We start from the raw sequence: 72,089 nt of genomic DNA on the forward strand, positions 1-72,089 counted from the left end.
GGAGACCCCCCCCCACCCAAACTACGTGTGCACAGAAAGGATCCTCAGGGGAGAGGGTTCTATACCATAATATGTTCTGCTAAGCTCCCAGAGACCTTCACGCTGGAATACATCTTGGCTAAAATATGCGTGCACACAGGGGAGGGCCCTGAGCCAGACCAAATATGGATTGGGAGCCTAACAAAGCAAGATGATTGGCCAGAGGAAAACCAGAAAACTGCCCCCGTATAAGTGATTTAAACCACCCTAAATGTGTGCATCACTCTCTGTCTCTCTCTCTCTCTCTGAGATTGCCCATGCTTTCTCTGTGTGTATCTTTTCTCCTAATAAACTCTTTACTTACCTCACAGTACTTTTTGTCTCTTTGGTGAATTCTTTCTTCAAAGCAGACAAGAGCCAGGGCCCTGCTCCTAACCACTAGCCTCTGGTGGTCTGGTGGCTAGGATTCAGCACTTTCACCGCCGTGGACTGGGTTCAATTCCCGGTTGGGGAACTGAGATCTCACTTCAAGCTGCTGTACACCGGGGCCACCCCACAGTCACCCAAGATCACCATAACCTGCTGTCTACCAGCTGGAGATCCAAGAGATCCAAAGTGTAGTTCTAGCCTGAGTCTGAAGGCCTGAAAGCCAGGGGAGCAAAAGGTATAAATCCCAGTCCAAGGACAGGAGAAGTTAAGATGAGCTGTCCCAGCTCAACCAGTGAGGCAGGAGAGTAAGGGACAGATTCTTCCTTCTCCCACCTTTTGTTCTACCCAGGCCCTCAAAGGATTGGATGATGTTGACCACACTGGAGAAGGTCATCTGCCTTATTGAGTTCACCAACTCAAATGCTAATCTCATTCAGAAACACCCTCCCAAACACACCCAGAAGGAATGGTTAATCTGGGCAGCTATGGCCAGTCAGGTTGACATAAAATTAACCATCACAGTGGCTGTCCTGTGCACTGAAAGATGTTCAACAACAACCCTGGCCTCTACCCACTAGATGCCAGTGCCACCTGCCCAGTAGTGACAATATCTCCAAACTTTGCCAAATGTCTCCTAGGAAGAAAATTCACCCTCTATTGAGAACCATTGCCCTAGAGAATTCTTTCTATTGAATATGGCTTTGAATGCTGTGATCACAGGGACAGGACTAGAGGGAGAAGGGTGGTTTCCTAGGACACAGAATTTCAGAAGACACTTGCACAATCCCGAGAGTGAGTGTCTCCTTCAATTTGTACCCTAGGAGCCTCACACGCCTCTCCCTTGTTCTGACCATGTGGCTTGTGGTATTAGCATATGTTTTAACAAGAATAAACCCAATTCTACTTATAACTAGCTCTTGTTCAAGGATGTTGTTGAGGATATTGCTCTGTATCCAGTGCAGAGTGGTCTATTTATGAGAAACGCCAGGAGAATTCTTGCTTAATTTTTGTCCAAAGAATAGACATGTTTTTTTTTTTTTTTGGGGGGGGTTTTTTTGCTGTACGCGGGCCTCTCACTGTTGTGGCCTCTCCCGTTGCGGAGCACAGGCTCCGGATGCGCAGGCTCAGCGGCCATGGCTCATGGGCCTAGCCACTCCGCGGCATGTGGGATCTTCCCGGACCGGGGCACGAATCTGTGTCCCCTGCATCGGCAGGCGGACTCTCAACCACTGCGCCACCAGGGAAGCCCTAGACATGTTTTTTCCTAAGCCACTGGTTTGCTTTTATCTGATGCATGTTATGAATTGTACAATCATTTGGTTCCCTTTCTGCATTGGTTGTTATTAATGTTTCCCCTTTTTTTTGTATTGACTGCTATCAAACTTGGAAACCAAACTGGTAGCTTCCGTGGCAAGAATGTATAATAATATTTCTAGCATTTTTCCTGGCTATATTTGAATTTTTTTGCCTCTGTTTTTCCTCTCTGTTTTGTCTCAGTTTTTCCTCTCTGTTTTGTCTCAGTTTTGTTTTGGGTAATCATACATTTTATGTATTCTTATAAAATACCTTAAAGATGTTTGGAACTGTATCATAAAGTACCCAGCACAGGCCTTGGTCCCCAGAATCCATTTGGTACATAGCCATTTCCTTCCTTCAGTACTAAGATTGGAGAGCAAGATGCTGTCAGGGACAGACCTCTGTAAATGGCCAAATGCTCTGGAAGGATAAGAGCAATATTTGTCATGAGGGTGTTTTCTGAGGACAAAGAAACAGAGACAGCTTATGGCAAAACATTTTAAAAATACATTTACTTCTCCAGGAAAATAAATAACTTCCAGTGGTAGACTTCTGACCTGTGTCTTTCTTGATCCAAACTCTTGGGGGTTAGAGAACTTTCATAAACCCACTGCCTACATCCAGCCCTGAAAGCATTTATTAGCCTGTGTTCAAGTGTCTGAGGTGTCATCCTCCTTCACAATGGGTGCATGTTATCACTGGGAGTTGTGTTCCATTTACCAAAGACAAGATGCAAGCAGAATGACAAAGAGGGATGAGTTAAGAAGCACTTGGAAAACTGAAAGCTATGGTTACATTAAGTGAGAGAACAATGAGCCCTGATCAGCAAAGACAGAGCAGAGGTTGGGGGAGGGGGAGGGGGTATTCTAACCAGCCTCTGCCTCTTGCAGTGAGATTACTGCATTTTCATCATAATGATTCAATCTTGGCAAGAGGCTCAGCAGCCTGTTACCCACCTCCCTGATGTCAGGCTGCTCTCCCCACCCTGCAATTTTGAAATCTGGTTGGCAATGGCACCCTGAAGAGCAGTTCTAACAAGGCTGCAGCAAACTTCCCCCCACTTGAAATCTTCAATTATAAATGTATAGACTAATGGCAATCTACACCCTACCATTTTCTCCCTCTGTCTTTTTTCTTATCGCCATATCATTAGCTTCAACAAAATTAAGTTAGGGACATTTAGTGCTCAGAGAAACCAGGGGAATAATAGCAGATGGATTAGGGTAAAGGGAATAAGGCAGAGAAAGGACTATTTGACTTCCTTTTAGAAAAGTTTGAGCCACACAAAGAGAAAGACATATATGCACAAAGATAACATTGAACTTTGCAGAGAAAATTTCAGCCCATGGTGAGTTGAGCTACTAGAAATCCTTAAGATATTAAATAATCACCAATCCTTGTGGGGAATGTGTGGGGCAAATTGGAGAGATAACATGTTTTGTACAGTGTAAAAGCACTGGAAAAAATAGAAGAGATGTGATAAAGTTCTATTATCTTCCCCTAGCCTATTTAAATTCTTAGTTAAATAAATAACAAAGGTTCTGGAGTAAAATCAACAAATCCCTGCATGTTAGGGACACTAGGGAATGGCATTTGAAGGACTCTTCAGAAATATGGCATCTGAGCTTTGTTAGAACCCAATAAAAATCAGATCTCAACAGGCACACTTTGAAGGGCTTATTTAACCTTACCCATATATTGTTAGCATTAATTAGCCTCAAAAGTCAAGTCTGGCTCTACTGTACTGGCAAAAGTGTCTTGAACATAGTAGGTATTTAATATGTGTTCACTGAATTGAATTAAGGTTAGTGTACATATATTTCTAAAGCAAAATAGGTAAATACGAGAGAATGTCATTTGGAAACATTTCTCTAAAATAAATATATTCTAAGATTTCACAGATCTATGTTCCTAATGAGGAATGAAAATCAGAGTTTTATAAGATGGATGTAGCTTTTCAGAATTTAAAAAGAAACTCTGTTTTGATTATCTTATGTAATTTTTCACAACATTCCTATGGGAAAGGTTTTGTTATCCAAATGAGGTAGATAATACTAGTGCCCTTCTAGTCCATGAAAGAGCTCCCTGCTGTTGGGTCAGGCTAGGAAATGAGTTCTGACCTATCGGCTGCTAGAGAAAGTGACATGGGTCATTCTGGAGGAGGTGATGAGATGACCATGGGTCATTTTCTATCCTCTTTTCCCGAATTCATTGATCAATGAGGCTACATATTCTACAGAGTGAAGCTACAGGATGAATTCTTTTTTTTTTTTTTTTGGTGGTACGCGGGCTTCTCACTGCTGTGGCCTCTCCCGTTGCGGAGCACAGGCTCCGGATGCGCAGGCTCAGCGGCCATGGCGCACGGACCCAGCCGCTCCGCGGCATGTGGGATCTTCCCAAACCGGGGCACGAACCCGTGTCCCCTGCATCGGCAGGCGGACTCTCAACCACTGCGCCACCAGGGAAGCCCCAGGATGAATTCTTTATCAGCCTGGACTTTAAAGTCATCACATAGAGGAAAATTGCCCTAAAAAGTCATCTAGATTCACATGGATATTTGTGGATACGAATGAACCTTTGTTGTGTTAAACTACTTAGATCTCGGCTAGTTACAGAGCATTATAAGGTCTATCCTTATTAATATGCCAAGCTTTATAAATGCGAAAACTGAAGCTCAGAGAATTATTTTAAATTGCTTCAGATCACATTGCCGGTATGGGACAAACTGGTATATGAACCCAGATCTTGCTGAAAATATACCAATACAAAGAAAAACCCAGCTCTTCTGCAGAACAGGAGGGAAAACCATATTTGTGTTTTGTTTTTTCTGTTTGTTTTTTCTGGTTATAGAGATTGGCAGCAGTATCTACTTTGGGCAGCAGGGTCAAACAAAGAACAGAAATGATGCTCCTATTCTGAAACACAGACTAGCAGAGAAACAGCGGAAATAGGTACTTATATGCTTTTTGCACTGTCTGGAGAGCTCCTCCCACAGTGGACTATTAAATAACTTTTGTTTCTATGAAAGGAAGGCCCACATCTCAGTGGGCTGACACACAAAAATGTTTATTTCTAACTTATATAAAGTCTAATCAGTGGAGCTTGGGAGCTTAGCTTCACACAATTATTCAGGAACTCAGGTTGATGGATTCTACCATATGCAACACATGGTTTCCAAGGTTGCCCTGGGCATTGACACAAAGCCAGCAGATAGAGGAAAATCAAGTGTAGGGAATTGAGCTGGTCTTTATGGGCCAAGCTTGGCAGTGGCTTATATCACTTTGCTCTCATTCCACTGGCTAGGAGGTAGTCATGTGGTTCTACTTGCCAGTAAGGGAGCCTGGGAAATAATCTAGCTAGGGGCCTAGGAAGAAAAGGAAACTTTTTTTTTTTTTTTTTTTTTTTTTTTTTGTGGTACGCGGGCTTCTCACTGTTGTGGCCTCTCCCGTTGCGGCGCACAGGCTCTGGACGCGCAGGCTCAGCGGCCATGGCTCACGGGCCCAGCCGCTCCGTGGCATGTGGGATCCTCCCAGACTGGGGCACGAACCCGTGTCCCCTGCATCGGCAGGCGGACTCTCAACCACTTGCGCCACCAGGGAAGCCCAGAAAAGGAAATATTTTGTAAACATATAGCAGACTATACTTGCAGTCACCAAATAACCATTCCACTCTTTTCCCCAAGAATAAAACACATTCACTCACCCCAACTCCACCATCCATCCATCCAAGGGAGGCAACTCAAAGCCCTGTATGATCCCTCATCCAACTCAAAGTCCAAGATCTTCAGGTGATATTCAGTCCCCTCCATCAGGTGCCACTTTACTTCCAGAAATTTGAACTAGGAAGAGAAGTAAACTGCCTTCACAAATAATGGTGACATAAGGACAGAAAACTGCAAAAGTTCCCCCATTTAGGAAAGAAAAGAACAGAAAACATACAGCAATCACTGGTTCCCTGCAGTTATGGACTCCTGGGGGGCAGGTCTTGTGGAGGTTCCTAGCCTGAAGTTGTGCAAATTTCCTTGATTGGTTTCTAACTATTCTCTTTCTGAGGAGTTGCCTTGCCCATAGTCTCTGCAGCACCTGGTGATACCCTCTGAGTGGCCTTTCTTTGCCTATTGTTCTTTAAATCCAAAGGTTCTTGAGGGCTGCCTAGATCGTACAGCCTGCTTTTTTTTTTTTTTTGCTAGTGATGTTTAGGGGCTTAATAGTTGTTTTTAGTTTCACACAGTTGAAGAATTTTTAGTCTGGACTCATGGTACCTTTGGTCCAAAACAATTACCCCCAAATCTTAGGAGGGTTCTGATTCTTTTTGCTTCCAATCAGCACCTTGTGCCAGAAACCCAACCCAAATTTATTTTCTAGACAAAGTTCTCAATCTGTTTTATTTCTTTACCTTCTTACCTTATGTCTCTCTTTCTTAACTTAATATTGGTTTACCTTTAGACGTCTGGAAAAATACGTGGAAAGGTGACATCCTCAATCTCATCTTTGTCATAGGGAAGAGTCATTTTGTTCAACTGATGTATTATAAAGCCTTTGCTACTAAGCATATTTTTCAAATTACATCTTCTTAAGGTTTGAGTTTACATGCACAGGACTTTTCCAACCTTTTGAAGTTCCCAAATATTTGGTCTCCTTTATTTCTTTTCATTCTAATTGAAAATCAGCCAATTGTGTCCTGAGATGATCTCTTTCTTACTATAGCTTTTCAATGATGGACAATCATAACTATTTCTCTCTGATTCTTTCAGCCATTTTTCTTAGAATCACTGGCTCAGCAGGCATGTAATCTTATTTCCATGTTTTATCAAATATTTTGATAAAAATTTTGCTTCTAAACAGCAGGTTCACTTGTGCAGCCCCCAATATCAGTTTCTTGGTTCCATCTCCCCGACTGCCAAGTCAGTACCACATATTTTAGGTTTTTCATTCAATCATACCCCAATTCTGATAATATTTTTTCTATTTGTTAAGTAACTCTAGCTTCTAAAACAGGCAAACCTGAAATCTCAATGACCTAATGGATGTTTATTTTCTTTTGTCATAAATTCCAAGTGGTGGTACATGGGGGTACACATATGTACTGGGTGGTACAGCCCACAATCACTGAGAATCTCTACCATCTTTTTTCCAACAGTGCCACGGTCATTGACATCCAGCTTGCAAATATAGGGGGTGTGAATAAAAAGGGTTTTACTAGATATTTTTAAGTGCCAGGCTTAAAAGTGGCATATCTCATTTCTGACCGCATTTCATCTGAGGCTAGGATTTTACAGAGTGAGTGAGGCAGAAGAACAGGAACCTCTGAGAGCAAAGGTTAGAGTGAGGAAGTGGTTAGGGTGATGGAGCTTATTCAGGCGGTAAAAGGATTAAAGTCAGGAAGGTGCTTATGAGCGGGCAGAAATGTGGGTTTGAAGAACTGGTGGTCTTGTCGAGGTCTAATAGCACAAATATAAATAAGAAAATGAGAAAAATAGAAATACAGGAATGATGATCAGAGAGGAAGATTTTGGAACTGATGTTTTCACAGGTGGGATAGGTCCACATGATAGGAAGATTCCTGGTTAGAGAGGTGGGTTGCTGAAGCCTGGCTAAGGTGTCTTTGTTCTAATGTTTCAGTCCTTTGTGAGTCCAGCTCAGAGGCAGTGACATGGTGCAGAGGTTAAGCTAGCAAGTTCTAGAATCAGACTGCTTTGGTTTGAATCTTGGCTCCATCACTTACACAACTATGTCTGTCCCTTGTTATGTTAACCTCTCTCAACTACTCACCTGTAACAGGACAATAAGAATCACTTCTCCTTCATAATCAGGAAGTTTATATGTATAAAGTGTTCCATATACTCAAGCCCATTGTAAACAGTCATTTATAATCTACATTCTGTCTATGTCATTCCTGACTAGTTCTTCTGTTCTCAACATTCTCCATCTCCACTTCTACCCCCGTTCCTACTCTAATTCAATGGAACTATACAGTATCCAAAATACACTGAATGATGTGCTACAACTTCAACCTTCTCTCCAAATTTATCACACAACGTATAAATGGGAATTTTTCTTATATCACATTAAATATCCAATTTCAGAGGTAGTGGCTTAGTCTAAGATGGTTCCATTTCACTAAATTTCTATTGAGAAAAGGAACCAGAGAAGTTGTTTTTGTTTTGTTTTTGTTTTTTATAATAGAAAGTTTTGTCCAAAGGTATGGCAGGTGATGCAATATTACATTCCCATCATAACCATTACCATCACAACCAGGAAGGTATTTCTAACAGCAGTCCTCATGCCTCTCCCCTTGCCTTGCCAGAAATCTCCCATAGCCTCCATAGCCTTATTACTCAAAATGTGGTCCACAGACCTGCAGCATCAGCGTCACGTGGGATGTTAAAAATACAGAATTGCAAACCCCATCCAGACCTACTGAATCCAATTCTGCATTTTAACAAGATACCAAGAGATTCTAATACATTATAGAGTTTTCAAAGCACTGGTTTACAGCAAAGAGATGACTTTCCATTCCTTTGTCTGAAGGAAGGGCTGCATCTTAAAATAATGTATTCTGTCAGACATTAGGCAGAGCCCACTTGGGATTCATCCTTCCTATCTAGAGATATGAAACTTAAGTTCTATTGTTGTCTAATGCTCTTAACTTGAGATTCAGAAATGAGGGAGGGAATGATAAGTGGTAGCTGGTTTCTCAAAGGAATTTCTGGCTCTGAACAACAAGATTTGGGGAGTGGCTTTAAAATCTTTCTTTTAGGTTGCCTGAGGAAATTTGCCAGTTTCCCAGATATAATCTTTCCCCTACTTCAGAAGGCGAAAAACAAAAAAGACTGAAAGAAAATGCAATAGAAGTTGTGTGTGTGTGTGTGCGTGTGTAAAATCCTCAAGAGTCTGTTCCATCTGGAGAGAAGTCTAGTAATAGAAATCAGTTTGACTGGGGAAGTGGTAGTCTCTTGTATGTAAATATAGCAAGGGGCTAAGAGCCAGCTGCTTAGAGAGAAGTGGGCAGTTGCCCCAAGGAATGTGTCTTGAAGTTGTGTTAGTATAGCAAGCACACCACTTTTAATCAGACTACATGCTTATTTGGAGGGGGATGGTAGTCATTGATAGAGATTATGGTGGAAGCTAAAGCCCACCCAAAAGTTACCAGCTTGGAAGATAAGTTGTCTATCTGAGTGGAGTCCTATCATTCAATAGCTATTATCCTACAGAGATTAAATTCGATGATTTCAGGGTGGAAGGTTTCATCTCGATAAACAAACAAACACAAAAAGCATAGTTTAGTGGAAATTTTCTTTATCATCTCTATAGATAGTCTGGAACATTAGACCAAAAGCAGAGACTATCAATAGCTTATAAGGTTCCCTAACCTTTCTAACTGCTCCAAGTTTGTCTGAATTTCTCCCCAGCTATGTATTCTGGTGATTAGGAAAAGAAAATTACAATTTAAGTCCCTGGTAAACACCACTTTAACCAAGTGATCTGGGTTAACATCACCATCGGTCAGCCATATCAACTTCATCCACCCTCTGATACGATACACTGAGAAACACACAATGTCACTTCTGCGGTATTCTGGCCAAAAATGTATAACTTCATTCTACTGGAGTTTTTCATGAGAAAACATCAAGCAAACTTCAGTTGAGGGACATTCTACAAAATACTTCTTATACTCTTCAAAAATATCAAGATTATGTATGACAAGGAAAGCCTGAGTGACTGTCTCAGATTGAAAGAGACAACTCAAAGCAATGTGGGACAATAGATTGGATCCAGTAACAGAAAAGGGGCATTAGTGAAGAAAATAGCAAAATTCTACAGTCTGTAGTTTAGTTACTACTGTATCAATGTTAATTTCCTGGTTTTAATTCCTGTACTATGGTTATGAAAGATGTTAACATTAGGGAAAGATGAGCGAAGGATATAGGGTCACTTTTTATACTATTTTTGCAAATTTTATGTAAGCCTAAAATTGTTATTTCAAAATTAAAAAAAAACAAAACAGGAACTTAAAGCTCTTTTGTGTTTGTTTTTTGAGAGAGCTACAAAAAATGAGTCCCAATCTTCTCTATCAGTCTTAGGAGGAAAGCCTTAAAGGGAATGGGAAAACAGATCAAGATCCTAGGGACATAAGAAGAATAATGACAGCCCCGAGCATTGTTCTGTGTCTGGGAAATGGTCCTGAGCTTTACTCAACTATAGTTCATGAAAATCTAAAACAATAACACACATTAAGTATATATGTGTAGGGCTTCCCTGGTGGCACAGTGGTTGAGAGTCCGCCTGCCGATGCAGGGGACATGGGTTCGTGCCCCGGTCTGGGAAGATCCCACATGCCACGGAGCACCTGGGCCTGTGAAGCATGGCCGCTGAGCCTGCGTGTCTGGAGCTTGTGCTCCACAACGGGAGAGGCCACAACAGTGAGAGACCCGCGTACCGCAAAAAAAAAAAAAATATATATATATATATATGTGTGTGTGTGTGTGTGTATATATATATATACACATATAATATATATCTATATTATACTATATTAGATCTATATTATACTATACTATTATATTAACATAATATATATTTTAATATAATAGTATAATATAGATCTAAATTATAACCTAAAACAATAACATCTGAGATATATATATATAATGTGTACCAATAGTCATTGCTATGGGTTGAACTGTGTACCTCCAAATTCATATGTTCAAGCTCTAGCCCCCAGTACCTGAGAATGTGACTATATTTGGGGTTAGAGCCTTTAAGCAGGTGATTAAGTTAGAATGAGGCTGTTAGGGTGGGCCCTAATCCAATCTGACTGGTGTCCTTATAAGAGGAAATTTGGACAGGTGCACAGAAGAAAGACCATGTGAGGACACAGCCAGAAGGAGGCAGCCTGCAAGCCAAGGACAGAGGCCTCAGGAGAAACCAAACCAGCCAATACCTTGATCTTGGATTTACAGCATCCAGAACTGTGAGATCTGGGCTGTGAGCCACCCAGCCTGTGATATTTTGTTATGGCAGCCTGGGCAAGTTAAAATAATCATGTATATTTTAAATAAATCTATATTTAAATTGGTGCCTTCTGACTTCTCTAAACAATTCATACTTTTTTCCTGCCTTCATGGATGAACATACTGTTTTCCCAGATGTAAGACTTTCGACATATGCTTTGGTTAGTCCTTAAGGCCTATCTTAAGACTTTCATCTAGAGGATGCTCCATTATGTTTGTGGTGAATATTAGATATATATGATGTTTCTCAGATAACGCTTACAATGCTTTCTTCAATTTATGGTATTGCATTTAAAGACTTTGGCCAACTACAGTATGTTCAAAGGAAGTTAACCTGGATTAGGAAAGGTCTATAAACTGTGTCATTCTAGGAGCAGTGGTAGAATCTGGATTTGCCAAGTGCAAAGAACTGAGTAAGGAAGGACATGATAGATTCCTTTAAGTGTTTATAGAGCTGCCAGTGGAATAGATTAGGTTTATTTCATTAATTTTTAGAAAGCAATCTAGGACAAGCTGGATGTTAGCCCCAGGGAACATATTTTGTACCAACATAAGAAAATACATTTGAACAATTGGTACCATCCATAATAGAATGGTCTAGCTTGAGAGGTAGTGAGTTCTCTGTCACCCAAGGCATTCAACCATCTACTTGTGTCCAGCTGCCAAGGATTATGTAGATCAGGTTCTTCCATTGGGTAGAGGGTGAGAAATGTTGAACTTTTAGAGTTTTCTAACACTAAGAGTCTAAGAGAATTCTCAGGGTAAGATGGGAGAGTGAAAGGATTCAGGATTTGGGGGGAAATACCCTGAAAAGAACTATCAAAGATATTAGCAAGACCATGTCCCATGGAGTAAAAGATTATTCAAAAGTCATGCATCTACTTTGCCCCACAGGGAGTTGGTTTAATTGGTCTGGGTTAGACCCAGGCATGGGTATTTAAAAAAATCTCCTCAGGTAATTCTAGCTTGCAGTCAGGGTTGAGATTTTTGATCTAGCTAAAGTATTTAACAACATCCTACATGATTATCTCCCAACTCCTTAGAATTTCCAGCAATTCTCAAAATCCTGATATTTACATCAGACTTCCTGACAAAGATGATGACATAAATTCTTCTGAGGAATGCTAACACCAAGTCACCAAAGAATTATGGACCCATCACAGACTTTTTCACTGTCTACACTTGTCTGACAGCAATCATCACACCCCAACTTAATGCAAAATATGTGTATCAGAACCTGGCACTTAGTATAAAAGTGTTTTCCAACTCCCCCATTGCATGATAAATTGGGAGAAGTTGAGTAACTATTCTAGATACTGTCCAATACTTAGCACACATCTATCATCCTGCACAGGCAGCTGGTGCCTAAAATGGGTAGTCACCTTTGTTTAGAGGGAGTATGGAAAGATACCATAGGAGTTAATGAGACATGAAAAAAAATATTGAGATTCAGCAGCTACTGAAATGCAGGAAAAGTTTTCCCTTCTTTAGGAGTTAGGATAATTATGAAAATGAAATAACAGTTAACATTTCTTGAGGAAATATTCTATGCCTGACGGTATTCTAAGTAAGCACGTTGCATCCATTGCTCCATTTAATCATCACAACAATCCTTTGAAGTAGGTGTTATTTCACCTTCCTATCCAGTTATATAGATTTGGAAACCGATGCACAGAGAGGCTAAGTGAATTTCACCAGGTCTTAGAACTAATATGTGACAATGCTGAGGTTAAAATAAGAATATCACAGTTTAGAACCCATGCTCTTACTACACCCCCATGCATACAACTAGTATGGTGTCATCAAAAGATAGTGAAACCAATTTGATGTCATCTAGATCAACTCTTCATATTGTAGATACCTACAAGGGTACACGACTGACAAATCTGTCAAACAGATTGTTATAAAGAACTGGCCACATGCAACTCAGCAGATAAGCAGATCAAGGAACCCATAACATGTTTCTTTAGTCAGGGACTAGATTATATACCATCTATGTCACTGCTTTCATTTCAACCAATTAGCTCATTCCTCATATATAGAGGGAATTAAGTTTAATTAAATTTTTTTAAAAATCATAGAATTGGGACAGACTATTCAGGTACCTCTGTGATTTGATTTTTGTCTTATGCTGTTAAGGCCTCCTTCCGAAGTTATCACTATTCTGGTTCTACATTGCTTCAAATGTAACTTTCACTGGCTGAGAATCCCTACCTACTAGCTTCCTTTTATGCTTGCTGACATTATCTTTAAAAATAAAGGAAAGAAACTAGCCCTGGGAATGTTATTTTTTTATTAACACATTTGTTTGAATTAATATATCAGATCATCTAAAGATAGTTAAACATTTTTCAACTGAGTCCATGTTTTTGTATAGAAAAATACAATACAGTCAATCCTTCTCAAATTAACTTATGAAATGAATATAATTCCAATCAAACTTGTACTTTTGACTAGATAAAATGATCCTAACATTTTTCAAGAAGAGCCAACAGAATTGCAGCTAAAATAATTTTTGAAGAAGAATAAGGTAGGTTTCTGCTAGCTGATATCTAAACATATCATAAAATTTAATAAGTAAACAGTACAAAAAAATGGCATGAGAAGAGAAAGAACAATGGAAGATTACATTATTTCTGATTGTAGATTTTAACATTTTTGGATTTTCATCTGCAAGGGGATTTAACTCCTTGGAAATTTGAAAATAGGAGAAGGTTTACAATCAAATTTGAGCCATCTAAATGCTGTTGGTATTTTATTATTAGAGCCTTTTATTTGTAAAATCCTTTTATTTGTGTCTTTATGTTGTATTTAGTCTCCTGGCAGAATCTCTGATAATGTACATGGGACAATGTAGCTAGATATAATTTAGGATGGGAAATAAAATAGGGAGTTTTCAACTTGGTGGGTTGGGGGGGGTGGCTTGAAATTGTTGATTCATGTGCTGTTTTGATCCATTTCAGAGTTTTCTGGAAACAAAATCTAAACTATCTTCAGAAAAGTTACTCAAAAAAAGTAGTGATCAGTGTTGGAGATAATAGCCTAAAGAAGGTAGACACAAGAGTTCTCCTGATATATCTCCTCCCTGGGGAGGTAGCCACACCCATTACTCTTTATGGTGAAACCCAATGGATTTAGAGCAATGTGAGAGAGGAATGTCTTTTTTCCACTCCCAGGATCCCTTGTGAAGGGATTTTCTCTAGCATCTCACTCATTACACCAAGGGAAAAGGGAGTAACTTACTTAATTAGTAGAATTTGAAAGGATGAACCAAGCTTGCTAGACACAGCACTGTCTGTTTTTTCTCTTGAGTACTGGCTACAGCCTCCAGTCTGTAAGTCTTAGCTGGGAAGGCAGCCCTTGGAGAGAGGAATTGCCTATGACTAAGCAACTAACCTTGAATTTTGGGGTTTGGTTAGCAGGGCCCATTTGGCTCTCCCAACAGAGAGCTACATCCTCTAACACACCTATTGCCAATAATAAAGGTAATATGTTGACCCCCATCTGCCCTACTGATCCTTATTCTCAATTTATTGAGACCCCAAGTGTACTACATACATGCTGGGCCTCTTCAAGCGCTCCAAGCATTTGATAAAGGTGGCTTCTTGACCTTCCAACTTATATACTCACCATGTCTTCTATGGAGTATTAGTTTCTTTGATGCTAACAGATGGTGTTTGTACAAGGATTACATGGCTAAATGCATAATTCTAGGTAAGGCAAGATAAAATAGGTATTTTTTTTCCTGCAGGACTTTTTTTTTTTTTTTTCTTTTTGCGGTATGTGGGCCTCTCACTGTTGTGGCCTCTCCCGTTGCGGAGCACAGGCTCCGAATGCGCAGGCCCAGAGGCCATGGCTCACGGGCCCAGCCGCTCCGCGGCATATGGGATCCTCCCAGACCGGGGCACGAACCCGTATCCCCTGCATCGGCAGGCGGACTCTTAACCACTGCGCCACCAGGGAGGCCCCCTGTAGGACTTTTTGAAGCCTTTAAATGGAAATATGCTACGTGAATCTTAATGAAGAACTGGATTATTCAGCATGTCTCAAATGTATACGTATTTGAAAGAAATTTTTTTTCTATTTCAAAATCATGAAGTATTAGTGTTCCCTGGAACATATTTAGGGAAATCCTGAATAATTTCATAAATAGTGTTGGGCCAATTGGCAGTTTGCAAAGAAAAAACAAAATAGAAAGAAATTACTACCCGTGAAGCATACAAAACTAAATCACAGATGCATTTTTAAAAGTAAAAATAAAAATATAAACTATTAGTGATTATAAAATCTCAGAACATGAGACATTTTCCAAATACTAGAGCAAAGAAAGATCCATCCCAGAATAATAAATTTAACTTAGACAACATTAAAAGTTTAGGTAAATAACAACAACAAAGCATATCATAAGTAGAGGGGGAAAAGAAAGTAACAAGCTGGGAAAAAGATACTGTTAAGGATATGTGGAAATGGTTCAATATGTAATAACTCTTACAAGTGAACATTCAAAACATCAGTATCCCAGGAGTAAACTGAGAGAAAGGTATGATTTAACAGTTCACAAAAAGAAATCCATTCAATAACTATAGGAAAAAATATCTGATCTCACTGGTAGTCAGAATTACAAGTAAAAATAATGGTGAGATATGATTTTTTGTACTTTATTTGTTAAAATCTTTACTTATCTTTCCCGTATTGTTGGTTCTGGGTATGTAAATTATTGGTTCTGGGAACCTTTTCTGAGGAACAACTTGACAATATGTTCCAAAGTCTTTCAAATGTACATACTTTTTTTTTTTTTTTTTTTTTTTTTGCGGTACATGGGCCTCTCACTGTTGTGGCCTTTCCCGTTGCGGAGCACAGGCTCCGCACGCACAGGCTCAGAGGCCATGGCTCACGGGTCCAGCTGCTCCGCGGCATGTGGGATCCTCCCGGACTCGGGCACGAACCCGTGTCCCCTGCATCGGCAGGTGGACTCTCAACCACTGCGCCACCTGGGAAGCCCAAAATGTACATAATTTTTGACTCAGCAAATCCACCTCTAGAAATTTATTCAAAAGAGTTGATCATGGCTGCTTGAAAATATTTATATTCAAACACAGCCATTTCATCATTGTTTATAATAACCCAAATGGAAATATCCATAAAGTCCGATTGTAGATACAACAAATTCATGAGCTAGAATACTATGCAGTCATTAAAAATCATGTTGTACAAGAATATTTAATGATGTGGGGAGATAATGATGATATAGTAAGTGAAAAAGCATGTTTTAAAGCCGTAAATTCAACATAATCCCATTCTATTAGAAAATATGTAGAGTAAAAAGGTTATACACTAAAATGTAAATAGCATGTATATCTGGGTAGGTGGGGTTATGTGACTTTTTTCTTTGTGTTTTACTGTATTTTCCAATTTTTCTGCGATTAAAATATATTGTTCTTTGAAACCAGAAAAAAATAAATTTCAAAAGGATTATACTAGTAAAGATTGCATTTTATAAAGAAGGGATCTGTAGGCATACTTTATTAAAATATCATAATTAGTGAAGCATTAGTCTACTATATTTTTAAATGATAGGATCATGACTTCACTGCATTGTGTAGAGCAAAAACCAAGATAGACACTTAAATCAATGTCATGTATAGTACAAATTCTTTCAACAACACCCATGGATTGCATGGTCTGAATGAGTGGCTTTTTGAGTTATATACGGACCATGACAGTTACCCATCTTCAGGTTACAAGCATGCAAAACCATAAGTAAAACTATTTTCCGATGTAAACAGGCTCTGCAAGTTCAGTCTTCCCAAGTAATCCATGAAGTCCAAATTTTACACTCAATTCAACTAGAACAGCTATCAGCTCCCCCAAGCTGCATCTAAACCACCCACATTATCTGAACATCTCCACAACCATCAGATCTGTTTACTCACAACCTAGGGATAAACGGTTAGTGGAAAGGAAAAGAAAATTGTCCCACTCAGATATCTCATATAACATAACAGACAGGGCAAGACCCTTCATTCTTCAGAGAGCCGGAAAAACATTGTCTCAGATTCAAAATGGAAACACTTACTCTTTTTATCTGGTATTCTCCTATTATGTTCAGTGAGGCCATGCCATTTAAGGCTGTTTCTTTCTACCTCTGTCTCTTTTCAAGCACATCTGCAGAATTAAATTCTGTGCACTGACAGGGATGCTTTCAAAAGCTCAGAATCAATTCTTCAATCATTCCACTTTCTTAGCTGTGATTAAAAACATGTGTCCCCCGATTAAGCTAATGAGAAATTGTTAATTGGCACAAAGCCCCCTTCTGTGCACACTTGTTAATGTCACCATCACTTTGACAGGAGAAAAGATCAGAATCAAGGGCAGAGAGTTATTAAGTGACTTCTACATTGGACTTAAGTACAGGAGCTCTATTTGGGAAGTGAGGGCTGCCTGTTCTAGGACTTACGTGGAGGAATAAAGAATGTCATTTTTCTGCTGGTTTTTTAGGGAAGCAGAAGGCAGAAATGCAATTGTACAGCAATTGATCTGTTGATTTCTTTTTTTCCTCTTCATAGAAACGATGCTATTCATTCTCTCATCTGCTTTCCAGGTAACATTGATTCTATGTGGATAAGCCACAGCTGAGCAGGAATACATCTTTCTGAAGGACTGTTATTGAGGTTATTGCACCAGAATCATACCCCTGCCTCTCCCTCAAATAGAAACCAATTACTCTTTTCCAAGTTTCGGGAGGAAGCTGCAGAGAGAAAAAAACAACAACAAACAAACAAGGACTGGTTAGAATCAACTAGGCCCAAGATAGCGGAAGGTTTGACTTTCAGTAGACCTTGAGCCTCATTATATGCTCATTGTGATACATTAGCATGCTAAATGATACACCCACCAGAGCCGTGATAGTTGAAAATTGCCATGACAACAACCAGGAAAGCCTTACAAAGACTGAAAAGGAGAGTTTCATCAGTTCCGGATCTAAACCACAGCCCTGTTCTGGGATAACTCATGAGTATTCCTCCCACTCTTTCCAATTCCCTCCCTTTTACCTCGACCCTACTATATATTTGGTGTCTTCACCTAAATTGGGTTGAGAAGTTGATTTGCACACTAGGTTCCCACTTCTCCATTCTTTGGCCATTGAATACAGCTTGTGCTGTTCCAGTCTCAGAATCGGTTTTGTCATTGGCTGAGGGAATTTGATCAGAAAAGGAATCTCCCTGGCTGAGACAAGGGGGTCTCAGCCCGGACTAAGACCCCAGCACGGGTCTGGTGGACCAGCTTTGTAACAGGACCATGAAGAAGGAGTCTTCCTTAGTCATTCACCTCACTGTTGGCCCATTTGTTTCCTCTTGGCCTCAAATGAATAATATAATTATTGCAAATTATCCCACACCCAAGGCACCTTGTGGGTGGGAGGACTATGCTATGGCAGAGGAAGCATGTGCTTTGGTGAGATTTTTCTACAATTTCCATTTTGGGAATATCAGAACTTTTTACTTGCCTAGGGTGTCCCCAGTTTTTCCTGTGTTCCTTTGCACACCAAAAGTGATTAATTCTCAAAGTCTTGGAAACTTCTGAAGATGAAATGGGCCAGGACTTATGGAGGGTTCTCAAGAGAGCCTTAAGCAAGACAGGAGGCCATACACAAGGAGAACTGAAAATACATAAGTTTATCTTTTTGTTCAGAGTAGCAACTTCCAGGAGATGGAACTTGCTACTCTGAGCAAGCCCAAACTCAGACCCTGGATTGATCCTTTCAGAAAGGGACAAGCCTAGAGACCAGAGTGGTTAGGTTACTGACAAAACTCTGAGGATGCCTAAGAAAAGCAATGGATATTTGGAAGAGCTGGTGCCTACATCTGAAAGTCCACTGACTTATGAATCATTGATGGGGGTTAGAGGTGAGGAGGTTCTGCTGACTTAGGGTACCATTTATCCATCACCTGCCTGAAGCCAGGTCCACAGTATTCTTGTAGATCATATTGGGGTAGGGGATGGGAGTGGGGAGGATGAACGCTTTACTGTGTGAAGGTGTGTGAGTCCCTGCCAGAAGCCTGAGATGGTGGGGCAGCCAACTGGTTCCCTGGCTGGGTATATGGGGTTGGTTAATCCTCGACAGCAGTTCCAGTGAGTGATTTGATGAGAAGAAGGGGAGGCCTGTGTAGGGAAGGAAAATAATTTCCCCTCCTTCCTTCTAGGTCCTTGTCTGAGAACTCTCTGTAATAAAAGATAAACAGAACAACAAACAGAAGTTAAAGGACATGTATACCTCCTGTACACATTGGAGATCCCCAGGAAAACTGAGTAACTCCCCAAAATGGCTCATGTCAGAACCTTAAATAACATTGCCAGCTAAAGACCCCAAAGAGATGTTGCGGGGAGTGGTATTTAGTTTATGAGAGGCTACCAGGAAAAGCACAGTGAATGGGGTAAGGTTGTCATTCAGATTTTAGTCATTGCCTTCTCCCTGGATAAGAGTTTCTAGAGGGTTAGAGTCATTCTCCTCTTCTGGTACAGAGAGGGAGACACCCTTACAGATGGCGATTTTCTTTATAAATATAAATGTCTTACAAAAGAGTAATTTCTACCCAGTTTTCAGAGCTTTTCCAGTGTCTGTAGTTTCTTGAAAACAATCAGCTCAAGATAATTCTTATACCAAAGGGACATATTTGGGGGTGACAAATTCTGCTCCCTTTTACTTGTTAAGGAGAAAACTGTTTCCAGGGTCAGACATGAGGGACATGGGCAATGTGGTAGTGATAGCTGGTGTCTTCCTTCCACCCAATGCCTTGGGCTGTATTTGAGTTCAGAGAGACTAATTGATATGGGCTCTGATTCTCAGAGAGGAAGGATAAGGAGCACCCTCAGCGTCCCAAGCTGAGAAACGATGACAGTCAATGGAGGAGACAGGCATTGTCCTGACTCCTGAAGAGCTCAGCCTTGCTTGGGGAAGCAGCGTCTGGCATAGATGCTGGCATTCCACAGTGGGCATCTACATCTGAAATAGCAGTGAAGCAGCCTGCAAAGCTGAGGACCTTGATAAGGGGCACTGGGTGAGCAAGAGAGGAAGAGCCCTGAGACCACTGCGTGGTAGCTGCAGCGATCAGGAAGCCTGCTCTTGCCAGACAAACACGGAGGGCATTGCAGGAAAGCAGATGCCTCGTGTGTGTCTACAAGGTTGGAAGGCCCGTGGAGATTTGAGTCACACCCTCCTGTGGGTTACAATGGTGAGTGGGGAGAGTTTCAGGAAGTCTTGGTGTGGGGTGAGAATGGGAGGAGAAGTGCAGGAAGTACATGTACCATCACATAAAGGTCTCTAAGATCCCATCAAATCACGGCACATGCACCTGAGACTGTATCGTTTCAACCTACTTATGTTTTCCTTCCTTATAATCTCACCCGGGGAACCATATGCACAAAATTCAATCAGGGGAGCCTCCATTAGCTTCTATCTGGTGCATGAAGAGGAGAGATAAGAACATACCGGGATGTGCTCCCTGAGTAACAGCTGGGAGTTCGCAGGGAGGGGAGGAAAAGGCAGAGATTGAGTTGCTGTGATGAACAGGATGTGCTTGTCACACTCTTCAACACCCTGCCCCCAGGAATTTGCTGTTTAACAGAAGAGTTCTATCCTATGGCCAGAAGTTATGATTGAGTGTTTTGCAAATCAGTGAATCTGTTTATTTGTGCTAAAAATGTTTAGGTCAATCCATAAACAGATGGAATGGGGACCAGTAGGTCATGTTTTGGGATTCATCTGAAATAATTCCTTTCTTTTACCCCATTGCTTACCAGAGGGACAGGGACAAGATGAGATGATGTACATGAAAGTGTTTTATAAACACTAAAGCACTCAGAACACAAGGTGAAATCTGCTGAGAGTAGAAGAATAGTCAGTTTTTAAAGTATGGATGATAAGTCATGATTTGGTAGTTTTAAAATTCTGTTAGCTCAAGTCACCAAATGCATTAATTCCAACTCTTGTCCACCACATGACTGCTAGCCATGACTGTGGTGTCCATGAATGTGTCTGTCTTGGCAGAGAGGCAGAGCAGACCAAGAACAAGAAACAAGTTCGTTATGCTCCAAGCATACAACACATTTGTCTATTTACCTTTAGAAAAATGAAAAGAGAGTGTTTTGAGATAAGTTCTGGGTGAATTATTTTATGGACACTTACTTTAGCCTATTCTTAAAGTAATGAAGACCCTATATCTCTCATTGAATTTGTTTCAAACTTAGTAAGTGTTGCCTATTCCTGTCTGAATATTCTTAGTTCCTTTAACAGGTCCCTTACCTTCTGAGAGAGGATGCAGGAGTTCCAGGCTCTAGCTTTCTGTTTTCTTTACTCACCCTTCAAGACATACTTGTTTTTTATTGCTGTTTTCTTTTACTCAGTTGTCACCTCTAGACCATTTACATTTGGACCTTCTCCTTGGTTACCATACCTACCCACAGATGCTGTCAGTTGGGGTAGCTCTTAGTTTTAATCACTTCCCTTAAGAGTCAGTACCATATCACTCCTGTGTCCACTGTAGACTTCTGGAACTCCAGGCAGAATCAGTGAGATCTTGTATTGGCATGGAAAGAGAGTTTGGACAATTCTACTCTTCAACTCCAATTTTTAAGAGTAGCAAGTGGTGAAGCTCCAGTGTATATCCTGAGTCAAGGGTAGGTCTAGGGTCTAGATTTTGTTTGAGCTGTGGTGCTCATCACTGGGTCCAGAAGACAGAATATAGAGGTGAGACATTTTATCCAGGCCATGTGAGTAATAAGGAAAACAGCCAAGACATGATAGTTAATAGTCTTTGACTCCTGAGCCTTCCCACTAAAGCCATGAGAATCCAAGCTATAAAATCTCCTTCTGAACAGCTTCACATATATCCTTTATCATTTGATTCTGCCCTCATTGCTCTCTGCAAGGCCACCTTGAGGACCCTGGGGGTGACGAGAACACAGTGGTAAAGATGAGTGTGGAGAAGCCAGAGTGGTGATGCTCAGTTTCCTGATGGTTGGCTGCTTTTTGATCCAGAATGGTACCACAGAGTTAAGGGTAGGTTTCTCCCCAACTATTGAGAGGTGCCCTCTCATTAAGTATGAATGATTGGACTTCAGTGGGTACAATTCTTTTTTATGTTTTTCTTTCAAACTTGGAAACCAGCTTCCCAAGGTCTGGGTCAGAGGTTAACATGTACTCCTGAGAGGTCTGAAAAGCTCTCTGACCCTATCACGGCATACCCATGTCCCAGGGAGAGCCAGGTCCTGGGGCCTACTAGAAATCTGCCACTCCCCACCAACCAATGCATGCTGAAGTAAACTTGACTCCAAATTTTTTAGAATGTTGACCGAAGAATGGACATGATATTCAGTCTTCCCCAAAATACATATTGATCACATAGTATGTGCTAGGCACTGTTCTAGACATTGAGGATACAGCAATGAACAAAACAGATAGGGCCTCCCTGGTGGCGCAAGTGGTTGAGAGTCCGCCTGCCGATGCAGGGGATACGGGTTCGTGCCCCGGTCTGGGAGGATCCCATATGCCGCGGAGCGGCTGGGCCCGTGAGCCATGGCCGCTGAGCCTGCGCGTCCGGAGCCTGCGCGTCCGGAGCCTGTGCTCCGCAACAGGGGAGGCCACAACAGTGAGAGGCCCGCATACCGCAAAAAAAAAAAAAAAAAAAAAAAACAGATAAAAAATCCTGCCTTCATGCAATGTACAGGTCAGGGAATGGGTTAAATACATAGTATGTTAGACTGTGATAAATGCTACAGAGAAAATAAAGTAGGTAAGGTGGACAGAGAATGCTGGCATGGTCATTGCAAATTTAAGCAGGGTAATCAAAAAAAGTATTGCTGAGGAGGTGAGATTTGAGTAGGCTTGAAAGAAGTGAGTGATGAGGATATCTGGGGAGTGTTCTAGGCCTAGGGATGGGTGATGGCTAAAGCCCTGAAGTAGGGTAGTCCTGTCATTCCCCAGAGACTGCTCCAAGAGGCCAGGGCAGCTAAATCACAGTAAATGAGGGGGCATATGTAGAACATGCAGGAAGTGCAGGGAGAGATCTGGGCAGCCAGTGGTGGCAGTGGGAGACCTCATGAGACATCTTGGGCTCTGTTGTGGAGCATAAACAGAAGGGTAGAGTGGGGGCTGGGAGCAAAAGTGGAAGCAGGAAGACCAGGTAGGGACTACTGTAGTGATATTGTTACTGAGTCCAAGCTTGTACTGCTCACCACACAACAGGCTGACAAATTGAGAGATGAGTTGTTGGGACAAGGAATAGCGACTTTACTTGGAAAGCCAGCTGACAGAGAAGATGGTGGACTACTGTCCCAAAGAACCATCTTACTTACCCAAGTCAAAATTCAAGCTTCTTTTATACTAAAAAGGGGAGGGGGTGTAGCTGGTTGTTGCAAACGTCTTGGTGTCTGAATCCTTTGTTATTGCAGCTGTCCACGTAGGTCAGGACACTATGTTCCTGTTAACTTCCAATGAGACAAATGTTATTCTCTCTTCTGCAACGTTTTATCTCTAGGTGAATGGAAAAGTGTTATACCCGTAAAGGTCAGAGCCTTGAAAATGGGCTATTCTGTATATTTCAGGCTATAGGCAACATTCTTAACTGGAAGCAAAAGCAATGGAATACAGGGATCAAAGTAAAAGAAACAGATCCAATATGGATTCAGATTTGTTCTTCCCTATTACAATATGGGTGAAAGATGAAGGTGGTTTGGACCATACCTGGCGTGATAGCAAAAGAGAGGATAAAAGTGGATTGATTTTGAATATAGTTTGAAAGTGAGCTGATAAGATTTGCTGATGAACTGGATATGGGATATCAGGGAGAGAGAACAGCTCCTTCATTAACTCTCCCAAGGGGTCTTAAGGTCTCTGGGTGGCCTGGCAGTTCAGAATAGATCGTGGGCTTGCAGACCAGCCTCCCTATCCCTGCTCAACCTCATTCTACACATGGAGTAAGACGGGACTCTTGTGACCCCAGGCAAAGCCCAGGGATTAGATGATAAGTCACTGGATATAAAAACATTAAATTAGGAGTCATAAAGGATTATCTTCCTTCCTAGGCCTAAAAATGTATGCTTTCTTTCACATGGTGTCAGTAGGATTTTCAGAAGGGACCCTTGTGCCCAGCTTACATATGCCTCCATATAACAGGAGCCCTTAGGCGGTACCATTTATTACTCTCCTCTCCCCCCGCCCACTATTCACTCTCTTCTGGATATCCTAGGAATCATAAGTTATTGTTTTTCTGAAGCAGGAGTGTTTATGATCTTCCCCGCACAGGGTAGAAAATAGTTTTATTAAACTACTCATAAAAGAGGAGAAGTTAATAAAAGCAAGAGCTGGGGGAGACAAGGGAGCCACGGGCTTCAAGAGTAGCACCTTTTAAATGTTTTAAACAGCTCAGTCTGCCCCAACTCCCTTCGCGGATCAGCTGTCACTGTGGTATTTTTGCTTACATCAGCGACTCTCCACCTCATCTTTTTTTCTCATAGGTAGTTTTGAAACCTAATTTCAACCTGTCTGGATGAGATGCCAGCACTTGACTGGAGCAGGGCCTCCACCAGCAATCTGGCACTCTGTCCTGGCCAGTTCAGCTGCGAGCTGCAAAAAATGATGGATAACTGAGAGTTCCTGTGGAGCAGCTGAAACAGGTGTTTCTTCAAGCTGCACTTCCTGCACACATTCTTTGCTAAGAGGATTCAGCTTTGTCAGCCCCACCCCAGGAGAGGCAGAAAAGTTGCTTTTATATGCCAGGATAAAATGTAACCCTTGGGGGTAATGCTATGCTGGGAAATTAGCTACCCATCCCTTCTATTGTAAATGTGAAGATGCATTTCTCACTGGCTGGAAGAGAGTGCCGTTGTAAGCAGGGTCTGCGTCAGAAGCTGGCTTCCCATAATGTTTAGTCCTGGCAGGCACCACCCCCTCTTCTTTCCTCTACACCCCCCACCTCTCTTTTCAATGAGTGGGACTATGTAAGGCCCTTGAAAGGATAACCACTGCCACACTTGACTATAATGCATCCTCATAATTGAACGGAGACAGGCAGGGCAAAAGCAGCTAAGAGATGTGGCCTTTTCTCTGCCAAGCAAAGATTTTACAAAGCGAGGAGAAGGGGTGAGGGGAGAGAAGGGAAGACTGATCAGATTTCTAAAGTGTCTGAGCAGCTGTAAGCTTAAGCGTATGAATAGAGGCTGACTATACAAAACCACCAACCCAGGGCAAAAGGCCATTTGACTACACCAAAGGGAAGAAGGAAACTCGGGGGATATGGGGGGGGGGGACCAATAATAAAGGTTGTATTAAAATGGTGAATAATGGAAGTCAGAGGTTATCACCAGAGTTGCAATGGAGTATGAGGTTCTCCCTGTCATCCCATCTTAAGCCTTGTGTGCTGCTGATGTGGTTTATTAAACGGCTGTCACAACCCAAGCCCCTGACGCTGATGCACTCAATAGGGTGTGAAGAAGAAAGCCCAGTAGCGGCCGATACAGCAACTGGTTGCACCACAGGCTCCCCAACTGCAAGTCTCTCCCCATACTCGCCCCCCACACCCTCGCTAAAAGGACACAGAAAAAGGAAAGGAAAAGAAAAGAACAAAGTAACAGGAAAATGAGTAAAAGAGCAGGACGAGTAAATAAAGGAGGAAGGGTATTCTCATAAGAAACGCTAGCTCTTTTCTCCCCACAATTAGTTAAAATGTATCTAGTGAGCCAAATGAGTTACATGCTGTGAGGTTCACAAAGATAGAAGAGGCAGCCGCGCCTGCGCTTTTGGAGACTTAGAATCCAAGGTGACATTTGAATTGAAGGATGAGTGGGCTTTGCCGGCATAGATCACGGAAGAAGCTGTTCCCAGGCAGAGAGAGTAGAGAGGCATGCAAACTTTTGCCATTATGTGGCTTGAGCAATAGATACTTAGGGATGAAAAGAGGGCATCTGGAAAGACAGGTTTGGGCAAAATGGAGAAGATTCTTCATGCCCATCCTGTGGCATTTGGATGTCATCCTAGAGGACAGGTGAACCTTTTAAGGGATTTTTATCAAGAAGCAATCCGATTTGCATGTTAGAAAGACCTGTTTAGGTGCTGTGGGAAGGACCTGTCCAAAGGAGGCTTGACTGGAGACAGGGAGACCATCAAGAGGCTGGTTCAACGGTGAGGGACGGCTTCAGATGATAGGGATAAAACAGGATAATTAAATAGGTAGTTTAGAAATCCCATTAGGGGATTAAAGACAGAGGAGGGATTTAAAGGGAGTTTGGGAGACTGTTGTAAGCTAATGATGACTCAAGAGAAGAATTCAGTAACCTAACAAGCTACACTACCTTGAAGCAAGACCAGGTGCATTCAAGTGCTAGACACTCAAATCCTGATAGTTAAAACACAAAACAATAGGTAGAGTCTGAACCTTGCTATGTGAAGTCAGGGAATTAATGGTCCTTGAAGAGTAGCATTCCTGCATGTGGCCAAGACAGGAATATAGGTGAAAGGGGGAAAAAAAAAAAAACCTAGGTGAGAGGGGACATTATTCTGAAACCTGAAATAAATTACCATATTTTAGTATATGTCACCACCCTTTTGCTAATATAAGTAGGATTAAATAGCACCATGACAGTCCCGGTTAGACCATATAGGGTCAAAGGGCAAACTAATGGTGTAAACCTTGATGTCTACCCAAAAATGAGGAAAAAGGTGATCCTCTCCCCTACCCACTTTTTCTTTGATTATAAAACCATAGCCCTCTTTGTTCTCAGGGCTACACTCCCTTTCCAGCCCACTTGTATCTCTCACAAGCCTCCTATGCTAATAAACTCATTATTTGCCTATTGCTTTGCCTCACACTGAATTCCTTCTGAGACGAGAAAAAAGAACCTGAGCTTCAGTAAGTTCTGATACCAGGTGAGCGGTTTCAATTAAAAGACAGTGGGTTCGTCTCCTCCTAAGTCAGGGATTGTGGGTTCAAATCCCATCCAAGGAAGGGTGTGGTTTCACATACACCTCTGCAGAAGACAAGGACCCCATTTCTCCCCAGCCCAGTCTGTGCTTTCTGGCCTGCAGTTAGACTGGCAACTCTTCAGTTCTTCAAACTGAATGGCCAGAAGTGTCCTGGGGAAGGCAGCAAGAGCAGCACGTCCCTGGGAGTAAAAGTGAAGTCCTGGATGCTGGAAGCAGGGTTCCCAAGACTTAACTGGCTCCATCCACAGCCTTAGCAGTCTCAGAGTCAAGCAGCTTTTTTAAGTGCCAAAGAGCCCACTAAGAGTAACATGTACTTTGGAAGAAATCAATTCCCAGTTTTAGGCTAGATAGTAATTAACGCCAGTTCCAAAATTTCTTAAAATAGTGTGACTTTTACTTCTATTCACAAGTAGATTTAATAATTTTTTATGATGCCATGCTACCCAAATGTTAATTACATCATTATTTTATTATCCGAAATAAGAAACACTTGATAGGCTTTAACACTTGAATTCCAAAGGGAAAAGAAATTGGATTGTTAATTTTTTTCAGTGGAAAGAAATAAAATACCTTAAATCAGTCTATTCTTTGCCTTATAGTCTTTTCTCAGCAAGTGCTACATGATAAAGTAATTGTGCAATTAGGAATAAATGGCTTACAAGAGCGACATCTTATTTTGTTCTAACAAGGTGTAAATGTTCGGTATTCCTTTTTAAAGGTGCTCAATTTGTGCTAAAAAAGAAGCGAGGAATATGATTTTGGAATAATTGCCCTTAATAAGTTTGGTAACCAAGATTCTCCCATTGGGCATGGTTCCCACATTTCTCCAAACAATATCAATGTGTCTCAGGAACTATTTAGAAATGGGATGAACCATCTCCCTTGAGTCTGGGTTTGATTATCTTGGGCCAGGATAATCAACAGCCTTGGGTCATCATCATGTATTTTTCTTCCTCTGAGCAGATAATGGAAGGACTGGAGAAAACACTTGATGGCTGTAAGTATATTATTTTTTATCTTTATGATTGCTTCAGCTAATAAAAGTGAGATTTTTGTTGTTGTTCTCATTTTAATGATGGTTTGACAGCTACAGTATACTGACATTTTTTCACATCTGCTTGATAAACTAACATCCTGATTCTGGTTGACGCTGGTGGGAACATTTTTACATGCCAAGGAGAAGAGAGAAGAGAGACACACAGAGAGGGGAGAGGTGGGAAAGGTAATTATAACTTATCAGACAAGAGTCCCAGAATTTAATTTTTCTATCTAAACCAAGGGCTGGTTCATAAGAGTAACCCATCATATGTGTAAGCCTCTTTATAGTTTTCTAGGATCCCAACTTACACATTTGATCCTAACAAGGTCCTATGACTTAGGAGGGCAAGATTATGCCCACTTGCCAGGGAAGGATCATTGGAAGCACACTTTAATCCTCCTGCCAGTTTTTCCATCAGAATAAAAGGAGCATTATCCCGAACCAATCCATCTCTCCCAAGGGTATTGGAAAGAGAAAATGATATAAAAGATGTGGCTGCACTTAGAAAGTAAAAGCAATATATAAATGCAAGAGATTCTTAGTGTTTATTACAGAGATACATCTAGTCCTGCTACATTATGACAGCATAAGCCCTATTAGCTACATATAATAATCTATTATTGGCAGAATCAGCTTTGGGTGGTAGCAGGTGGCCTTGACTATTACCAGAGAAATCTGTTGGAGATATGATAGATGAAGTATGGCTGTCAAAAGGTGAGACTGATTAGTGTGTGTTACCTGTGGAAAAGTGTCTTGGTTTGGTCCCAACCCTGTGAATTTCTCCAGAAGAACCTGTGTCTAAATGAGGCTATCTGAGACAAGTTGGGCAGAATATTATGCTTAGGGCCAACATCCTGGTTTCTAGACCCAGCTGCCCCACTTACTAATTGGGCAAAATCTTTCTGAAATGTCTTTTAAGTAGGCCTAGTTATGTCATGAGTGAATTGTTGAGTTATGTTGGTGGGTACTGGGATCTTAAATGCCAACTGCTGACAACTGCTTTATTTTAGAGGGGCAAAAAGACTGAAATTTAGGATCCAAATGAGATAGAGGCCTTTTGTCATTCATTCATTCATTCATCAAATGTAAATACTAAGCAATTAGTATGTACCAGGCCCCTGTTCTAGACACAGAGGATAGAATAGAGAACAAAGAGAAAAAGTCCTTTTCCTCTAGGGGATTACATTCCAATGAAGAAGAGTATATTGTCTCCTATGGTTGCTGCAATAAGTTATTACAAATTGGTGGTTTAAAACAACACAAATTTATTCTCTCATAGTTCTGGAAGACAGAAGTCCAAAGTCAAGGTTGTTGGCAGGGTCATACTACCTTTAACCACAGGTCCTAGGGGAGAACCCCTTCCTCACCTCTTCCAGGTTCTGGTGGCTGTTGGCGTTCCTTGGCTTGTAGCCATATCATTCTGACTTTCAAGGCCACCATCTTCAAACCTCTTTTTGCACTGTCTTCACCTGCTCTCTTCTATGTGTGTCAAATTCTCCTTCTACCTCCATTTTATACATGTGGTTGTATTTAAGGTCCATTCTGATAATCCAGGATAATCTTCCCAACTCAAAATTCCTAATTTAATCACACCTACAGAGACTTTTTTTCCATGTAAGGTATCCTCTAAAAAATATTTCTAGTTTATATTGTGGTAGTGAAATTATTTCCCTCCATTCCATTGATCTTCCTTAGGGACTTGAATTAATTTCAATATTTCTGAAGGCAGCTGCTTCACTCTTCTATAACTTGAAAGCTAATCACCAGAGAGGTAGTATCTCACTGTCTCCTACATGACCTATGTGTGGGCTACACATGGGCTTTGCATTTCACACCTATCAAAGCATCGTTCACAGAGAGGTTAATGGTGTCCATTGAAGTTGGGCTCTGCAGTGACACTATAGCCTCATTTAAAGAGGGTGTGAAAACGCCTTCCACAAGCAACTAAATGTCTCCATTCCCTCCATACCCAATCAGTGCTTGAGCTCCTCTCCATCAGAATCCTGCATTCTATTCTGAAATAGAAATACCCTTGGGAGGGCATGCGTATGGGTTTTGTAAACCAGTATCAGTCATTAACATCTTAAAGAGTATTGGTTTATTCTTGCTAAATAAGAGTACATTTTTAATTGAGAAAGAAGGAAATTCAAGGTTGAGCTAATGAACTGTGTGAAAAATATCTTCAGTCTCCCAGCAATTGTGTGAAGGCAAAGAATGAATGTGAACGGTCAACATATAAAAAGGGGAAGTAGAAGACATTGAAGGCTCTGGTCCATTACAGCAGTGTTGTCCTGGCAATTCATTTCAGCTTTCTGGACCTGCTTTCACTAATTCCTTATAAAGAGATTGATAATAAATGAGGGGCTTCCCTGGTGGCGCAGTGGTTGAGAGTCCACCTGCCGATGCAGGGGACACGGGTTCGTGCCCCGGTCCGGGAAGATCCCACATGCCGCAGAGCGGCTGGGCCTGTGAGCCATGGCCGCTGAGCCTGTGTGTCCGGAGCCTGTGCTCTGCAACGGGAGAGGCCACAACAGTGAGAGGCCCGCGAACTGCAAAAAAAAAAAAAAAAAAAAAAAAAAGTGATAATAAATGAGAAGGTCCCTTTTAGTTCCACAGCTTATGATCTAATTTAATAGCTTACATTTATTGAGTGTTTATGCCACACACATTAAATCCTTTATATACGTTATTTTATTTAATCCTTTCAACAACTTCCATGAGATAGTTACCATCATTATCTCTATTTTAGAGATGAGAAAACTGAGGATCAGAGGTATTTAGTAAATTGTTTACATTCTCATAGCTTATAAGTGATTAAGCCAGGATTAACTCCATGTCAATTTAATTCTAAAGTTCTTGCCCTTATCTACCACATTCTCTGGTCAGAGGAGGGTATGTCATGTCATAAGAACTGCATACTGGAGACCCATTCCCAATTCCTTCCAGCCTGCACCCAGCAAAGACTTTTCTAAGTTTTCCTGATTGATTCCCATTGGAGATTTCTGGAAACATTTTCAAAATCCTCAGAGAACATGTATACTTAATGATAAGTGGCTGGCTTGCTGATTTAACATACAATCATTATCTTAATCCAGACAACACAGAGCTTGCCTTTAGCTGCTCCAAACCAGTTCTTTTGGTAAATATGATTAGACATTTACTGTAGACCAGTTTACTAGGGCTGAGTGACATCCATAGATAAGCTGGTCATCAACGCATTTCCACTATTAAAAACAAAAACAAAAAAAACACGTCATAGTCTTAGTCCTGAACTCATAGGTTTAGCTTGGGGTCCTCCCACCTGTGAAGCCTCCTCCAAAGAGATACCATAGCTCAGAGGCAAAGAATATTTGACAAGGCAGAGCATCAGGACATCTGTTCAGGAAACCCACTGAAGTCCCCTTGGCTGGAACAAATGCATCTCTTAACATGACCCATCATTCTGATATTTTTTTTTGACAATTTCTAAACGTGTATAGATACAAGCTGGCTCCCTTTATATTCATGTGTTCCAGTACACAACGGCTGATTTTCTGCATGGCAGGAGCCAACCAAGTGCCCACACTCCCTTCCCCAGTTCACCGTTTTAATGCATTTCATGATTTTGTTGCTTTGGTGTGCATTTCAAAATGACATATTTGATCAATTCTTTAGGAAATATTGATGTTTTGCCCTTTTAAATGTGTCATTTGATTTTCTGATGTTATTCTCCATCTGCTTTGGTAACACTTTCATTTAGTCACAGCTATTTATTGGGTCCCCAAAGGTTTATATAAAGGAATCTGATTTGAGGGTCCTTTATTTTATTTTAAAAATGTTTTTCTCAATTCTCTGCTCTTGTACACTCCCAACCCCACCTTTCCAACCCACTTCCTCCTCCTGCTTCCTTTCTCCCCCTCCTACCACCTCACTTCCTTATTCACCTTCTAAAACACTGTGAATACATTGTTCTGTACATTGTGAAGAACCTTGAACACTGGACTTTCCTCAATTATATTTAAATATTTCATTGTATAAGGCCTATTGCCTTGGTTCTGCTGTTCCCTGTGTATTCAATCAAAGAGCAATTTTTAAAAGCAGGTATGGGGAGAGGGCTGGTGTTTTACATTTCTGACATGTTTTTATTGCCTTTGTTGAAGACATTTCCAAATAGTAGTTCCAAATTTTCAAAGGCAGCAAAAAAACCCCAGTAAGGTCTCCTCTTTTCCTATTGTTCGACTTTTTTTTTTGTTTGTTTTCTTTTACCAGCACTGATTGTATTTACCTTACATTCTTGGCAGGTTAATTTCCACATTTCTGATCTCTTAACCTCTTCTTCAAATACAGTAAATGCAGATGTTAGAGACAAGCAATGAGGTTAGAGACTGATCGAAAGTAAGCACATGCCAATTTCTTCCTTGTAAAATATCTGAAGAGACCTGAAGGATAGGGTCAAATAAATAATAAAAAATACCTTTGTTTTATGTTTGCAATTGTCATAACAGATTGTCTCAAAACGTAGATTCTGCACAGAAGGGCTGTGCAATCTGTGAGTTCATCATCTTCAGTTAGGAAAAGTCCCCAACATAAATGTATTAGCTCAAGAATTTTTCTTTTAAGAAAAGACATTGCATTATAAATAATGCAATGATACCATGATACCATGATACCGTGATACCCCTCATAATACCATGAAGTAAGCTGATATCAAGTATCTCATTTATTTCACTGGGATGAGTTTAGGATCTATTCATCACAGAGAATGAACATAAAGTAACAGGACTATAAAAATCATTGGCTCGGGGCTTCCCTGGTGGCACAGTGGTTGAGAGTCCGCCTGCCGATGCAGGGGACACGGGTTCGTGCCCCGGTCCGGGAAGATCCCACATGCCGTGGAGTGGCTGGGCCCGTGAGCCATGACCACTGAGCCTGCGCATCCGGAGCCTGTGCTCCGCAACGGGAGAGGTCACAACAGTGAAAGGCCCGCGTACCGAAAAAAAAAAAAAAAAAAAAAAAAATCATTGGCTCTTCTATGGTGGGAAAGTGCAAGGGAGGTAGACAACTTCATATAAGTCTAGCCTTTGGCATAAATGTGAATCAATCAAGTTTGTTTTTAGGATCATTCTACTTTTCCCCCTTCCTTTCTGCATAATTGGTGTATCTGATGTGCCTCTAAGTTCCTGGTAAAGTAGTATTGTGTGATGAAGAGAGTATACATTTTGACATAAAAATGACTAGTATTTTGACATGGACTCTTTTTTTTTTTTGCGGTACACAGGCCTCTCACTGTTGTGGGCTCTCCCGTTGCAGAGCACAGGCTCCGGACGCACAGGCTCAGTGGCCATGGCTCACGGGCCCAGCCGCTCCGCGGCATGTGGGATCTTCCTGGACCAGGGCACGAACCCATGTCCCCTGCATTGACAGGCAGACTCTCAACCACTGCGCCACCAGGGAAGCCCTTGACATAGACTCTTGCACCTTCAGGTTGCACACCTAAACCTCATGACTGATTTCCACATCTAAGAAAAATTAGATGAATGTTACCTACTTCCCAGGAGGAGGCTGATGTCATTTCTTGGCATGATGGAACATGCCAAAACTGGAATCCAGGGGCATGCTGCATTAGCAGTGGGAGTTTTTGCCTGGAAGCAGTAGCAGTTCTGTTCCATGAGGAACAGCATCAGGGGGAGACGTGTTATAAGCTAAGCCAGGGCAGCTATGTGCACAGACATCAAGAGCATTCCACGGGAAAGAAGCAACCTGCAGGTCCAAATGGATAAAATTTCCTATAACTTAAGCATAGTGACCAGATATAAAGACAACAGAAGGAGAGACAGAAGTTTGATGGCTCACACATTTCTTCATGATGTTACTGGCTGGCTGCTCTTGTCTTTCTATTCGACCACTTCCTTTAAGTATAAATTTGTTTTGATCCATCTAGATTACCAAGCTTTCCTTTTTTTTTTCCTTAAAGGAAGACCGACAGAAAGGAGGATATTTTGATCCCTGACTGCACATGCCCCCACAATGATACTCCTGTCTCTCAGCTTTATTTTTCTCTGTAGCACTTACCCTGATCTGTCTCTCTTACTAGAACAGAAATTCCATAAACGCAGTGATGTCGAGTTTCCTTTTTCATCACTGTATCCCCAGCACTTAGAGTAGAGGGAGATTCACAGTTCTCACTCAGTAAATATGTGTTGAATGAATAGATAACTTATTAGAGATTGCTAAGGAATATATAAATAGAGGTGTAGCTTAAAGGAACAGGACTTAATAACCTTCAGTGATAGCTTCTAGGTATCGGTCGCTCATGTGTTCAGTATTTATTGAGCCTCATTTTGTTCCAGGCCCTGTGCTATATGTGGGAAACACATCAGCAAATAGGACCAGGTTGTTACTCTCAAGGAACATACACTTGAGCAAGGATACAAATAAACAGAATCTTATTCAACAGTGTAATAAAGACCATCACAAAGGTAAACAAAAATGATCTCCTTCAGAAAGTGCTTTAAATTATTTTTCCATGATTCCTTTGCCTAGGATAAAATTCATTTTATAATGGACTCTGAGAACACACCCATTAATAATTGGCTCCTGGAAAAAAATAACCTGAGATGCCAATTCTCTTCTGCTTCCCCAAAGAAAAGAGAAACACAGGCCCCCATCATGGCATCTTCTTGGTCTCTGAGAGATATCTGATTCTGATTCTGTCTCAACAAACTTAGAACTGTACCAGACTATTCATATATCAGCTTTTTCCTCCATGCCCCTCATGATACAACATAAAATCCCTCATCCAAGGAAGGAAACTTGGCTAATTCTCCCTACAGTCTTTGAAGTTCAAAAGCATTTGAATTTGCCTTCCAATAAGTGGTAACACAAACTCTGTCTCCCAGCATTTTATCAACTGGGATGTTTTTCACTAGCATAATACCACAACCTTATAATAGAGTCACACTGATGATTTTTTTTAATGCATGTCAGAAAGGCTCCTTCATGAGGCCTAGAACAATCAGAGTCATCCAGAAAAAAAATATGTAATTCAATTTAGTATAGGAATTTTTAAATTACATAGTGATTTGGGGGTAATTTTTCTTAAAAAAAAACCCAGTGATCATTGCATATTTATAGTGCATATTGGTGTCTAGTAAATAGTTGAATGAATCACATTCTTTCTCTAATTGTGAGACAATTTGTCTTGTTTTGACTTACATTTCCTTAATTAAGAGTAAGGTGAAATATTTTTATATATTGTATGTTATTTGTATTTTTTCCTGTTCAATTATTTGCCATTCTCTTGCAGTTTATTTATATTTTATAAACTGATGTCTGTTCTCCTTGATGTGAATATTTTCCTTGATGAAAGACAAGTGAAATGCCAGCTAGACATTTCATAATTGGGCCATTTGACTACTTTGCTATTTTAAGCACCAAAGATTTTGCTTTGAGCTAAGGCTGTGTATAGCTCCACAAATGCCTTTTCACAATCTTGTGAATTAGAAGGGCATAGATTATGAGTGTTTCCACTTTTTTTAATGAAGACATTGAGCCACCAGCTGAGCTTTTCTGTCTAGAGTGACAGAACTATTGGATTTACAGTTAATCATAGCCCTCTGTGGAGCATTAACCCAAGGAGATTTCTTATAAAACAAGAGGATGGCAAAAAATAAGTGTGCAGTAGTATTTCCAAACATGGACAAACCTTTCTTTTGTTAGAGATCAGGTGCCTTTTTACTGCAGGTGCACTGGCATTATTCTTCGATTAATCAATGCTGGACAGGCCTCCTGGCTGATCTCATTAGCTAATAGTTCTTCTGGGTAATTAGCTTGATGTGTGCAATTACACTCAGATTTTAGGGCTTTTTTCCCCCAGTCTGAGAGCATTGGTACCTGTTTAATGCTTTGGAGTGCGCTGGCACTTTGAGAGATGATTGAGCAAAATTCCCAAGTCTTTTTCACATCAAGAAAGCATGACTGCCTACCTGGCAATAGAATTATCTGGTGTTCATCTATTAAGAACTTTCTTACTGCCAGAAATTTCTCAAGCATGCACACACAGACACACACACACACATACACAGACCACATAAACAATCCAGCTGATGAAGCCTGGAAGTACTTCCAGAACTTTCCATTTGGCTGAAGTCATGTATCTCCAGGTTTCATGATAAAAATTCTAACTAGAATTTAGCCAAATACCCCAAATTAGAAAGAAAATTCCTCAAAGCAGACAACTATGACTGCCATGTGGAAATAATACAAAATCTTTGGTCCTTTAAAGATCTGTTCTCTTTCTGCAAAGAACCAAGAGATCTGGGCTGTTGTCTCCATTCTGCCACTATCTAGCCTTGTGACTTTGGGCAAAATATTTAACCTCTTTGGCACTGAATTTATGTATTTACAAAATGAGAAAGCCCATTCAATCAGTCAATATGTTTTAAGCTCCTACTGTGAACTGGGCCTGTGCTAACCAAGAGACATCAGGACTATGGAAGAAAGACTCATCCCACCAAGCTTGTTGTCTCACTAGGTTGGGTTAAATTATTTTTCTAAGATCCTTTCAAACTAGGCAACCTTATGATTCTACCATGAACCACTCTTTCCCTTTTCCTTTTTCCCTTCCCAAGTCCCCCAGGACATAAGGAGGAAAAGTGAGCATATTGGGAAGCCAGGTGAACCAAATGTTTGAATCCAGATAAAGTTAGTGGTTATTCAGAAGAGTAGGAATGTCATGGACTTTTATTTTGCCATATTTTTCTCCCTTCCCCATTATCAACCTTAATCCCACCCATTGTGAGCCTGGAAAAGGACTAGGAAAAGCTGAGTTTATTTATTTAAACCTTCAGTGTTTTCCTGTGTTTAGGAGCCAGATCATTCATTCCTCCAGTGACAGCAGGGTACCCACCTGAATTTATACCTGGAACATACATCCCTGGCTGCAGAGTAATGACCCTCAGCTGCTATTTCTAAGCCATTTTATTTCAGGGCATTTTAGCAACCTTGCCTAAACCAGTGTTGTCAACTAAATAACTCCTAGGGACACTAATGGAAGCTTTGAAATTAATTGTCCTATTATGGAAACATCATTTTTTGGTATTACCTAAGCAACCTGAAGTTTTATTTTGTTTTTCCTGGATCTGGTTGCAAAAACACCAGAGAGTGCCTTAGTTATGTTCCAACTCTTGCCTTGATATGATTGTATATAGGCCTTTCAAGGAAAGAACCATCAACCATTACTCAGGGGAAATTTGCTGTTAAAGTGTGTTATTTGTTCTTTTGTTATTGAGCTGCATGAGCTGCTTGTAAATTTTGGAGATTAATCCTTTGTCAGTTGCTTCATTTGCAAATATTTTCTCCCATTCTGAGGGTTGTCTTTTGGTCTTGTTTATGGTTTCCTTTGCTGTGCAAAAGCTTTTAAGCTTCATTAGGGCCATTTGTTTATTTTTGTTTTTATTTCCATTTCTCTAGGAGGTGGGTCAAAAAGGATCTTGCTGTGATTTATGTCATAGAGTGTTCTGCCTATGTTTTCCTCTAAGAGTTTTATAGTGTCTGACCTTACATTTAGGTCTTTAATCCATTTTGAGCTTATTTTTGTGTATGGTGTTAGGGAGTGATCTAATCTCATACTTTTACATGTAACTGTCCAGTTTTCCCAGCACCACTTATTGAAGAGGCTGTCTTTTCTCCACTGTATATTCTTGCCTCGTTTATCAAAGATAAGGTGACCATATGTGCATGGGTTTATCTCTGGGTTTTCTGTCCTTTCCCATTGATCTATATTTCTGTTTTTGTACCAGTACCATACTGTCTTGATTACTGTAGCTTTGTAGTATAGTCTGAAGTCAGGGAGCCTGATTCCTCCAGCTCCATTTTTCCTTCTCAAGATTGCTTTGGCTATTCAAGGTCTTTTGTGTTTCCCAATCCAAAAATGGGCAGAAGACCTAAATAGACATTTCTCCAAAGAAGATATACAGATTGCCAACAAACACATGAAAGAATGCTCAACATCATTAATCATTACAGAAATGCAAATCAAAACTACAATGAGACGGGGCCTCCCTGGTGGCGCAGTGGTTAAGAGTCCGCCTGCCGATGCAGGGGATACGGGTTCGTGCCCCGGTCTGGGAGGATCCCATATGCCGCGGAGCGGCTGGGCCCGTGAGCCATGGCCGCTGGGCCTGCGCGTCCGGAGCCTGTGCTCCGCAACGGGGGAGGCTACAACAGTGAGAGGCCCGCATACCGCAAAAAGAAAAAAAACTACAATGAGATATCATCTCACACCGGTCAGAATGGCCATCATCAAAAATCTAGAAACGGGGGCCTCCCTGGTGGCGCAGTGGTTAAGAGTCCGCCTGCCGATGCAGGGGATACGGGTTCGTGCCCCGGTCTGGGAGGATCCCATGTGCCACGGAGCGGCTGGGCCCGTGAGCCATGGCCGCTGGGCCTGCGCATCCGGAGCCTGTGCTCCGCAACGGGAGAGGCCACAACAGTGAGAGGCCCACATACCGCAAAAAGAAAAAAAAAAAAAAAATCTAGAAACGACAAATGCCGGAGAGGGTGTGGAGAAAAGGGAACACTCTTGCACTGTTGGTGGGAATGTAAATTGATACAGCCCCTATGGAGATTAGTATGGAGCTTCCTTAAAAAACTACAAATAGAACTACCATATGACCCAGCAATCTCACTACTGGGCATATACCCTGAGAAAACCATAATTCAAAAAGAGACATGTACCAAAATGTTCATTGCAGCTCTGTTTACAATAGCCAGGACATGGAAGCAACCTAAGTGTCCATCAACGGATGAATGGATAAGGAAGATGTGGCACATATATACAATGGAATATTACTCAGCCATAAAAAGAAACGAAACTGAGTTATTTGTAGTGAGGTGGATGGACCTGGAGTCTGTCATACAGAGTGAAGTAAGTCAGAAGGAGAAAAACAAATACTGTATGCTATCACCTATATATGGAATCTAAGAAAAAAATGTCATGAAGAGCTTAGGGGTAGGATGGGAATAAAGACACAGACCTACTAGAGTATGGACTTGTGGATATGGGGGGGGGAGGGTAAACTGTGACAAAGTGAGAGAGTGGCATGGACATATATACACTACCAAACGTAGGGTGGATAGCTAGTGGGAAGCAGCCACATGCACAGGGAGGTCAGCTAGGTGGTTTGTGACCACCTAGAGGGGTGGGATAGGGAGGGTGGGAAGGAGGGAGATGCAAGAGGGAAGAGATATGTGAACATATGTATATGTATAACTGATTCACTTTGTTGTAAAGCAGAAACTAACACACCATTGTAAAGCAATTATACTCCAATAAAGATGTTTAAAAAAAAAGGTGTTATTGTCTAGCTGCTGATGGCCTATCACCCAGGTGCTGAAGTTCTGGAAAAGTAGTGTTTACTGTCTAATCTGAGCAGAATTTGGTTTATATTAATGATCAAGGCAACAGCAAATACACTGGGTTTTATTCTCCCCTTTAACCTGCCTCAGTAATAATCTTAATGGGAAAAGAAGATTTTATGATCTTTCTCAGAGGCCCTATGTTCCTGCCTCTTGCAGACATTTCCCTCCCCTTCCCCTGAGAGCTCGAGGGAGACAAAAACAGAAAACACAATGATTTTCTTTCTCTTATATATTGAAAAGAAAGGGAGTATTTGAGTGCCTACAAAGTATGGGAAGTGACAGTAAGTCAACTTGTGTTTTTTTCATTCCTCAGGTCTAGTCTAGAGAGAGATTCTTTTTTCTCTAAACTTAGTAAATGAAATACTTTGGATGTCTCTCTAAATAGCTAAGCATTGGAGCATTTATATTGTTATTATTTTTTTATGTATGCTATTTTCCCTTAGCAATAGAAAAGAAAATAAATAGTCTCTTCATTGACAGTTCTATTTTTGTTTAGGGCTTGACTAGAAGATATATCTAATCAAAATGAGCAGAGCATAATAATATTAAGATTAAAAGAACTTATATTTTCCTTTATCCTCTCAACAATCTCCAGATGGATTTCCTAGGGGTTGCCTTCTAAATCTTCTTACACAGTAAGCTGTAAATCCTGGACCCAGCAAGCTTCTGGTTTGGCTGAACATAGCCTTTCATGTACAATATGTTCAGCCAGAGTAATGGCAGAAAATTATTCAGAGGATAATTACAGCAATTGATCTTGAGATGTTTTATAGTATCCTTCATAGATCATTCTTCAAAGTCTTTTGGAGAAATGGTGCCTGTGGAATCCTCCAGAAGCAGAAAGCTACTAGGGTCTAATGTAAAATAAAAAGTCTTCAAGAGTCGTAGTCACCTGAAAAGGAAGAGAGATAACCCTAAGAGAACTCAGGCCAGAGGTTGGAGACAGCTCAAAGAACCATATGATTTTGATGGTCCTTAGATGAAGATTGCCTTGATCACCTTCTCAGACCATGGCCTCCATCTCAGATATTCTAATACACTTAAGCCTTTAATTACGTATTGCTCTATAATTTCTGTGAAGCTCTCCTGGGAGTTCTCCCACATGACTCTGAACATCTTCCTATGAAGTAGGAGAGGTGGTGAGCCATTAACTTTAACAGATGAGGGAAATAATGATGAGCAGTCAGATAATTTCACAAGGGTCACAGCTTTGGCAAGTGGTGGCACCTGAGGAGAACAGGGTCTCCCGCATAAGGCCAGTGGACTTTGTTCCCTGATAACCCCTAAACAGGAAGCAAAGCTCACACTAGACTTTTTGGGGGAAATGCCACATGCCATGCTTCAGTTTAGCATCTCTCCTATCAGAGAGGAACAATTTGAATCCCTAGTCTTCCCTTTAACATCACTTCTATATACACACACTTCCACGTACACACCACCACACACAGACATGCGCACACACATGCACACACACACACACGGGCGTGCACACACACACACACGGGTGTGCACACACACAAGTATCTTTATTTTTCTCAATGGTCCTGCCTTAGGCAGAAAACAGATGGGCAGCTGGGCCAGCATACCTGTATTGGATGTAGAAATCAATAGAGACAGTTATTTCATAAACGGCTCCACTAGGCGCAGAAATTCATGGCTTAGAGACAGTGGGTGGTTAGAGGAGGAGGAGTTTTGGAGGAGGCAAGTGCATCCTTTCTCAAAGACAGCTTGTTCTCAGGGATACCTGAAGCCTTCACAATCGGCCATAGCTAAACAGTGCCAGCTCAGATGCTTAGACGGTGACATTTTATTTTTTATATTCCTGACACCTTATATGATGTCTGACATTAGAACATTTTATATATAATTATATAAACATTATAACATGTTATGAATATTATATATTTTATAATATTTATTTATATTATTTTAGAAATGTTTTATATTATTATATAATTATTATTTTTTGAAAAAACTGTACTGATTTTAATTAAGCTGAGGGTATGATTTCAGATGAAATTGAATGAGACCTGGGTAACTAGTAATTATGGCCTGAGAAAATTAGGCCCACTTGTGGTAGAAACAAAGAAAGTATGAAAATCAAATAATGACTGACAATCTGGTCAATTAATGGAAAACAGAGATGGCCAGATTTGTGCCCCCAAATCATTAGCTGGTAATTAACCTTCCCCATCTCCACTTTTTACCAGAGCACTAATTTTTCTAGATAATCCCCATGAAAAATAACACAATCATCTATTTGTTTTATGATTTGTGTATCACCAACCTTAAATTAACACAATTAAATGAATCGATTATTCCTGTGTCCTTGCAGCTGGGACTGAGATTTCTTTAAATGAGATTGGACAAAATATGTATTTGCATGGGTATGTGCTTAAGCTTTTAAAGAAGTTATTTCTGAGGGTGATAATCAAAGGTTGTGTTTTCATGCAACTTCATCAAAAACTTAAAATCTAAAGTTACTGTTCGTTTCTTCTCTATCAAAGTGAAGACAAGGCTTCTTATTGGGAAGAGGAGAAGGTTTTGTGTGTGTGCATGTGTGTGTGTGTATGTTACAAATAGAGTGATACAGGAAAAAGGAATTGCCGTATTCCAACAAATCCTTAAGCAACTATCACAGCATTCCTTTATCCATCTGTATCCTTAGGGATATGTTAAGAAAGTACAATTATCCTCCATGATTCCAGCCCTAAAGGAAAGGCATTCATCTGTTTTGCTCACAGCTCCATATGCTTTTATCAGTGACAAATGTGTTTTTCTTCTTCAACCCATTTCCAACTTAGAACCGTATATAATAATATTTTATGAACTTATGTATTCTAATGGGAACTATCCATTTCGGGGTAGTTTCTTTGAAAAACTGCACATCATCTTATGATGATACTAATTCGTGGTGTGTAGCTAGAAGAATTCTGGATTAAGAGCAAGGCAATTACCTGTGAGTCCACTACTGATTATAAATTGTATCCTTTTTCAAATCACTTCCCCTGTCCCACTCTGTTTTCTCATTTATAATGAGGGAGAATTGATGATCTCTCAAATCCCTGCTAAAATTATGTGATTCGATGGCTTCTATGTCCCAAGGGTTGGGGAACTTTTAGAAATTTACCTTCTGTCCCTTATGATATGTTCTTCTGAATTTCCTCAGTAGTTGCAACTTTTTTTTTTTCCCATTGAAAGCAAATCTGATTTGAAACAGCTAAAGATCATTAAGAGCTGAGCCTAGGGATTCAAGTGCTTGATCAAGCTGGTTATGAACCTTTTAGGTCAAAAATGAGCTGTGACCATAAACTAATAAGATTGGTTTTCTCAATGTGTCATGTAAATCGACTTTGAGAGCCTAGCCCAAAGATGAGTTCCAAAAAGAATTCAAGTGCTGACAGCTTAAGAGGCCTGCGTTGAAGAGAAAATATCCTTCCTTTGGCCAAACATGTTGTCATATGTTGGGCCAAATTCAAAATAGTGTCATAACTTTTTAGGACTTTTTAAACTGCTGTTTGAATGTAACAAGAAATATTTCTTTTAACTAAAGTCAAAAAGCAGTTGCTGTGAGGGCTTCCCTGGTGACGCAGTGGTTGAGAGTCCGCCTGCCGATGCAGGGGACACGGGTTCGTGCCCCGGTCCAGCAAGATCCCACATGCTGCGGAGCAGCTAGGCCCTTGAGCCAGGGCCACTGAGCCTATGTGTCCAGAGCCTGTGCTCCGCAACGGGAGAGGTCACAACAGTGAGAGGCCCGTGTACCGCAAAAAAAAAAAAAAAAAAAAAAGCAGTTGTTGTGTAAAGTAGTATCAAACCTCGTTACTATAATAGGTATAACAGGTTTTGAAGAGGATGCCCCTGTCCATGTTCAATTTATTCTTATTATTGATAATTAATAGTAGTTAATATGTATTGACTGCTCAGTCTAGATTAATTATATTAGATAATGATCTCACATATTTTCCCAACTCTAGAAGATAAGAAGTAGATGAAAAAACTGAGTCTCATAGTGATTAAGTAGCCTGTCCAGGATCACAAAACTAGTAATTGGCTCAACAGTGTTGAAAAGTCTCTCTGACCACAAAGTGTTGTTATAATTTGAGAAATTCAGTAAGTGGTGAAAAATTATGGTTTCTCCTTAGTCACACTTTGCCCTTATCTTAGTCTGAGTTGCTCCACAATATAGAGTCAGAGATGAAAACTTGGGTGCACGTTGTTTATTTGGGGGATAATATCAAAGAAAATGGATGTGTGGGGGTGCAGAGAGCGAGGCAGGGAAGGAGGATTGTGTAGGTTGCTGCCATTGACAAAGAGGCTCTGTTCTGTGGTTCACTCCAGGAGCATACAGGATGCCTCATGCAAACATCCACCCTACAGAGAGAGGCCTGAGCAGTTACTCGCATGTTTCCATTGGCTAAGGGTTGCCTCTGGGGGCCGTAGCTCTCTGAACTTCTGCTATCCACTTGTACACAGGCTGAGCGGGGTGCTCATGGGAGAAAATCCTGAAGCAGAATGGAGAAGATGTGAGCAAACTCGTCCCAGAAGTGGAAAGGGCAGTGAATGATAATCCTGTGCTCTTATGCAACTGTCCCAGTGGCTGCTTCCAGGGCATCTGCTCCAATGTCCACAATATTCATGCTACTGGAATTCCCTCTCTCTCACCCTTGAACGCCCTCCCTCTCTTCTCTATTGAAATTCCACTCATCCTTTAAGGCAGTGGTCCCCAACCCCCGGGCCACAGACTGGTATGGGTCTGTGGCCTGTTAGGAACCAGGCCGCACGGCAGGAGGTGAGTGGAAGGCAGGAGAGCAAAGCTTCATCTGTATTTACAGCCACTCCCCATCGCTCACATCACCACCTGAGCTCTGCCTTCTGTCAGCGTTATGGTGAGTTGTATAATTATTTCATTATATACTAAAATGTCACAAAAATAGAAATAAAGTGCACAATAAATGTAAGGCGCTTGAATCACCCCCAAATCTTCCTTCTGCTCTGGTCCATGGAAAAATTGTCTTCCACAAAACCAGTCCCTGGTGCCAGAAAGGTTGGGGACCACTGCTTTAAGGCACTAACCAGGTATCATATCCTCTGTAAAGTCTGCTTCTATGGCCCTACCTCTTCCCTCTGACTTCCCACTACAGGTTGGTCATAAGGCCATTAACTATTCCATTGATGTCTTGGAAGTACTTGCTTACAGACTTGTCTCCCTCTCTAAATCTGAATTCCTTGAGTGCAGGGGTTACACTTCTTCATTTCTATAACCCTAGCACAGAGCCAATATTTTTGTAGATACTCTACACATTTTTGTTAATGAAATAAGGGAGTGAATAAATATCCACTTTTCATACTTCAGTAGATTTTAATCCTGAACTCTTTCTGCCTTTGCCTTAGCAGAGTTCTAAAACTTTCTATCAGTTTTGGTGCCCTTCCCTGGACCCTCTCCAGACCTCTTTGATCTTGAGATGCAGCATGCAGAACCGCTGAGAGTGTTCCAGATTACACTGCACTACAGTTGTACATATCAATGTAGTCCTGGCATCTGTTTCTCTGCCTTTCAACCCAGCGGCAGCAAGTTCTACTTCATTGCTGGCCGTTGCTTTGATGCCCTGCGTTACAGTGATTCACGGACAGGCTTCTCTTCCCTAATGGACTGCAGACTCCTGAGGGGAAGGCAATTATCCTCTTCATCTTCTTATTCCCACAAGGGAGAGAAGGTGATATAGCTAATGGTCAAGGACAACTACCTTCTCATATAATGGTAACAATAATAAGGATACCTAACACTGATAAACAGGTCCCATATCCCAGTCTCTCTGAGCACTCTACATATATTACCTCATATCACTTTCTCACTACAACCTTGGAGGTGGTCTTATTATTCTCCCCATTTCATATACAAGGAATCTGAGGCTCGGATAGACTGAGTGACTTACCTATGATTACGCGTCTAGCAAGTGACAAGTGACCTTAACTAAAGTCTGTGCAATTATAAAATACTGCGTGGTCTGCTGAGGGTTCTCCTGAAAGATGGAAGCAAACACAGAGATCATCAAGGGCAACCAGGAAAGACATTTGTTTTTGTTTTTGTTTTCATTGTTTTAGATCAATGCTTCCCAACAAGGGTAATTTTACCCTCAGGGAACATTTGGCCATGTGGAGAGACACTTTCAGTTTTCACAGCTAGGGAGAGGGGAGGGGTGCTCCTGGCAACTGGTGGGTAGAGGGCAGGGAGACTGCTAAACATTCTACATTGTACAACAAAGAATTACCTGGTCCAAATTGTCAATAGTGCTGAGGTTCAGAACTCCTGGTTTAAATAAAGAAACTGAGACAGAAAAAAGAAGATGAAATAGGTTTAACACAAAATAGTGGCAGGTTTGGGAAAAGAACTTAGGCCTTCTTCCTCTTTACCCCAGTGCATTTCCTACACTACCATGCCTGTAAGTCATGTTGGCTCATGCTGACACATGGTAGCAGCTGTATGTGAAAATGCTTTGTAAACTATGAAGTTCCCACAAAGGTTAGGTCCTTGTCATCAGCACTGTATCCCCGCTGAGCCCCACTCTAACTGACTTCTCGGGACTTTCCTCCACGTGCTTGAACCTGTTCACTCTTTCAGCCTTCTCTTCCATAGCAGAGTGCTGTGTCCCCTTTTTCCTTGGCCATCCCTACCAGGTATCACCTGAGGTGATCACAGAAAATGTTTTATCTTATTTTTCTTTAACTTCCTTAGTGATTTTTACACGGAGTGGCATTTTTGGATGGTGTGGTACTCCAGGCTAATGCCTTCAGAAATGTTCTTGTCCTTCTTGGCCTAGTACCTGGTTCAGTTCATTAAAAATATAGGATTTGTCAACTTGGGTCTTATTTAATGATCTACTTAGAGAAAGTATTTATGAACATCTTATTTTTGGCATCTTTAGATGATCATGATGTCTGACAAGACCTCCCATCTCTGGAACTCACCCAGGTCCTCTTCAGTTTACCTGCCCAGACCTGTACTTCATGTTGGAACTTCCCAGAGTTCTGATCCCCGCTGACCTTTGCATCTTGACCTCAAGTCTCATTGCAAACACTGCTGGTTTCAATGGCTTATTGTGGCAAATGATACTCTGGATGGGACTTGATTCTCCTTCAGACCCAATTCCCTTCCAAGCCCCCTGCCCAACAAGATAAGAAGATTGGATATATCTTTCATAATAAGGTTGTGGAAGATCCAGTTTGCAATCAGCTTTAGAAGACCTCACTCAAATATCCTGCATCATCTTGGTAATATATAATAGATGTTTCATCCATGAATTTCTCTGTAGCTTTTTGCATTTCTAACTATGTTCAGCCTGTAATGGATTACAATCAGTCAAAGAAGAAAGCAAATAACCAATAATCTAAGTGAGCAAATAAATAAGAATTCTGCAATTTACTACCCACTATGTGAAACAGCCATGCCAAAGTAAATGTTCCAAAGTTCCAACAAATGGGAGCATCTCCAACTCTTGCTTTGTTCTCAAGTGCAGATATAGAAGGAGTAAAAGGATTTGTGTGTTACTGGCTCTATATATATTGTGGGTGTTGTGGGTGATGAGCAGACAAAGGGCAGAATGTGTACATTTCATTTCATTCCTTTCTCCCCCAATTCTCCCAAAGAAACATAGTGAAATACACAGGATGGAGTGTTCTGGCCTAAAAATATCAGGCTGGCTTGGGGGGAAGCCAAGGTTTGTAGTCTTCCATGCTACATCTGATATCATCGTGCAAACCATGGCATTGAATTTCAGTAGCAAAAACTGCTGTTTCAAGATCTCAGGCAGACTACAAAGCGCACAATTTTGTTTGTCTGGTTCTTCCATCTCTCTGAATTCTTATCCTGTCTTTTTTCTCCCTGTATAGCATCACAGAAGGAAACAAATTTTGAGCATCAGTGGTGGCCTGACTTCTGCAGATGGCCACCATGCCCATCAGAAAGGACCTGAGCTCTCCTCAGCTACAAAGACCCCAGGTTTTCTCTTTCTAAGGCATCCAGGAAGGATCTTTTTGTAGCACCTTGGCAAATGTTCATGGAGTTCAGTTTGGAGCTAGGACCAAAGATAAGCAAGAGTCAACAGAAGGCTAACTTTATACTGAAGCTATAGTCCAAGTTTTGGCTTCTGTCAAATTCACCATCTTTCCATATCCTTATTGTGAGATGCTGCCCCAAAATTCAAATCTCATTGGTCATTTACTGTTTCATTCCAGTCTTTTCATTATGAAATGTTGTGCATTTTTTCTTCTTACCAGTTTGTCCTACCTCCGCTGCCCTTTCTTCCAAGTGCCATCTGGAACCCCAATTTCAAAGTAAATAAACCCCTCTATATCTGCAGTTCCTTCACAGCCCATTTCCTCTCTCCCTGGCTTTGAGTGAATCCTGACAATCACTCAGGAACACTGCAGTCTAGTGTGGATGTAAAGAGCTCAGGTTCTGGGTTCAAATCTCAGTCCCGCCTCTCATCAATTATGACATCTTAGGCAGGAAAGGTACAAAATTTTTTTTAGACTCAGTTTCTACATCAGTAAATGGAAGAAAAAACTCCCTTAGGATTATTATGAGGATAAAATTAGTACATTATAAGCACTTAGAACACTGTCTAGCACTTTGGAAGAATAAAAAACAATAGTATTTAGTGAGTCCAGCCAGGACTGCCTACATTCCATATAATTCAGTATTAATTTTCTTGGAGATTTTCAACATCTTTTCAATGATGCATTTCCTTCTCCAAGCCATTACTCCTTCACTGTGCTGTAAGAAGTACCTCTTTCTATGAGACTCATCCTTGCAAGATGTATCACTCTTTACCCTCCTCACCCATGCCATAACCTCACATTCATCCAGAACTTCTGCACCATCTCACAATACTTCAGTTTCAAGTCCCATCTTCATACTGTGTGACATCTGTGATTAGATGAATTGGTCATCCTCCTGAAAAACCACATCTGTGTATTTGTTCATCTCCTCAGCATCAACACCTCAGCTTGAACACTGCTGGAGGTAAGGACATACCTTGCTGCCACTCATTTGCTGTGAATCAGGATTAAATGCCTCATTTTACAACTGAGGAGGTAAGTCTGAGACAAAGAGGCTGAGACTTTTGCTCAAGAGCACATAACTAATAAATAATTAAACCCAGTTCTCCTGACTTTATTCCAGACACTTTGTACTGCAACAGATTTCCTTGAAAGACTTTCTAAAGTTTATGCATATTTGTTTGGCATTTTGGTATCCAGAAGAAGCATGTAATGTTATCTGAAAGCTCGAAGTGTTTAATGTCATCTTCCTCTCTCCTGTAGATTATTTTTTGTGTAAATAGTTGTCTTTCATTGTCAAATATGTAGTTTTTCCATGAGAAATCTATAATTCTTCTTTCCCAGCTTCTGGAGGAATATATCTATATTCCCATTTCTCTGAGCAAAGGGGTCCATTTTATCATGGCAGCAGTAAAGGGGAAAAGGAAAATCTAAGCCCTCAACCCAATAGGGCTCATACCCTCTGGGGCTTAACAGAAGGCTGATTACCATTCAAGATATATCAGTTTGCTAAGGGAAACATTGAGACAAGTAATGAAAGATCCACTGGGAATAAGGTTGGGGTTGAGGGCTTGTTGCTGGTGGATCTAGTTTTTTATTTTCTTTTTGAATAGGCAACAGGGATGGCAGATGGATTGTCCAGTAGTCTAGCTGGACAAGAGAGGACCTGCAGTGTCTTCCAAGGAGAAATTGATGATATCTCCTCAGGCATGGGAAGTGGAGAGGAGGTTTAGTTTTTGGCACCAAGCTGCAGCTTTCTGAATACGCATTCATTAAAAATGATGGTGAGTATAATTCAGCCTCACATCTCACCTATAGAAAGCCAAGCTAGAGGACAGAAGTATTTACTTTGAGAAGACGTGAGCCTTTGGAAGTGAGGATTCAAGGCAACTACTTATCTACCCCAATTAAATAAATTGATTTAATTATGATTAATTATTTATTGAAGACCTACTATACATGCACTGGGAAATCCTGAACTTTTAACCAAAAAAAAAAAAAAAACCAGCTTCCACCCTTAAGGAGTTTAATATTTACTTTAGTCAGAGAGGAAACCAAACAGCAAACAACAATGATAGTTTCACTTAACCTTTGAATTGGTCCAGGGAATGACCATGTGTGATAAAATTTAAACCACCCTCCTATGGACCATTTAATCTTATGAAGTTTTACTTCAGAGATGAGAGTCTTTTGAGGGTATATCTTTTTATTTTCTCCTTTATGTAAAATGAGCAACACTGTTCTAGTAGACTACTGAAGGCATACATCAGACTCGATTTCAATACTCTTATTATAAGAAAGGAAAAGATAGTAGAATTAGTAGAAATATTATATGGTAAATACTTTTTATAATTATTTATATGGATCACATAGGAGAACTCAGTAAGCACTGGGGACATTTAGGAAGTTTCCATTTGGGGGTTCATATATTCAGATCAATAGGGGTAAATGGCTTTAGAAGTAGATTTATTCAAGAGTAAGAAGAAGGTTTTATTGTGTCCAAAATTGGAGTCAACTGCCTTTGGAGATAGTGAATGGTTCATCCCTAAGAGTATTGAAGAATGAGTTGGAAAAATGCCTTCAGGGATGATGAGGATGAAGGCCTCTTTTGGGATAAGAGTGTTGATTATTTGCCTGTAAGCTACTTTCTACATCTTATTATCTCTAATTGCAGTGAAGGGTCCCCAAAGAGCAATTCTGACTTAGATTCCTTGAAGGTGATGTCCACCACCCCTTTCCTCCTCTGCAATCACAGTTCTCAAAGTCTTTGAGACATTTCCATCAGGAGCAGATGTAGATGAGAGAGGAAAGAAATATTATTTTGCAGCAACTGGTGCTCCATCAAAACAGAGGCCTTGTGAAATGATGGCAGACATCAGTAATCACCAAAGTACTGGACTTATTTATAGGTTTGAGTGAAAGATAAATACTGTGCATGCACATTGTAATTAAGGCTAAGATTTCCCAGCATGCATAGCTCTGTATCTCATTCTTCTTGTCACTGCTGGCACAGCTCTCATATTTTCTGTGGTTTTTCTAGTTATGAGTAATGCTGTGCTGACTGAAATGGATGGAGTCGCAAGTTGGCCACAGGGCACAGGGATTTGATCTGCCACATGGCTGGAACCTGGACTCAAAAATACCACAGCTGCATTTGCCCTTGTCTTCAGTGGCTGACTAGAGCATTTAGACAAAAGATGGTGATGTGTGTTTTAGGATTACCTGTGAAGGGGCTCCCGTCCCACTGTGGTACAATAGTGGATGGTAAAAAGTGAAGCACTCCATAGAAATGCTCCCTTCTCAATTCCATTCATGTCAATTAAACATCTGTTGGGTTAGGAGGAGAGATATTTCTAAGATAGATTTCTGAATAGCATAAAGCTAATGCTCTTTTAATAGTCTCCCCTACCTATTACATAATGAAAAAAATTGAGCACATGCCATGAACCTATGACTAATGGCCCTTAGAGAAAGTCCAATCCTAGTTTTGATCTTTGGGAGATGAGGCCATCATAATCTAATGTAGCTAATCATGTCAAAGGCACAATCAATAAGCATACACTGATCTCACAGTGCAATTATCTCCATAAGTTCATTTTTAGACCAAATCAATCAAAAGTAGTCAACCTGACTAGGAATTAATTCAGCAGTATCATTAATTATTTTTAAAAATCAAGATTTACATTTTAAAATATTAATATCCTGTTATTTAAATTTTTTCTATTCTTAGTTCCTTAGAATATCTTTACATAAGTACACTGCAATAAAATTTGGGGTCTTTTCTTGGCAATAGTATGACTTTTCATTACTGAAGAAAAAACATCATAAAAGTATTTTCTCGGGCTTCCCTGGTGGCGCAGTGGTTGAGAATCTGCCTGCTAATGCAGGGGACATGGGTTCGAGCCCTGGTCTGGGAGGATCCCACATGCTGCGGAGCAACTAGGCCCGTGAGCCACAACTACTGAGCCTGCGCTTCTGGAGCCTGTGCTCCCCAACAAGAAAGGCCGCGATAGTGAGAGGCCCGCGCACTGCGATGAAGAGTGGACCCCACTTGCCACAACTACAGAAAGCCCTCGCACAAAAACGAAGACCCAACACAGCAAAAATAAATAAATGAATTAATAAAAGTATTTTCTCCCCTCTATATCTTTGTGAAAGCCCCATCATTTTACTCTGGAGCTATCTTTAGTCCTCCCTGAACATGTATGCGTAGTAGGCAAGGACTAGGCATAGATCTGGATTTTAGTTTGTAGCTTCCTTTGACCAAGGTTAAGGGTAAAGAAAGCAAATAGAAAGAGAGATAGGAAAACACAGGGCTAAACCAGATATGGAGTATGGCTTTCTCCTCAGGATTTTTTACTTGAGTCCCAGTGAAAACTTATTTGAATTATTAGCTGATTTTTCTTCTAAACTTTTTGCAGCTATATCAGTCAGAATCAGTGTCTGCCTGTGTGTGTGTGTGTGTGTGTGTGTGTGTACATGTACATACAGGCTGTCTATCTTCATGACTAAGAGAACTACTGATTGAGGAGTACATTTGTTCTCAACGGGTATAGCTAATCCAACAGTGTAAATCTCAGCCTAACAGAGTGTGTTAGAACTTGTGCACCAGTTTTCACTCTCTGAGATTCATTTGGATAATTGCAGAAGCTTAGCCATGTCATGGGAGGCATCAGCATGGGGTGGAGTGGAGGGAGGAAATTAATATTCATATTACTACTATGTAACTGACTATCTAACTGACAAAGACCAAGACCCTTCACATATTTGGTATCATTTTTTTCACAATGTGAATAATAATATCTATCTCAGCATAGCAATTTTTATTCATACTTTATAGACAAGGTAACTGAACCTCAAGAAAATTAGTAATTTCTTTAATATTTCAGTGTTAGTAAGTGGTAATCAGGGATTTATTTGAACCTCTGGAAACCTGGAATGGTAGTCTGAATTTATCAGAGAGGACTTATGGATGACTTGGTAAGGTTGGAGTTGCAAGGGGTCATGACCAGTGTTTAGCACAGGGTCTCATTAGTAGGTGGTCGAAAATACTACTGAATGAATGACTTGGAAATCCAGAGCAATCAACTTAGTTATAACAGAATGAGCGAACAATGTGGTGTCAGGGCTAAATCTAGGAGAAGTGCTTAGGAGTTCAAACAAGGTGGGGAGCAGTAGTCAGATAGTGATTATATGATTGTGTAGACCAGGTTAGAAGCATGAGAAATCAGACAGTTAATGAAATAAGCAAATTGAACTATAAATATGTAAGATTCAATTCAGAGCTAAATGATATTCATTATGTAACTGCTAGGTGCTAGTTTCTAATTCTTCTAAGTAGTTTCCACATTCTTATTTCACCTTTATAATAATCGTGCTTCATAGTTGGGGAAATTGAGTTTCCTGAAGGGGTGACTTTCCCAAGGTCACAAACTAATATATGGTGAAGTCAGTGTTTGAATCCAGGTCTCCTGACTCACTTCAGTGTTATTAACATAACGAGCATAGTCCATTTTCAGTAGGTATCTTACTTGACTTGTCAGCAACATCTAGTATCACTTGGCTTCCAAACAGTACTCCCTCTTGTTTTCCTTTGACTCACATCAACAACTCTTTCTCAGTTTCCTCTGTCAGTTCTTTCTCATTCCACTGACTTCTGAACGTCAGAGTGTTCATAGTTCAGTCTTTGTACCTTTTCTCTTTCCTATTTACATTCATTGTCTTGCTATACTTATCTAGTATCATGGCTATCAGTGCCATCATGACAACTCCAAATTTTAAATCTCTAGCAAGAACTCTTTCCTGAGCTCCTTATAGCTCTCCAACATAAAAAAAAAAAATGCATCTCAAATTTCAACTTTTCAATACTGCACTCCTGATATTTCCCAAACTTGGTTGCACTTGCTGTGTCTTCCATCTTAGTTAATAGCAACACTACCCTTCCCATTGCTCAGGTCCCAAACCACAGAATCATCTTTAATGCTCTCTTTCACATAGTCCATGTCCAATCTGTCAGCAAATCCTGTTGGCTATGTCTTCAGAAAATGACTGACTACATCTTGCCACTCCCACAGCTATCTTCTTAGCCCAATTCACTGTCAACTCTTTTGGATTATTGCAAGAGCTTTTTCTAGTCTGAATTTGCCCACCTGCAGCATATTCTTCATATAACAGCCAAAGTAACCTCATAAATAGTAAAGCAAATCATGTCACTCTTCAGATCACAACCTATTCACTCAGAATAAAAGGTAGAGTCCTTATAATGGTATACGAGCCTCTACATGATCTGGCATCATTAAGCCTAAACTTCCACCTTAAGGACTTTACTTGGGCTATTCCCTCTGCCTGGAACATACTTCCCCAGATATCTGACCATTCACTCCTTCATCTTTTTTAGGTCATCCTTAGCTATCTAAATTTCACACTGTCTTCACACATGCAATTCTCTATACCCCTTCTTTATTTTTCTCCACAGAACTTATCACCACCTGGCATAGTCTATATTTAACTTACACGCCTTTTAAATTGTATCCTCTCCCCTTATTAAATGTGAGCCCCAAGAATAGAGAAAGCAAGGATGTTTGCTATTTTGTTGGTCACTGTACCCCCAAGCAAAGGGAATGGCACAGAGGAGAAATGTCTGGCATATAGGAGAAATTAAAACATATATATTGATTGAGTGAATGGGAGGGAGGGAGCCTTAAGAATTTAGCCCATCTGGAAGGGGCATGGGGCAGGATACAACCCCTGATAGATAGGCAGCAACCTAAGCAGTTTCAGTGAAGTGCTGAGGAGTATGTGCACCAACATACAACCTAACATTTTCACTTTTTAAAAAAATTCCTCCACTGTCCCAGTATGATGCTCCTATGCCTCAGGAGAAAATACTTTAACTCTCAGAAACCTGATAGATCATGAACCATGAAAGTACTTGTAAAAAGCTGTGTAAATAGATAACAGAAATCCTGATTCTATTTCTTTTGTGATGATGCACAACTGCAAAACAAATATTGAAAAATTTAAAAAATAACATTGAGTATCTTTTCATGGAAAACTCCATTACTGCCCTGTTATTGTGTCTTGTCTCCATCCACACAACCCTCCCCCATTAAGGCACTCTCTATTTTTGGTAGGTAGCACAACCCAGTAAAAAGAGCATGGGTACTGGAATCAGAGAGACTTGGCTTCATGCTGTGATCACACTACTTGCTAATCACAGAATCTTGACCAATTTTCTTGACCCTTTTGAGCCTCAATGCTTATTTGTAAAACAGGAAAGATAAAATATACTTTATTAGGTAATTATGAAGATCAAATTATATATAATATTATGTACAAGTTATATACATTATTTATAATATATAATGATATACTGTATATTTGATTGGCACCTAATATTATATACATTCTATATATCATATCAAATATATATATATTTGATTGACACTTAATGCATGCTCCTTAAAATTTGATTGGCATTACATGCTATGAGATAATGGAAAATACATATATATATTGGTCTCTGCCCCTAGTTCCTGGTACAGAACTCCTAAAACCTTTATAATTCCCTATGTGATATCTGATGACACTAGAAGCATCTTTTATTCTAATATTTGGTCTTTGACCCCAGTTCCTGACACAGAGTTTCAAAATTCCTTGGAGTTTCCTGAGTGATAGTAGTGTCTTTTTTTCTGATAAGGGAACTCTTGGTCGGCTCCTTCATGGGGGCTGGTCACCAGAAAAACCACACCATGATTAGAAGCTTGGAATTTTCAGCCCCACCCTACATTCTTCAGCAAGAGTAGAGGGGATGAAAAAGGAGTTAATGATCTATCATGCCTACGTGATTATGTCATAAAATCCCCAAAGTAAGGGTTTTGGAGAGCTTCTAGGTTGGTGTACATACTGGGAGACTGGTGCTGCCCAAGAAAGCATGGAATCTTTGCACCCCTTCCAACACACCTTCCCCTATGCATTTCTTCCATCTGGATGTTCACCTGAATCTTTAATCATATTCTTTTATAATAAACTGGTAAACAGTAAGTAAACTCTTCCCAAATTCTGTGAGCTACTTTAGCACATTAATTGAACCTGAGGAGGCAGTGCCATGGGAACCTCTGTTTTATCACTGACAGGTCTGAAGCACAGATAACAACCTGGATTTGCTAATGGCATCTGAAGTGGGGGGCAGTTTTGTGGGACTGAGCCCCTAACCTGTGAGATCTGATGCTATCTACAGGTAGATAGTATCAGAATTGAGTTAAATTCTGGACCACACTGATATTGCAGAATTGCTTGGTGTGGGAAAAAAAACCCACACAACTGGTGTCAGAGGTGTTGTGAGTATGATAACTGTGTGAGAGTACAGGTGGAACACAGGAAGAGTAGAGAGTAGGTTTTCTACACTAGTGCCAATCATATATATATATATATATATATATATATATATGATTACATTGTATATAATATATAATATGTTGTTTTATATTGTATATATATAACATAAATATATAATATATATTATGTATTATATAATACAATAGTACATATTATATAATATGGTATACATTATAAATAATATTGTATATAACATATAATACAAATATATTATGTAATTTATATTAAATATACATATATTTGATTGGCATTTAATGCATTCTCCTTAAAGGATTCAAGCTTTCTGTATAAGGACAGGTTTTTACAGTAAAGCAGAGACCGATAGCTTAGTGTCTCATTAGAAATTAAGAGCTACATCTTCTGGATTCATCTCTTCCCTTATGTATTTAACTAACTGGGGTCCATGTCCTAAGAAAATACATATATACCAAAAGGAACTGTCTTAGAGTATGCTGGGAGGTCTAACACATCCATCTAAAATATGTATTATAGATCATTTCTAATTGTCATCCCGTTTCGGTTTCGCATTTTACAGAATCTAGACAATTTCAGTGGCAGCTAAAACAAGTTGGACTCAAGAGCCCCACCAGGTTTATTGACCTTGACAATTGGTTCTGGTACATGCCCTGCTATGATATTCTGGAGCTCGTTGTCCAATTATCCCTTACAGCCCTGTGCACAGAGGTCCTTTCTGGAGGAAATCTATAGGAAATTGTTCTACTCAGCTGCTCCTGACTCCAGCATTATTACTCTCTGGGATCCCAGCTGAGGCCTCAAAGCACTTCAGTAAGAACAAAGACAAGTGTGGCCAACAGAATCTTAAGAAATTTAACTGAACCCGTGATGTTCATAAGTGCCATGGGGGTAAGCAATGTGACTTGAAGCCCAACTCAAAGGAATGACATTTGAAACTTGTATATAAAAATAATGACTTTCATATCTCATCTTTTTTTTTTTTTTTTTTGCGGTACGCGGGCCTCTCACTGCTGTGGCCTCTCCCGTTGCGGAGCACAGGCTCCAGACACGCAGGCTCAGCGGCCATGGCTCACGGGCCCAGCCGCTCCACGGCATTTGGGATCTTCCCGGACCGGGGCATGAACCCGTGTCCCCGTGCATCGGCAGGCGGACTCTCAACCACTGCACCACCAGGGAAGCCCTCTCATCTTCTTTTTAAACTTCTTCTCAATTTATATCTCTCCCAATACCCTAAGAGCGAACATCTCTTAGCAAGCAGTGAGTAGAAGTTGTGCTCTTAATTCATATTCATAATCTTCTCTATTTTCTTCCCAGTTCAGATTCTATCCATTGTTACAACAAAAAAATAAGTGGTGTGGGCTTATTAAGAAAGGAGGCGTAGTGACCCTCTGGGGAGATAACCTTAATCCAATTTAAATGGGTTTGGATTCTGACAGGTGTTTGGTGTTTGGGTTCTCACCCAGCTGTCTGATGAGCCTGTGCTTTCCAAACTTGTCTGCACATTGGGATCACCTGAGAAGCTTCTGATGCCTGTGTTCTGCCCACTAGAGGCTGATGTGATTTGTATGAGTTCAGTCTGGACTTTGGACTTTTTGAAAGATCATCAGGTGATTCTAATGTGTAGACAAGTTTGTGAATCACTTCCAAGGGCCCATGATATGGGAGTCTGTCTGAATAAAAGTATTTCTAATTTCATAGAGCCAGAGATACTGCTCAGTTCAATATCCTTGCCAATGTCTGGTGTCATTAAGGCCAAAATAGCTAATTTTGAAAGGGGAAGGATTATATCTCTATCTAGTATTACTCCAATAACAAATGTATCTAAATTATAAGCGGGAAAATAATTTTTTAGTTATAAAAGAAAGAGGGAAATCTAAATTATATGGAGGCTATCTCTGGATAGCAGCTTAACCATTATAAGAGTGCTATCTGAAGGGAAATAAAAGGAAATAGAAAGCAGCCTTCAGCTGATGGTAGAGATCTGCTCGTAAAACTGCCTATAGAATCTATGTTTGAATATATCTTTTATTAAGCTATGCCAACAATCAGGAGTGGAGAAATTAGAAAAATCTAGACTTGGATATGAGAAAAGTAATGGTTCTATGATCTAAACTCTTTCTAGTTTGGGATATACTACTGGGAATTTGAAGTGGGGATCAAAGGGGATATATTTCAAACCAGCCCCAACCCTCTGAAATTTAACAGAAAGATGAGCACTCTACATAGCACTAAGCTACAGGACAGGACATTATTCCTTGGGTTTTTAGGCACATGGGAACAAGCAGCTGATAGGAAAAGAGAAGCCTAACCAGAATTAAGTTGAATCCTCATGGGAGGTTTTGAAATTCTAGGCACTGATATAGTTTTAACCCATACTCAAGATAGAAAGATGCACAGCACCATCCAATAGAAATATAATGTGATCCACATATGTACTTTAAAATTTTCTAATAGCCACATTCAAAAAAGAAGTAGGTGAAATAAATGTTAACATGTTTTATCCAATATATATTATCATTTCAACATGTAATAAATATAAAAATTTAAGAATAATGCAATAAAATATTTTACATTCTTTTTTCCTACCAGGTCTTTGAAATCTGGTATATATTCTACACACTCACAACACACCTCAATTTGGACTAGCCACAGTCACTTGCTGAATAACCGCATGTGGCTACTGTCTACTATTTTGGACGCTGCAAGGGTAGACGAAAGATCACAAGGTCTGAGTAAAAAGACTTGTGTTCTAATTGGTCTTAAATGATGGATTGTTTTAGATGGTCTCTAGAGTTGTTTTTCAGCCCTTATGTTCTCTGAGTCAATGGCAAGTCAAGGATGTGGGTGCATTGAAAAACGATAACAGCCAAGCCTTCGAAGCTGGGACAGTCCCCAAGACAAGTCTGCTATTTCCATCTCAATTTAGGGAGATTAAAAAAGCATCTTCGTCTCTCACCAGAACAGGGGGTCCTGAGCAGAAAGTACAGTCTTTGTCCCCTACGGCAAAGGGATTCTCTGGGATGTGGTTCCAGGAGAAATTCACTGAAGGGACTGCTTAATTAGGAATTAACGTTGCTATTGATCTCAGTGGTCAGGTGATGAGCAACGTGGTGTAAGTCAAACCCTTGACCCACAGACCGAAAAGCATAACGCATATGATTACTTTTTGCACAGCTTTATTAAAAAGAATACTGCACACTTCCACGGTATGTTTCATTCCCAAGACCCGTATAAGTCATAAGTCCCCGCCCCATTGCCATTGGCTTTCAGAGCAGTAATAAGCTCCAGCACGGCAGAACTTTGTCTTGCTTCCTAGCCTGAGGTGGCCCTGGAGCTATTAAATGTCTCTATTCATTGCCCCACTTTCAGATGAATTTGCTTAAATGGTGGTCTATTTAGACCTCAGACATGAAACTTCTGTTTTTACTGGTGTGATGCAGAAATGGCTGTGGTGAAATACTTGAGCTAAAATGAAAGAACTGAAGGCTCGGCCCATCTGTTCTCCTGAAGCACTGTGTGACCTTAGTCAGATGCCTCCCCATGTCTAGACATCAGTGCGTCCCCATGTAAAACAATTAAAGCTCTTTCCACTTTGATGGTGAGGATCATGTTCATGGAATCCTGATACATTTCACAGGAAGGTTTAAGATAAATGCAAGATACCATGATGAATCATTTCAACGGACCCTAGGGAAGAAGCGGGATGGTAAATAACTGTCAAATCTTGGTAAACAGCTCAGACAGATGAGGAGCAGTGATGCCTTGATGGGCAGGTCAAGGACAAATGGAGAGGGGGTAGAAAAGGGAGGAAGGAGGGGGAGGGGGCTGGGGACACTCACTGCTGGGCCACCCAATGCTAAGAATGGCGAAGTTTGGAAACCTTGTCTTTGTTCTGGAAGGACTTGAGGAGCGAAACTGATTAGCTGTAGAATATCATTTAAATCTCCTCTTAAAGCAAATCCAAGTCTTTAATCATTATCTCCCAAACCACCAAACAGCTCCAGACACAAACCAGCCTCACTGAGAGACTTGTCAAGACTGAAATAGTAATTCACAAATTCACTAAAATTCCCTGCTCCAGCGAGCAGTATGACAGCTCCAGCGACCGCGGTAACATTTCTATTCAAACTGGCTTTGGAGCCGAAGCTATAAATATCTTTGCAATATTTCCTGCTTCAGAACATAAAGACAGCTTTACAGCACTGATAAAATAGAAATTGCTTTCTCTCTGAGGTCTTGCTGGAATTTTAATGTCTGTTTTGCAATAAAGCAGATCCTACACAATTTGATTTGAGGGAAAGAAAACAAACGGTCTAATTTAGTTACAATAATGACTCTTCTTGTATTGTTTGCCCTACTTGCTTCTCTGGCTGCTGGGCTGTTAAAGTTTGTAGCGTTGAGCAGAGGGGCTGATTTTATGATAATACTAAAATGGTTTCCTTATTATTTAAAGATACATTGTCTTCATCCCTCCTCACCACAGTGCAACAAAAAACAATTTTTGAAGGAGAAATAGAGAGAAGAAAATAAAGTTTACGGCCCTTAATAGTGCTTTGTGAAAGTTGTTTGTTAGAACTGTAAAGCAGTTGACCAAAGATGACATGAATTTAAAAGGCTTTTGAAATGGAAAAGATCACAGCAGCTTTAATTATTCCATACATGTTACACAAGTTCTTGTTAGTGCCTTCAAAGCTGAGCAAAGCTTCTTTAAAAAAAAACAAAAAAAATCCATATACACCCCTCTCCTTTGTAGATTACATGATGTAGAAAGAAAAAAACCCCAGAAATTTGTGTTTGCACACGGAATATGTGCTGAGGGCGTAGGAAAGTGGGGTTAAGAACAAAAGCTAAGTCAGAAAGAGAAAAACAAATACCGTATGCTAACGCATATATATGGAATCTAAAAAAAAAAATGGTACTGATGAACCTAGTTGCAGGGCAGGAATAAAGAGGTAGACATAGAGAATGGACTTGATGACATGGGGTGGGAGGGCGAAGCTGGGGCGAAGTGAGAGTAGCATCGACATATATACTCTACCGAATGTAAAATAGTTGGCTGGTGGGAAGCAGCAGCATAACACAGGGAGATCAACTCAGCGCTTTGCGATGACCTAGAAGGGTGGGATAGGGAGGGTGGGAGGGTGGCTCAAGAGGGAGGGGATATGGGGACATGTGTATGCATACGGCTGATTTGCTTTGTTGTGCAACAGAAACTAACAAGGTATTGTGAAGCAATTATACTCCAATAAAGATCTATTTTAAAAAAATAAATAAAATTTGCTAATTCAGAAATTGCTTAAGATAAGATTTAATAAAAAATAAAGGTAAATAAAATAAAAGTTCCAAAAAACAAAAGTAAAACAAACAAACAAATAAGACGCTAAGGATAGAGCAGGCTGTCTGGGGACAAGAGTTAAATGATTGAAGGGAGGCAGGATTTGATCAGGTGGTGATTAGAAGTGTGATTAATCCAATATCAGACTTCTTGGCTAAGGGTTAAAGTTCAATTAGTGTTAGTTAGGCTTGGGGTTCCCAGGAATTTATCTTTGTACTGAAAAAGAATTTCTCCCTATGTGAAAAGCACAGTGACTCCATACATCCTCTAACTGCCTTATCGAGGGTATCTCTCCCAGGTCACACAGCCCCAGGCAAAACCATGAAGTAGACATTCTCTTCCACAAGCTGCCTCCCTTCTTCCTTTGGGCATCTTGAAACCACACAACTCAGATTGGGACTTGAACCCACCGTATTTTAATTGAGATCGCATACCTGGCCTCAGGACTTGCTGAAGTTCAGGTTCTTTATGTCACATCACAGAAAGAATTCAGTGAGAGACAAAGTGATAGGTAAGAAATGGATTTGTTTAGAGAGATACACATTCCATAGACAGAATGTGGTCAGTCTCAAAAGGCTAGAGCAGCCCCAGGGCACGGGGTTGTCTCAGAGAGTGAGGACAGCAGCCATGGGAGAACATACTCCACAGAGTGTGGACCATCTCAGAAGGCAAGAGGCCTCAAAATATGAGGTGGTTAGTTTTTATGGGCTGGGTAATTTTATTGGCTAATGAGTGGGAGGGTTATTCCAAATATTTTGAAGAAGAGGTGGAGATTTCTAGGAATTGGTCTGCCAGCCAGTTTTTGGCCTTTTATGGTGAACCTTGGAATTGTCATGGTGCCTGTGGGTATGTCATTTAGCTAACATATTACAATGAGCATATAATGAGACTCAAGGTCTACTGGAAGTCAAATCTTCTGCCATCTTGGACCTAGTTGGTTCTAACCAGTTTATGCCTATCCAAATGGCTCAGTCATTCTTTAAGTGTTGTGACCTGCTTGCTTCCCTCCTGTTTCAGTCTTCTCCCCTTCAGTTGCTTCTCCTTGCTCCCTTATGCTTATGGTAGATTGCCTTTTCCCCTTTGGTTTCTCAAAACTTCCCATTTCCTTCCATCCAACCATTCCATCTATCTGTTTCTACATCCCAGTATCCTGATATACCAAAAATTCTACCCTTATTCTAAATCTTTCAGTGCTTTTGTGGAGTGTGCTTGACATTACAGACCCATGAAATCTTTGGTCCAGAAGGGAATTGGGCTTGTGTCTCTCCTTTAGTTTTTTAAACTGTATTCTTAAGACCCTTCAGATTTCACAAACATCTCTCAACAACTGCCTGATAGGAAGGGGCTGGGTGCTACAGTCCTATGGCAATCACAGCCTCTGCACTTTTATCAATTTAATATAAGGAGGACTCATTTTTAAGGTGTTCTGCCGCTTTAAAAATGTTTGAAAGTCATTATTCTTGTCTGAGTTTTCATTTTGCAAAAGAGAAAACTGAGGTTCAGGGAGGGAAAATGACCACCCATTTTCTCACAGCTGAATAATGGCAGGGTGGGAAGGAGAACTCAAGTGGACTTACTGTTACAAGTGACAGGGTAGTGATCTCTAATGAACTAATTCATACCAGAGTGAAAGCACTATTATGATACACTATCCATGTTAGGGATAGTTAATTAAAATAAAAATGTTAATAAGTGATTATAATGCGGCCAAAACCAAATTAATTAATTTTTAAAAAAGAAAAGAAAATACAAGTCTTGAAAAAAAAAATAGAATTATCATATTACCCAGCAATTTCATTTCTGGGTATATACCCAGAAGAATTGAAAGCAGGGTCTTGAAGAGATATTTGCACACCTATGTTTGTAGCAGCATTATTCACAGTAGCTAAAATGTGGAAACAACCCAAGTATCAATCAATGGATAAATGTATTTGATACCGAGCAGTGCCCTGTGGGGCTCCTGGGCACAAAGCCTTTCTGTGTCCCCCATTTCTTTGATTACAGGAAATAGGCTTCATTCAGCCTCTATGACCGTCCCTGAGCTCTAACAGACAGATGCAAGCAGTTGTTAATTAGGGAAGGAAGGGGTTGTGAGACAAGGGAGAAACCAACAGTCAAGAGAAACAATAGTGCAGCCTTGGGGCAAGGTTCTGTTCCCCATCAGGGGATACACACAACAATATTTTTGAGCTGTTTTGCAGATACTGAAACCCCCTCCAGATGGGAGAAGTTAACCGTTAACGATGGTGTGCTGCTCAAAAGCACGGAGACCCCAGATGGGTTGGAACCAGATGCTGACTCCCACTTACCTCACCACCAACCAACTAGAAGAATGTCCACAAGCTGATCATGCCCTCTTTGAACCATTACTATAAAATTTCTCACTACCCTCTCCGAGCTGGGGCACACAGTGTTGTGGGCATTAGCCCTCTGTGCCCCCCTTTGCCTGGCAAAGCAATAAAACTATTCTTTCCTACTTCACCTAAAACTCTGTCTCTGAGATTTAAGTCAGTGTTGGGTTACAGAGGGCCGGATTTGACTTCAGATTGGATAAGTAAATGTGGTATATACATATAATGGAATATTACTTTACCTTAAAAAGGAAGAAACTTCTAATACATGCTACAACATGGATAAACCTTGAGGATATTATGCTAAGTGAAATCAGTCACAAAAAGACAAATATTGTATGAATCCACTTATATTAGGTATTTAGCATGGTCAAAATCATAGAGAAAGAAAGTGGAATGGTGAGTGCCAGGGGCTTAGCCTAGGGAGGAATGGAGTTTTATTTAGTGGGTACTGAGTTTCAGTTTTACAAGATGAAAAGAGTTATGGAGATGGATGGTGGTGATGGTTGCACAACATCATGAATATATTTAATACCACTGAACTGTATACTTAAAAATTGTTAAAATGTTAAATTTTATGTTTTAAAAAATGTGGCCTGAGGAAAACTCTGGAGTCTCTGGACTCTTTTAGAGGGTCTGTAAGGTTGAAACTATTTTCATAATAATAATAAAGCATTATTTTTCACTGTCTTGACATTTCCAGTGATGGTACAGAAGCTATGGTGGGCCAGCTATTGGTGCTTTAGTATAAATCAAGGTAATGTCACCAAACTGGACTAGCACTTATTGTATTCTTCCCCACTTCACACTTACAGAAGAAAGAGAGAAAGGGATAGAGGGAGGATAAGGAAGAGGGAGGGAGGAAGGAAATAATGAAGGAAGAAAAAACAGAAGAGGAAAAGGAGGAAGGGAGGAAAGGAGGAAACCAGTTTAATTTAAGAATGTTCTTGATGACACAATAAAAATACTAGTTATTGGGCTTCCCTGGTGGCGCAGTGGTTGAGGGTCCGCCTGAGGATGCAGGGGACACGGGTTCATGCCCCGGTCCGGGAAGATCCCACATGCCGCGGAGCAGCTGGGCCCGTGAGCCATGGCCGCTGAGCCTGCGCGTCCGGAGCCTGTGCTCCGCAATGGGAGAGGCCACAGCAGTGAGAGACCTGCGTACCGCAAAAAAAAAAAAAAAAAAAAAAAAACAACTAGTTATTTAAAATTACTAAAAGTACTAAATCTCAACCCTGGAGTGCACGTTTTTTCATGGTAAGTGTGACAAATGGAAAGTACATATATAAAGCGTGTAAAGGCATACCAAAATACGATGGTGTCTCAAGGCAAAGCAATTTGAGTTTTAAACTGAATTTCTCGCTCCTTTCATGAAGCATCATTTATACTAGAATGAACTACTGACCAACAAGCAATGGTCATTGAGACTTGGATATCTGACAGACATTTCTGTGAAAATGAAAGAAGTAAGCCTGTCACTTCTGAGAAAACTGACAGTAATTTTTGCCAATAATATTTGTGCTTTCAAACAAAAAATTAGAATTCTGGAAAACTTGTATCTGTCACTGTATACTTGACGCCTTCCCAATAGTTAAAGACTTTTTTGATGAGATTTGTAGTGATATTAATGAATGAGTTATTTTTGATATTGGATAATGAAATATGTCAACATTTAGAAGATTGGCATTATTCAAGAAACCAATATTTTCTAAATGACTAATGCATGTTGTTACAAAATCATGCATGGGTAAAACATCCATTCAAAGTGCAAAAGAGACCAATGTATTTTGATGTAGCAGTTCATTGATATGGCTTCATATTCCACACTGCAACAAATCTGTAAGAATCACTTGTTGAGTTTCAGTGTAATGTCAAAGATAAATATCCACAATTATATGAAAAAGTTATAAAATACTGCTTCCTTTTCCAACTACATATATGAATGAGGCCAATTTTTTTCATATACTTCAACCATAATAACATATCACAGCAAGACTGACTGCAGAAGAATATGTGAAAGTATAGCTATCTTTTATTAAGTCAGAGATTAAAGAGATTTGCAAAGATGTAAAATAATGTGATTTTTCCCACTCAATTTTTGTTTTTGTTGTTTGAGATTAACAAAGAGGTCCTGAGAGCAAGAGATTTGAGAATCGCTGCTGTAGGTGATTCAGGAGACTTTTAAATTTCCCCCAAATTTCACTGACTATGGTAACAGAATATCCCACATTTTCCATTAATTTTCCTGAGGACTACTCTATGTGTCCTGTTATTTAATCCTTACTTAGGTCCCTTCACACACCAAAGCTTAACCATGGAAGAAAATGAAACATTATTAGGCAGAGGCTTCTTAACTCTGGTGGCTTCTGAATCCCAGGACCCATGCATATCCCTCCTTTTGCTGCTCTGGTCTGTAGGCTCCACTTGTTTTCCTTAATAAAGTTTCTAAGTGTTCTGGATGCTTTGCAAATCCCATACAAGCCCACTCATTGCTCTTTGTATTAATACATCTATGTAGATGGAGCCCTACATGGAAATTTTAAAGAATATGGAAGGATAATCTTTCTGGGAAACTTTGCTTCTGGAAGAAATAAAGCACAACCCAGAGGACTCAGCATGGGAAAGAAAATACTTTGAATTAAAAAAAAAAAGAAAAAAAAATGTTTTCATTGATCATTTCTAAAGGCTTTTTACACATTACCATCCTGTGTAAGGATTCTAAGAGAGGGCAGAGAAAATGGTCAGACTCCATGATGGGAACTCTGCACCACAATCAAAAGCTTCTTCTTGGTTAAATCATTTCAGGAAGTATATTGTGTGTTATTGTGAATAAAGCACAACTCTGGATATTAAAAGATATTGGTTCGAGTCCTAGCTTTATCATCCAAGAATTTTGAGACCGTTCAATATATTTTTCACAGAACATGGTAGAATTCTTTTTTTTTTTTAACATCTCTATTGGAGTATAATTGCTTTACAATGGTGTGTTAGTTTCTGCTTTATAACAAAGTGAATCAGCTATACATATACATATACACATACCCCCATATCCCCTCCCTCTTGCGTCTCCCTCCCACCCTCCATATTCCACCCCTCTAGGTGGTCACAAACCACCGAGCTGATCTCCCTGTGCTACGAGGTTTGTATGTTCTGAGTGGTGAATACAAAGACCACTGGACTAGGAGTATTAGGGAATACACACCAAGTGTTTAGCAATGTTCCTAACACATGGGAACTGTTCCATTGGCAGGATATTAGTATTTACCTTTGCATTAATATGAATATGGTATATGTGTTGCTAGGAAAATTGTTCATTGTTTTGAAGCTTTTTTTCTTCATTTTTAAAGTGGGAATTGCTGTGTTTCCTAATTGATCCCATAAAGTTGTGAGATGCTGTGAAAATTGGATAGGATTGGAGAGTCAAGATGCCTGTGTTTTAGTCCCAGCAAATTCATTATCAACCAGCTGACCTTGGGGAAGTTATTTCTGTGGTCACTCCCTTAGTTTCTTCAACTGTATACCAAAGGGGTTAGACCAAATAATCTCTCAGTTTCTATCCAGCATTGATATTCTTTGTCTAGAATCTCCTATGATCCCACAAGGGTTAAAACTCTTTCCTAGATTACTTATATTCAGGGAAGAGCTGGGCCTGGAACCTAGAACCTTCTAGTTTCTGCATATATACAGGAACATTCTGTTTAATGAGGTGTTCCAAGGCAACCTGAACGCCTGAAACACTTCATCTCAGTGACTCATTTTTAAACACCAAACATTGAAAACATTATGTCGCTGTATAAAGTGGGAAAAAAAGTATTTTTTAGTTAAAAGAGGAAGGGAGCTACTGTCTCCTGAGGACTAGCTGTCTGGCAAGATTTCAAATACTTCTTAGTTCCAATGGGTTGGAAATGCCACAACAACATTCGTCCCAGTGTCATTTTCTTAGTTCCAGTCCCAGCAGCAATCAAGAAGTGCAGGGGAGTGTGGCAACAATGAAAACAAGAAATTAATCAATCTCTCTCCAACTGTACTGAATGAGGGAACAGTGAGACCAAAGCCAAGGCAAGATTATATTGAGAAACAGAGATGGAATATATGCTCTATGTTTTATATCTATTTTATTAAAACAGCATTGGAAATTGAATTATCTAAAGAAATAAAAACATACATTCCCTTGGAGCTTAAATAGCTTTTAGTTTTCATCCATCACTTGAAACAAAACCCATGTCTACATTTATCTTCTATATGAACAATGAATCAATCATTTTTTATTGAATGTTCCTTTCCTGTTTGCCATGGTAATGACCAGTTTCTGCACAGTTGATCAGATCAACCAGGCTATTGATTTCATTTGATCATTGAAATGGTCCCTGACTTATGTAATTTCATGTTTTTTCATCTTATAAATGAAAATCATACTCACCTAGTGTTTCTAAAAATATGGGCTATAATTTTTCTGAATCAAAATCATCAGTAGTGCTTACTATAAAGTTATATCCTAAGGCCCTCTCCCTAGTTCTTCTAAATCAGAATCCCTGAGGTTGGGGGTTCAAGAATCACCCTAGGATTAACACATTTCCCATGTGATTCTTCTAAAGGTTACCAATGTCCTAACTGCCAGACCAGTACCATCTTTCCATCTTCATTCTACTAAAACTTACTGCAACATTTGTCACTCTGGACTACTTCCTTCTTGAGACTTTCTCTTCTTGATTTCAGGGACACTGAAATATCCTCCTTCCAACTTCTATGTGCCTTCCTTTATCAGTCCTTCCCTTCCTCTGGGTCTCAAAAGGTAGGAAAATTTGGCTGACAGTCCGAATGTGATTATGTCTGAAAGGAAAAGAGTGGTTCCTTTCCTAAAATCAGGGCACTGTTGACAAAGAAAAGGAGAATAAGTACTGGATAGGTAAAAACAAAGGTTGTCCACTACTGTCCGTGTCTATGCTTTTTGAGGTCCTTGTGATCAAGAATCATTTGTCATTTATATCTGAATCCTCAGCCCTTACTGTAGTGCCCACCATGTAGGAAGTTTTCATTCAATCCCTGGTGAATTAATGAATGAATAAATTGAATAAACAAATGTCACAATTTTAATTTGGGGCATACATAAGCATTAACATTGCTATTGAGATAAAGCTTAACTTTATCTTAACTCTCTGTAATCCATCTTCAGAACCATCTTCAAAATAATAGATATTAATCATCTTTAATCTTCTGATTATAAATATTAAATGGCTCCAAATATAAATGTATGCCATTGGAATTCAACCCCCTCCTTCCTGTGTTCCCAGTCTACCTTTTTAACCTCAGCTCCTAACTTTCGCACACAATTCCTTATAGTATAGCCAAACCATGCCATTCTTCCTTCTATGAAGTCTTTACACTTTCTTGCTTCTACACATTGGCTTATGTAAATCCCTCAAGCATAAATGATTTTTCCATCTTTGATAGAAAAACAATTCTATTCATCTTTCACATTATATTTCAGAAGCTACCTCTACAATCTATAGTTATTTAGTAAGTTCCTTCTAAGTGAAATTCACAGAATCTGATATTGCAAACAGAAACAAAGACTTGTCCTTTGCTCTTCATGACCCCTGAGTTTAGGGGTTGCTTTATTAGGTAAACCTCCCCCTCCAGGTTTTCATCTCAGCATGTTGCTCCTCTGTGGTTTAGCTTAACACATCACAATCTGTATTTAAACAAAAACAAAAAACAATTAGAACAAATCTTACTCCTATGACTAGGCTGTAAGCTTTTTAATGGTACAGATCTAGTGCCTTATAGCTTCCAGGCTCTCACAATGTTCATAGTAGTTTCTCAACAAATACTTGTTTCATGAGATTGGATTTAATCTTTCCCAATCTCTTTATGAAGATTAGAGATGAAAAGAGTGAAGTCCAGAGAGAGTAAAGGACCTACTCAAGGTCAAATAGCTAGTTCATAGCAGAGCCCAAACTAATACCTTTGCTTACTTAAAAAAAAAAAAATTAAAAAAACTGTTTTATTGAAATATAGTTGATGTACAGCATTGTTAGTTCCAGATGTACAGCAAATTGATTCAGTTATACATATATATAAATATATGTATTCTTTTTTAATATTCTCTTCCATTATAGGTTATTACAAGATACTGAGTATATAGTTCCCTGTGCTGTATGGTAAGTCCTTATTAGTTACCTATTTTATATATAGTAGTGTGTATATTTTAATCCCAAATTCCTAACTTATCCCACCCTTTCCACTTTGGTAACTATTAGTTTATTTTCTATGTCTGTGAGTCTATTTCTGTTTTGTAAACAAGTTCATTTGTATCATTTTTTTTAGATTCCATGTATAAGTGATATCATATGATATTTGTCTTTCTCTGTCTAACTTACTTCACTTAGTATGATAATCTCTAGGTCCATCCATGTTGCTGCAAATGGCACTATTTCATTCCTTTTTATGGCTGAGTAATATTCCATTGTGTTTATATACCACATCTTCTTTATCCATTCATCTGTCGATGGACACTTAGGTTGCTTCCATGTCTTGGTTATTATAAATAGTGCTTCTATGAACATTGGAGTGCATGTATCTTTTTGAATTATGGTTTTCTCCAATACCTTTATTTCCTTGACATGCTTTCATTCAAGTTCCCAACTTAGTGTGAGAAAGGGACCTACTTTTGAGTTCCAATATTTGTCCTTATCACATTGCATATTTATATGTTACATTCTCATCTCCTTCATGTTTACAGACAAACTGTTAGTTTATCCTCTTGCTAATTCCTTTTCTTTCTCATGATTATTTTCATGTTTTCCTCTGGACTTCTTTCAGCTCTGTCACACATATATATCTTGCTGCATACATCAAGGTTACAAACAGTATTCCATCTGTGGTCAACACATGATTTTGTACACAAAATAATAATATTTTCTGTGCATTTCCAGCATCCTTTCAGATCATGCCCAGGTAATTGCTGGTCTTTTGGCAGCAACAGCGTCACATGGAGTATTTAAGGCAATGGATGCAAGGGTTCCAACATTCTTACTCTGGATTGTAACAGGTAGTGAACCCATCATCATACAAGCATCCTCTGTTTTTATATTTTTCTCTAAATGCATTCTCTACACAAGCTCATACTGAAACTCACAGACTAGATATCTGCTTGGTCTCACAGCCTGTAATTTACTCACCTTGGCTTGGTGTATTACTACATGGAAAGGTTTAGTTCCACCTGCAACTTTATGTGTGCCATTTTCAAAATAATTCTTTTAGAAATAAGATACATGCCAGTATCAATATCCTAGAGGTTTTTCTGGTTTTGCTGTAACATATAGAAAAACATGTCTTTTACTTCAGATTTGTTTCTTGTGTTTTACCAATGCTTTAAAAAAGTTTCATGAAGTTTTTTCCCTTGTCCTTTCCATGCTTAATAAGCTCTAAAAAGTCCTTTGGAAAATTGACAAAAGATATCAGGAGTTTTTATAAAAATATATCCATTGGTTATACATATTCACAATATTTACCAAGCTCATCAAATAGTTCTAGTAGATACGTGAGATATGATTTCCTTTTCCAGAAGTACAATAGTTAATATTTACTTTTGTATTCAGTGAGCCTTCCCCCTTACTACAGAGTCTTCCAGCTACCTAAGGTAAGCATTACACAGGCTGCTCTGGAGCACCCTAAAAGGTGTCTAGCACAGTGCCTGGGACATGGTGGTGTCAAGAGAGTTTAGCTGTCTTTTCTTTTGCCTCTGAAACTCAAGCTCTGATGGGTGACTTTGGTGCCATGATTCTCCACTTGTACTAATAGGTCATTTCTTCTTTCTTCTCCATTTGTTCATTTGTAAAATCAGGGGTTTGCAATCAACTGCCTCCAAGGCTTCTTCTAAAATAATTATTCAAGGATTCTAAAACCTTTTTAGTTAGTGTCTTTGTTTCTTTCAGATATATACCCAGGAGTGGAATTGTTGGGTCATGTGCTAGTTCTAATTTTTTTTTGGAGAAATTTCCATACAGGTTTCCACAGCTGTATCAATTTACACTCCCACCAACACCGTAGGAGTGTTCTCTTTCTCCACATTCTTGCTGTCATTTGTTATTTGTGTTCTTTTTGATGATAGTCATTCTGACAGGTGTGGGGTGACATCTCATTGTGATTTTGATTTACATTTCCCTGATGATTAGTGATGTTGAGCATCTTTTCATATGTCTTTTGGCCACGTGCATGTCTTCTTTGGAAAAACGTCTATTCAGATCTTCTGCCCATTTTTTAATTGGGTTGTTTGGGTTTTTTGACGTTGAGTTTGTATGAGCTGTTTCCACTCCTGGGTATATATCCAAAAAAAAACCAAAACCACTAATTTGAAAAGATACATGCACCCCAATGTTTGTTGCAGCTTTATTTACAATTGCCAAGATATGGAAGCAACCTAAGTGTCCATCAACAGATGAATGGATAAAGATGTGGTATATACATACACAATGTATGTAGATAAATGTAAAATGGAGCTTTTTTAGCAAAAGTCAGGGTGAACAAATCTCTCTTCTCTTGATTCCTCTATACATTTTTTATGTTCGTTTTCCTTTGTGTTTTTGTCTTCTCTCTTTCTCCCTCCCTCCCTTCCTTCCTTCCTTCCTTGCTTCCTTGCTTCCTTCCTTCCTTCCTTCCTTTCTCCCTCCTTCCCTCCCTCTCTCTCTCTCTCTCTTTTTATTTTGTTAACATCTTTATTGGAGTATAGTTGCTTTACAATGGTGCATTAGTTTCTGCTTTATAACAAAGTGAATCAGCTATACATATACATATGTTCCCATATCTCCTCCCTCTTGCATCTCCCTCCCACCCTC

This window comes from Mesoplodon densirostris, chromosome 2 (genome assembly GCF_025265405.1).
Source record: "Mesoplodon densirostris isolate mMesDen1 chromosome 2, mMesDen1 primary haplotype, whole genome shotgun sequence".
Lineage (NCBI taxonomy): Eukaryota > Metazoa > Chordata > Mammalia > Artiodactyla > Ziphiidae > Mesoplodon > Mesoplodon densirostris.